Source organism: Poecilia mexicana, unplaced genomic scaffold (genome assembly GCF_051168715.1).
Source record: "Poecilia mexicana isolate PSO_F unplaced genomic scaffold, ASM5116871v1 scaffold_14, whole genome shotgun sequence".
In the NCBI taxonomy this organism is placed as follows: Eukaryota; Metazoa; Chordata; class Actinopteri; order Cyprinodontiformes; family Poeciliidae; genus Poecilia; species Poecilia mexicana.
The window spans coordinates 12,943,723-13,015,811 of record NW_028263383.1 but is presented as its reverse complement, the minus strand read 5'-3'; the positions used below and the strand labels follow the sequence as shown (position 1 = coordinate 13,015,811).

The 72,089-nt window shown below is 43.1% G+C and overlaps 1 protein-coding gene across 1 annotated transcript; it reads left to right on the top strand.

Moving 5' to 3' along the window:
* Nucleotides 1-13,263: 13,263 nt before the first annotated feature.
* Nucleotides 13,264-38,627, top strand: fgfr4 (fibroblast growth factor receptor 4). Its single transcript, XM_088012209.1, has 20 exons — nt 13,264-13,789; nt 18,841-19,034; nt 22,110-22,297; nt 22,391-22,541; nt 24,927-25,196; nt 25,290-25,379; nt 25,617-25,783; nt 25,886-26,009; nt 26,515-26,705; nt 26,803-26,941; nt 27,775-27,968; nt 28,449-28,594; nt 28,868-28,989; nt 29,066-29,176; nt 29,302-29,492; nt 32,560-32,682; nt 33,212-33,282; nt 33,367-33,504; nt 34,228-34,333; nt 35,119-38,627. Exons 2-20 carry the CDS (start codon nt 18,947-18,949, stop codon nt 35,293-35,295), a joined length of 2,787 nt encoding a protein of 928 aa, XP_087868335.1. The 5' UTR covers nt 13,264-13,789; nt 18,841-18,946; the 3' UTR covers nt 35,296-38,627.
* Nucleotides 38,628-72,089: the final 33,462 nt, after the last annotated feature.

Sequence of the window (72,089 nt, the reverse complement as noted above, 5' to 3'; positions counted from 1 at the left end):
GCCACACAGGGCGCCAAGCAGCAGCTCCTTTTTAACGCCGTTTCTTTATTTTACAGCCAAAGCAGGGAGGAGAGGCCTGCTCTCATTTAGCTAGCAGAGACCAATAAACTCACAGAGATTTAAATTAATTGAGCTTTTACAGCCAGAGGAGGCGGCGGCCCATCAGCTGAGCTCCACTTTGAACTTCTGGCCTCTTAATGGAAACCAAAGCCTGGCGGAGACAGCCGGCGTTTTGTTTCTGTTCATTAAAACAAGCTTTGTTGTGCCTGGCCACAGGCTGAGGTATCGCGCTTTGATTAGCAGCAGAGAGCAAAACGCGATCGGGATTTAACAGCAGCTTCCTGCCAACAATCAGGAGAAAACGCAGAAACCACAGCTTTTTGTTTAAACTCTGATTTTCGTCTTTCAGATGAGATTCGACAGGATTTATGGTCCAACTTGATCATTTTGTCTGCATGAGTCTGGAGCGAAGCAAAGCGTCCGTCTTCTCATTTGGTTTTATTCTTATTTATCCGGCAGAGTTAAATAAATGTTCTGCAGCTGATAGAAGAATCTGCAGGCTCAGGTCAGAGGTCAGCATGATCTCTAGTTTGCACAGAATCTGACTCTGGATTCACCAGAAGCACCAGAAGTTGGTTCCTGATTACATAACACTTCTCTCCGAGGAAGAGGAGGAGGAGAAGATGGAGAAAAAAGAGGAAGAGTTTTCCACAGAGCACAGTGATCCATATGGGAGATTTCTGCAGACCCAGAGGAGAAACAGTGAAGAACATCACAGCACAGGTTTTCCTCCCAGTTGGATCAGAAACAAGCAGAGCTCAAGTTTGAGACGTTCAGAGTTTAGTTGGGAGTTTTCAATCCAACCCTATCCTTCCTCCTCCTCCTCCTCCTCCTCCTCCTCCTTGCTAATCGGGTCTCAGGTCTGAAGATGCTTTCTCATGAAGCTGTGGCTGCTGGAAGCTCATTGTTGTGCTAATCAGGCACAGATGTGGAAACTCTGACTGCGGAAAATCATCTGAGCAGTTCTGACAGCAGGTCGCCTCTCCGGGGCTGAGGGGACTGGGACGGGACCCGAGCCGTTGGGCCTGCAGGGAGCGCTGTGGTTGTTTCTGAGGGTGGTCGATTGCAGATATAAACAGACTGCTTTTTGAAATTGGGCCTCTGGAGAGTAAAGAATTTCTGAAACATAAAATAATCAAAGCAAATCTGGAGGTTTGATTCTGACGAGGGCAAAATAATATTATAGTTTGGTTAGTTTTGCTTTATTTCAATCGTACTGAGATAATTACACTGGAAACTAGACAGAAAATACTTTTTGTGATTTTGTGTTTTCACAGTGTGCAGCTTGGGAAATAAGAGCAGCACCAAATAAACACTGAATTATAAAACGGCTCTTCTATAACTTTGGAAAAGTCTACAGGTTTCAGTGACAAACTGGGAAAAACATTCCAGTGACAAAAAGTATGAATTTGCAACAAAGAAAAAAAAGAAGAAGAAAGAAAGAGGTGTGCCGATCGATCGGCCACCGATCATAATCGGCCGATTTCCGTGAAAAAGTGCATGATCGGTGATTACTGATCACGGTCTATGGTTGCCGATCACACAAACCGATCATCGCCTGCATGTCATTTCCAGCCTGCCTGTGCAGCTGGTCTCCTCTTTCCTTCACTCTGCACAAACGCGCAGCAACAAATCCGAAGCGATGTGGAACTATATCGCACTGAGTGAATGGGGAAGTTTGCTGCGTGTTGCAGCGGAAAATTGAAGCACGTCAAAACGCATCAACACGACGAATCTAGTATGGAATAAAAACAATGAGATACTTGACGGAGTTTGGCTACATCGAGGCTCACTGCAGTAAAAAAGACATACGGAGGATCAGATAGCAGGTAAAGCAGCGCACAGCTACAAACACTCACCAGGATTAGCATGACGGTCAGAAAGCTAAACAAATAACACGCGAAATTATTTAAGTCTTCGAGCTGCGATGTCAGACGCTGGTTCTGCTCTCCTGTTGAACCGCTGCTACGCTACAGGTAGTAATATCTGACAGACGGAGCTTCGCTTCTGCTCCACCTGGTGGTGACTCTCACACCGAACCTGCTTAAAGCTGCAGCATCTAACCTAAAAAAATACATTTTACATACATATTAAAACATGAGACAGATAATCTCTGAGAAAATAATCCATCTCCTCCCTGATCTGCATAATTACTCCGCTCAGTCAGAAACAGCCAATCAGAGCTAGCAGTAACCAGCTAGCCGCCATGCTAACAGGAAGTTTTCATTCAGTAACTCTGGATTGTTTATTGTAATGGATCCTGTTTTTGCCTTTGAATGTTAAGTTTTATACTTGAACTTCTTGGCAATGTTGAGAGGTTTTATTTTGGCTCATTGCATTATTTAGCCTCTTCAGAGCCTTCATATGTTATCAGTCTGTTAAAGATAGTTTTATCAATAGCAGTACAATTTGCACAATGCCTGTTTTGTTTAGTTTTCTTCTTGGAAAAAGTAATAAAAACAAGTTTTTGTCTAAATTAAGGTGAATTCATGGTTCCTTTTTCCACATAATGTAACCGGTAGTGTTTATGATAAAAAATAATAATGACGTGATCGGTATCGGTGATCGGCCCTCATGAGTGATCGGAATCGGCAGGAAAAAACCTGATTGGCACATCTCTAATATATATATATATATATATATATATATATATATATATATATATATATATGTATATATATGTGTGTGTGTGTGTGTGTCAGTTTTTGTAATATTTCAAAGTGCATTTATTTATTTTATTTTTTATTTATTTTTCATTAGTTTTGTGACTCAAGATCAGTGAAGAAATTATCTGCACAAATGGAAAATATAACTGAAAATCTGCTGTTTTTATAAAATAAAACCCAGTTTCTGCTTCTGATCCAGCCCTGTTAAATCTGGACATGTTGAAGGATAAATCTAAATTTAGTGTGAACTGATGCTTTTCTGTGTACCAGTGAATTGTGGGTATCTGTCTCTGTGTTATTGTTGGAACTGAAGCGAATGCTGCGCTCCCTTTCAGAACCAGACCAGTATTGTCCTGGGCTCACACCCAAAGAAAGACGTTAGCTTGACGGCACAGCGACGCTGCATTCCTCAGGGACTCACAGTCCGTCTGGGAAAAGCAAAGAAATGTGTTAATCTCAACTCCCGGTTCACTCCTTCCATAATCTGTGGATATCCTTAATCCCACACTCTGGAATGAAACGATGGTTTTAATCAGCAGATTCACCAAGCTGCTGATTCTGGTCATAACGGTATTAGAGAGGTTGTTTGTGATGCATAAAATCTTGTAATTACTCCAAAAAGTTGCTTTTTAACATCCAGAAGTCGCCATTTTTCACCGGCGAAATGCATGCTGGGACCAGGACGCAGTAGGTCGAAGTGGAGTCGAGTTTATAAATAAGTCCAGATCGTGGAGGCTAACTAACTTGTTCCATTTGAGATTTTAATTTCATATAGATTATCATTATTAATTAGGAAATCCATAAATGTCCTGTTTGAGTCAAACTGTGTCAGTTTTCATGAGCCGTTAAACACCAGATATCTGTTGAACAAGCTAACATGATCTACTGTTAGCCGGAGCTAACACCAAATCAAAACGGGTAGGAATATAATGAATGGATATTTAAAGTAACAATGAACCATCTTTAAATCTTCATAACACAATAATCTGCTAAAATGTTTTGCTTACCTGAGTTAGAAACTTCGCCTTCCAGCAGAAGCAGCTGTTTCCTCTTCATCCGTTCAGTACTGCTCCAGCTGGACAGAGCTAGCTAGCGCTACAGCGTCCGGAATATGCCGTCTACCCAGAATGCATTGCAACGCAAACAAGACGGTGACGTCCGTGTGGCAATATTTTATTTAGATTTTAGAAAAACTAGACAGGACAGCATTGTTACTGTCTTGTTTTTACATCTGAAAAATAACTGTTTTTCAAAGTGTAATTGTAACTAAATATGGTTTTTTAAGGAATTTATGTTGAAATTCCCTTGGAAATCCACTGAAAACTGGTTTAAAGATAAGAAAATATTATCAACAGTGATTTTAAAAAGGGAGGAAGTCACCCCAATTTTTGAAAAGCAAATATTTAACAGGCAATGATGCATAACAGCGTAAATATTTAAAACATGACATTAATAAGCTCAAACGCTCCTCGACAGCAGATTGTCATCATCCGTCCTATGGAGAAAAATATGTTTTTTTGAAATCTGATGATAAAATATTGTCAGCTATAAATATGAAGGTCAAGAAAAAGATAATGTGAAACATGAAGATAGATATGAATAAAAACCCTGAAAACATCACCTTGGTTCCAACTGGGGCAATAAATTACCCCCAATCTAAACTCCTTATTTGGTTTTAGTTGAAGTGTTTCTCTGCTGCTGAACCTGTGAAGCAGAATTAATCAAATTAAATTGAAAGTTCATTAATTAACTGTGTATATTAAGACATTGACACAATAACTGATGGACTGCAGCATCTTGAAGCTCCAGGGAGTTTTGCCATCCGGCCCTGAAAGTATGCACTTAAATTTTAAATCCCTCATCGTCTAACATCCCATTGTTCTCCAAATCCAGCCGACCTTTAAAAAGAAACCTCTGTGAGCCTGGCAACAATGTGACCCATGAGACCCCCTCCAGACAAAAACAAAGAAAGATCTTCCCTCCTTCTCTCCCCCGACTCCCACTCCTCGGCTCAGTTTAAAGGTCTGATCCTCCGGGTGAGAAGCTCTTAATCAGGGGCCAAACAAAGGGGCCCGAACGGCTGCTCTCTGGCAGAGGCCCTGATCTAATACGCAGAGGAGGGCTGGGCCAGGGACTACTGGGAGGATCTCCACTGGGTTACTGGGGTGGAGGAAGGGAAGACAGCGAGGAAATAAAGATGGGGGAAGAAATGATGCGTCACCATTACAAGCAGAAATGAGAATCAATTCATTTTAATGTCACTGTGCACAAACAAAAACACAACAAAACTTAAAAAGGTATCACTTTATTTGAAGGGGTGTGCATAAGACTGACATGACAGTGTCATAAACATGAAGACGTCTTTATGAATCTCTATGACCGTCGTCATGAAGTGTCATTCGGTAAATAATGACACTTTTAATTCAAAGTTACTCTAAAAGTTGCATTAAAAGTCCATTAAAATTCCAACTTTGAATGATTTTGTAAATTATGATAAATTAATGCAAAGTTTGCATTTTTAATGAACTTTTAGAGCAACTCTGCATTAAAAGTGTCATTATTTACCGAATGACACTTCATGACGACGGTCATAGACATTCATAAAGACTCGTTCATGTTTATGACAGTGTCATGTCAGTCTTATGCACACCCCTTCAAATAAAGTGTTACCCTTAAAAAATAGCAACTCTCAAAGTCAAATTGAATAAAATAACAAATAAATATATCTCAATTCCTGGGTTTCAGTCATGTGACCCGGATGGTGCATGAAATTCAGATGGAGGGCCGGAAGGGGATTTCTCCGGTTCAAATCTGAGCAAAATGGATCACAGCAAATAGCTCATGTCCTAAATAGGCTGGAACAGCTGCGGCATCTCGAAAAAATACGCGCCACATTTCGGATCAAAAGCAGCTTTAGATGGCTGGCGACTTGTTTTGAGGTGAGTAGCGAGTTGACGATGCTATCGCTAACAACAAACTAACCATGTTATTTTATGAGCTTGGATTTCCTGGTAAATAATTTATTTAGCTTCTGTAAACCCAAATTCATGCTGGAGTTGTACGTTAATGTTGAGTCGCTGCTGGATTCAGGTCAACGATTCGCTCCGATCTACAGAAACCCCGAGTTCGTGTCTGTTCATGTCAGACACGAAGCATGAAGGGAACAGTAACAGCTCACTGTCTGTATGGCTGGTAGGTTATATTTAATTTATTTAGCTTTTTTATTTTTATTTATTTAGCATGAAAGTCCCACTGAATGAACGTTATATTTTCTGTCCGTGATAGAAAATATAACAACATTAGCACTCTGAGGACAACCATGCTAGGACATAAAAATAATATATCTCACCTTACATATGAATGCTTGGCTTTCTAAACAACTGTCCAATAAAACATCTGAAGATACAATTTAAACGAAGCGATCATTACCTGTTAGAAAATGGCTGCAAACTCTGGCGTTGTTAGTTTCTGCACCTCCTGATTTGTAGATTGTTGATCCATTTTCTCCTCTTTTTTCATTAAGTTTTTTTAAATTAACTCCTTTGTGACCAACTACCTTCGAAACACGAAAATAACGTTTATCTTTCTCTCTATTAGAACAGTTGGAGCAACTGTACAGGACACAGATTTTAGATATTTTGATGCTGGATCAACAGAAATAAATGGGCTGAATTTACTTCCTGCCCTCCATGTGCATTGGCTGACCTCGTCATCTGAAACCCAGCAATTACTATAAAAGTGTAGCAGAAACAACTGGATGTTAAGGAAAGAGAGACTACAAACACTTCACTCAGCTTCAGTCGCTTCTGATTCAGTTTCTACCCAAGAGCTGCTGTTGCTAATTGATCTAAAACATGATCATTTATTTGCACTAGAAACTAAACCAAAATACTTGGTAGAATTTAGTGTTTTTTCAGTGTAGCCCCATAAACACAAAAACTGCTGTTGAAAAGCAAACTAGTTTGTAAAACTCTCCTTTAAGTCAGATAAGAAAATATGATCTGTATTCCTAACTTACACACAGAAACGGTATTAAGTCATATATTCCAATTTATTGATATTGGACAAGCTGTGGAGACAATAGTCAAGCTACCAGTAAAAACAGTTCTGGGGAATTTTAAACATCTTTAGTCAGAAGAGTTGCATCCAGAGAGCAACATGTCTGTGTTCATTAGCCGAAACTTAATCTCAACTGGCTGCTATAAGCTAGCTGTTATGTATAAGCTAGCTTTAGAGACGCAGCATAGCAAGCTGTGACTGACATGTAGAAAATAACATCCTGGTTGAAAGGCCATGTTATTATGCACACAGCAACCTGTTATCTGTAGCATTTTTTGCTAGGAATAAAGATAACAGCTGAAACAGTTTTTATGCTTATTAATGCATTAGCAATGCTATCTGCTAGATAACATTATGAAATTAGCATTAACTCCTTTTTCTAAACCATTTAATCTATATTCTGCAATGCTAAAATATGTGAGTTGTAACGCTTTCATAGAAGACAGAAATGAAATAACAACTGTTCCTGTTAGCATACAAGCTAGCACTGTCAATGTCGCAGAAAGATGTAAAAGTAATTTTAAAAAGACGAGTTATTAATTTAAAGGTGGAAATCATTATGGATTCATTGATTTGTTTGTACAAAATAAGGACATACTTTTTAAAAAAAACATGGTTCCTGTTCTGCTAGCATTAGCAATGTAGCACCGCTAGAAGTTCAAAAAGCAGGAATTTAAAACTCCCACCAGATATTGATTTAAATGAATAAATCATTGACTTTTTTTTACATGGAATAACCGCTTAAATGCTATTGATTATTTTTAATAATAATTATTATTATTATTTTGTTGCTGTAGCCTTGTTCATATGGTGATCCTCAATTAAAATATGTATATTAAACAGAAAGGAAGAGGTGAAATTCCTGTAAATGTTAATATTTACTCTGAAACAGACACCAGTTCCTCTGCTTCTTCTGCTGGGACGGAAACATTAACGTCTGTTTTCATTATTTATCTGATATGTGAGGCACAGAGCAGAGACGGCCAGACCTGACACTGAGCAGAGGCTCCTCACTGAGGGAGGGGCCTGAACAGGAAAAGACCCTAAAGATAGCACTGGGCACACTGGGAGCACTGGGAACACTGGGGACACTGGAAACACTGGGAGCACTGGGAACACTGGGGACACTGGAAACACTGGGAACACTGGGGACACTGGAAACACTGGGAACACTGGGGACACTGGAAACACTGGGGACACTGGAAACACTGGGGACACTGGAAACACTGGGGACACTGGAAACACTGGGGAGCACTGGGGACACTGGGGACACTGGGGACACTGGAAACACTGGGGAGCACTGGGGACACTGGAAACACTGGGGACACTGGAAACACTGGGAACACTGGAAACACTGGGAGCACTGGGAACACTGGGGAGCACTGGAAACACTGGGAGCACTGGGAACACTGGGGAGCACTGGGGACACTGGAAACACTGGGAACACTGGGGAGCACTGGGAACACTGGGAACACTGGGAGCACTGGAAACACTGGAGACACTGGGAGCACTGGGAACATTGGGGAGCACTGGGGAACACTGGGGACACTGGAAACACTGGGGACACCGGAAACACTGGGAGCACTGGGAACACTGGGAGCACTGGGGACACCGGAAACACTGGGAACACTGGGGAGCACTGGGAACACTGGGAGCACTGGAAACACTGGAGGCACTGGAAACACTGGGAACACTGGAGACACTGGAAACACTGGGAGCACTGGGGACACTGGGAGCACTGGGGACACTGGGAGCACTGGGAACACTGGAAACACTGGGAGCACTGGGAACACTGGAGACACTGGGAACACTGGAAACACTGGGAACACTGCGAATACTGGGAGCACTGGAAACACTGGGAACACTGCGAATACTGGGAGCACTGGGAGCACTGGGCCAATAATATGGGAGGATAAACAGGTAAGGAACGGCCCAGTCAAAGGTTTGGTTCCTGCTGTCATCATCCGTTAGCAGGAAGCTAAACCTGCTATTAGCTGTTATTATAAACAGGTAAAATCTCTGATTCAGGTAGATCATACTTAAACGTTTATTATAACAATTAAAACCTCACAACCGTCTCCAGCCGGAAGCTGCAGCGTCCTCAGCAACCCATCGAAAACTAGGTTCTCTCCAAGCTGAAAACTAAACAGCTAAGCTCAGAAAAAACAGAAGAAGAAGAGGAGCGATGTCTGTTCCAGTGAGGTCGGACCGCAGAGCCGCCTCCACCCTGTAATCAGGAGTAATTCTCCCACATCGTTACTGGATTTCCTCCAGAGAGCAGCGAGTCTGCCGTCGCTCAAGAGTTCGACTAAAGCAAACTGCACCAACTTCCTGCAGCGTGGAGACACCAGCTGAGCGAAATAATCCTGCAGATTATAGAAAAACAGCTGAGCGAAATCAAATCTCATGTTTGAGTTTTGGATTCCTGTTGGATTGAAGCTGATGTGTTTTCTGCTCCATGAATGGATGAAACAATCGGTTTAAACATCTGGTTTATTTTAATCGACTTAAAAGTTTGAAGTCCTTGCAACAGGGAAATGATTGGTGTGCAACATTAAAACAGAACTAAGCTGCTCTGCCGTCCCTCATGTGTTTAGATGTTTCTCACGTTAAAGCTGCTAAAATGACAAAGTGACGGTGAAGAGGAAATAAAATGAAAACCTCGATTTCAGAGTTCATAGAAAAACTTTTCTCTGATTGCAGCTTCAAGACTTTTAAAGAAACTTTAACAGTTTTCTATATTTTTACAAACATGATTATCATGATTAATCATGATTAAATGATTATTGAAATGATCGTCATCCAATTTAGTCCAGTTAATGATTAACTTATTACTAAATTAGATGATGATTATTTCAATAATCATTTAATCGTTTCAGGCCTAAAGTTCTATGTTAACACAAATAAACCTGTTTATTTTCCTGATTGTTAAAAACCAGAACATGTTCAGCCTTTTCCAGTCGACTTATAGAAACAGAAACGTTCAGTCGCCGCCGTGACCTGGACTCACCTGGACTCACCTGGACTCACCTGGACAGGTGCTGCGTATTGAAGCAGGTTTATACTTTCGAGCAGATGAATCTGCTTTCGTTAACATCTGCTTTGGAAAAACTCTGAAGCTGCTTTTATCCTGTTCAGGAAAACAAGATAAGTTAAAAATAAAGTTTCTAAATTAAACACATCTTAAGTCTAAAACAATGAAACTAAATCTGTGTTTCAGTTGCCAACGTTCATATTCCACTAAAGATTGTAAAAATACAATTTTAGAGTTTCCATTAAATAAGGAACAAAATTAAAATCAGACGTGAATGAGTCATTAAAAAACATTGTCCTCCCACTTCTGTCTTCTTTGTGGTTTCCAGCAGTAGCAACATGACTTTAACATGGAAGCTAACGTGAGATACCTGCAGTCAACCGCTAGGGAAGCTAACATGAGCTAGCTGCAGCCAACAACTCAGGAAGCTAATGTGAGCTAGCTGCAGCCAGACGTTAAGGAAGCTAACGTGAGCTAGCTGCAGCCAGCCGCTAGAGAAGCTAACATGAGCTAACTGCAGCCAGATGTTAGGGAAGCTAACGTGAGCTAGCTGCAGCCAGACATTAGGGAAGCTAATGTGAGCTAGCTGCAGCCAGCCGCTAGGGAAGCTAACGTGAGCTAGCTGCAGCCAACAACTCAGAAAGCTAATGTGAGCTAGCTGCAGCCAGACGTTAAGGAAGCTAAAATGAGATAGCTGCAGCCAGACATTAGGGAAGCTAACGTGCGCTAGCTGCAGCCAGACGTTAAGGAAGCTAACGTGAGCTAGCTGCTGCCAGCCGCTAGAGAAGCTAACATGAGCTAGCTGCAGCCAGACGTTAGGGAAGCTAACATGAGCTAGCTGCAGCCAGACATTAGGGAAGCTAACGTGAGCTAGCTGCAGCCAGCCGCTAGGGAAGCTAACGTGAGCTAGCTGCAGCCAACAACTCAGAAAGCTAATGTGAGCTAGCTGCAGCCAGACATTAGGGAAGCTAACGTGAGCTAGCTGCAGCCAGCCGCTAGGGAAGCTAACGTGAGCTAGCTGCAGCCAGACATTAAGGAAGCTAACATGAGATAGCTGGAGCCAGACGTTAGGGAAGCTAACGTGAACTAGCTGCAGCCAGCCGCTAGGGAAGCTAACATGAGCTAGCTGCAGCCAGACGTTAAGGAAGCTAACGTGAGCTAGCTGCTGCCAGCCGCTAGAGAAGCTAACGTGAGCTAGCTGCAGCCAGACGTTAGGGAAGCTAACGTGAGCTAGCTGCAGCCAGACATTAGGGAAGCTAACGTGAGCTAGCTGCAGCCAGCCGCTAGGGAAGCTAACGTGAGCTAGCTGCAGCCAACAACTCAGAAAGCTAATGTGAGCTAGCTGCAGCCAGACATTAGGGAAGCTAACGTGAGCTAGCTGCAGCCAGCCGCTAGGGAAGCTAACGTGAGCTAGCTGCAGCCAGACATTAAGGAAGCTAACATGAGACAGCTGCAGCCAGACGTTAGGGAAGCTAATGTGAGCTAGCTGCAGCCAGCCGCTAGGTAAGCTAATGTGAGCTAGCTGCAGGCTCTTAGGTTGGATCCAAACACGCGGAGCCTTATGAAGTTCTTATCTGCTTTATGACTTCCACTTGGACTCGGTTGTTTGTGTACTTTGACTTTTGCTGTAAAGCTGCGCCGTGTCAAAGGTCAAACCTGGACTGTGTTTTGCTGCTGAGGTTTCAGTACAAGAAGTTTCTGATTCCTGATTCTGTTTTACCTCCATGAGCTGTTCACAACCTAACCAATAACTGCACGCTGCAAAAAATACGATTTTCCCGGAATTTTTCTCAACTTTCTAGAGTAAATGTTTTTATACAAAACTGGCGTACCATTAACTTTACAGAAAGAAACACGAGCTTGTTTTAAGTAAATAATTCCTGAATAATAATAAATAAATTCATTGTTCCACTGGGAGATTATTCCCGTTACCTAGCAACCCCCGTCAAGCTCACCCGTTACCTAGCAACCCAGTTCTGGTTTTACTGAAAAATGTGCATAGCAAAACTTTTTTTTACGTTATAATGACATAATCTGCTGGTGGCACCAGAACAATTTTTACTTAATCAATATTAAGGAATTATTGAGCTAAAAGCTGTTTAGTTTTGTTTTATTTTAAGTGTAGAAAAACATTTTGCACTAGAAACTCAACCAAAATACTTGGTAAAATTTTGTTTTTGCAGTGCAGATTCCCCCTCATACTTCCTGTTATCCTTTTCACTGTAAAAACAGAGAATTGACTTTCTGAATATATTTGGTGGCGTTTGTCTCGAACGAGCAGCTGACTCTCATCCTGCAGCAGGAAACACTTTGCTCTCACTGAGGAAGAAACTTTTCACGTTTCTGCATATTTTCTTGGAATTACTGACAGTTCAGCACAAAACAATCTAAAAAAAACAATCTGTAGTCATCATTTGTTCTATCAAGTTTAAAATTTATTTCATAATTTGTTTCTGTTGTTTTTTGTTATAAAAAGCATTTTGGACTTCCTTGTTGCTGAAATATTTTTTCACAAATAAACTTGATAATTGTTGGCCCATAAAGGATATTTATATTCTGACTCTAGAAAACATGGTGGTGGTTGCATCATGCTGTGGGAAGCTTTTCACAGAAACCTGCAGGTGTAACTGCAGCAGACATGTTAATTATTTTGTATTATATTGACTTGGGTGTTCATTAAATGCACACCACACTTTTCAGGTTATGTATTTATTTTGGTATGATGAGTAAAATCTTTTTGAAATCCAAAGATGTTTCTGGCTGTGATGTGACAAAGCTTCAAGAATCAGTGAAAAGTTTTATCAGCGGTTTAGTTCAGACTGCAACATTTACAAATGCAGCTTCTCCTTTAAATGTTAATTATTTTGTAGAAGCTTTGAAATGAACCTCAGCGCGTTCAGACGGTAGTAATGATTATTGGGATTTATCTGGACTCCAACAGCATTTCTGCAATTGAAACAAAGTTTTTCTGTTAAACGATTCGACTCTAAAATGAGATTCAGGCTCTTCATCACACTGCTGCTTTAAGGGCTGTGGCATAGTTCAAGTAAAGTTTGGAGGAAGTGGGAGGTTAGAACCGCTTTAGATGGAAAAGAGAAACATTTCAGAAACTATAGAAAAATATAAATTCCTGATTTTCAAAAAACCTTTAAATCAATTTCGACGTGTGAAACTGAAAATTACTGAATTTCCAAAAATCAAAAATCTACTTTTGAAACTAAATATTTCAGAAAGTTGTAAATATTCAGCTTTTGAAACTCAGATTTTTTTGTTTTTCAGAGATTAATCTGTAAATGTCTGAGTGTTTGGGAGTGGATCCTTTGGGGGTGGTGGGGGGGGGCGGAGTACTCTCCTTGGAGTACCCCCCTCCGCCCCCCACCTCTGCTCCTCCTCTCCTCCCATTGTTGTTGTGATTCCGGCCAGCAGCCAGTCTTGAGTCAGGTCTGCAGCGCGGAGGTCGCAGTCGTGTCTCTCTGTTTCTCAGACTGACCGGATCTACGGTTCGGCTGCAGACTGAGCTCCGACCCGGTTCCAGGAGCCGCTGATCCAGGGACGGAGCGCCTCCAGGAGCGCTGCGTAAAGGCGCAGAGTCACCAGGAGCCCAACGGACTTGTTTCTCTCCAGCTGTCCTCATATCGGAGCAGCAGGGAGGTTTTGTCTGTTTCGGTTGCTGCTGATTTCCTCTCCATGGATGGTTGAGCAGCCCGACACGTCGCGGACTTTGGCCCCGGGATCAGAGCTCCTTGCCAGGGCAGCAGATCTCCGGAGCAGCCGCTGCTCCCGGTTCCTGGAGCGTTTTTAATTTTTCCTCTTGATTTGTTCAAACGCGTCCAGTTGAGTTTGATTTGGATTCACGGACTTGCTTCATGGAAGGAGATTCCCAATGAAGAGTTCACTATTCCCCGGAGCGGATCGGGACTCCCAGTGATTTACCCCAACCCGCCTCTGCAGGGGCAAACCGGGAGCAGAGGTGGGTACAAACTGCCCCGGAGCCGGGATTTCACTCATTCATTCATTTTACACTAAAAACTCATTTACCTTACATATTTATTTCTACCAACTCCTAAATCTGGGTTTTGGTTTTAGAGGAAATATCAAAAAGCTCCATATATGGAATATTTATTAGCTAGTTTATATTGTGAAGCGGAGAATGAAACTAGTTTTTGTTTTTCTGCCTTGATTTACGCCAAACTGAGTCAGCTGACACCGAACCTTTCATATGTTTGACAGAGAAGCGGAGTTTGAACTTTGTCACCGCAGCTTCAAACCTGAAACAGGAACAAAAAAACAACAGAAAATATGACTTTTTTTGTCTTCCCGGTGTTTCTGAGACGATCTGATTAAAAGTTTAAAAAGAGTAAAAAAATGAAACTCTGACTGCCGTCTGCTTTAAACTGATCACCGGTGGGTCCGATGATCCGCCGGACTGATCGAAGTTATTGATTGGCAGAAGCGCGCAGGTGTCTCAGTGGCTCCGAGTCATTTCGTTCCCGGATGTTTCCTAACTTAATCCTTTTCGTAGCTGCCAGCAAACCGCTGTGTGTAAGTAAATAAACCTTTACACGCCGTTGGATATTTTCGTGAATTATGGATAAAAACTTTGGATTTCGCTGCAAACTGTTACCGGATCACTTTGTTCTGGTTCCGTCCCTGTTCGGTCAGGCCGCAGTCGCAGCTAATCCCGACCGAAATAAAATCATTTTTAAGCGACTTGTTTTTATTGGTGTAAAACCCGCATTAAGTTACAGCAGAGAGAAGGAGAACAGAAAATCATGCGAACGGAGCAGGAAACTCAGAAAACAAACTGGAGGAACTTAGTTAAGACTAATTTTGTTGATGGGAGATTTTAATTATTTCTAAACGAAGATAAGAAAGTTTAACTGAACAGCAAAATAAATTTGATAAATTCCAACAAACATTTAAAATTAATTTAAATTGGTAGTTTTGTGAAAAAAACATGGCTGAAATAGTAAAACAATATTTCCCTGTTCCAACAGCTAGGGTGCGCTGCTCATTCAAATGTTTAGCCTGCTAGCAAACTTGAATTTGACTAAAAACATTTTAAATCTATTCAAAAATGTTGGAATGTAAGCTGTTTCCTGAAAACCACAAGTAGGGAGTGTAGTTCATTAGCAATGGCTGCAGGGCTAAAAGAATAGCAAACTTGACTTTAGCTTTTGTGCTGTTGCTTAGTTGGGTAAAGCTGGATAGAAACTATCCAGCATAGTAAACCTTTCCCTTCACAATAACAGCTTTGTTATTTAACTGCCTCTAAATAAGAAGCTCAGGTTGCTAGCATGTTTGAGTTTAGCATTAGCTCAGGTGCTAATCTAGTTAAAGTTGGATGCAAGCTTTTTTATGTTTTTATCTTTTTTAAAATCTTTTTAAATCTTTTTCTTTTACTGTTTATTCAATGTCACATGCTGTTCTTATTTTTTCTTTAATTATGTAAAGCACCTTGAAATGCCTTGCTGCTGAAATGTGCTGTGCAAATAAAAGTTGATTGATTGATTTAAAATCTATTCCAACATGGTGGAATGTAAACCACTTCTCTTACAACAACTAAAATTTACCATCCATTAACCACGGACACCTCGGGGATAAGATTAGCTTGCTAGCAAGTTTAACTTCAGCATTAGCGCCGGAGCTAAACATGTTAAAATTGGATTAAAACACAAACACTTTCCCAATCATGAGTCATTTCTTTTAGAAAGTTGATATTCATAATACAGTAGATAAATATTATTTTACAAAGTAAATGATAAAAAAACTTGGTACAACTTCAGATAAATCGCATTTTTCGTGTAAGAATTGACACACGGTCGGTACGAAATGGCCAGCAGCCTAGGAAGCGTTAGCTCTGGTATTTAAATGGAGGCTGACTGGTCGGGTTTATTAAGTGTGAATTATGTGGCAGAAACACGCCAGCGATGCCGCTTCCCTCCGGTTTTAGATGTGGATAATAAAAAGAAAGCGGCATACAGTGGAAGTGTTTTTGGCTCCGGCTGCAGTTCAGCCGCCATCGGGAGGAATTAGCAGCAACAGGAGAGAGAGACGGGGGGGAAGTTTTCCAGGCCCTAATTGAGAAAGAATACGTTTCATTCAGCAAAGCTTGTTCTCCAAGCGGCATGTGTGCGCCGCTTGGGTCTGGCGCCTAAGCTCAGCTGGCGCAGCATGCCGCAGAAAAACAAAAAAACAGAAAAATCCCTGCATTGCTCCGGTGGCTCCCTGACAGCCCGCCGCCGGTCTGTCTGTCAGGACGACTTCACTTCACCTCGCTGCACAGCTAACGGGCTAACAACCCCACAGCAAGACACCTCCTACACCATGCCCAGCCGTGGATATGAGGAGTTTCTCTAAATATGTAACTGAGATTCAGAACTCCTCTGAAGTGCTTGCTGCTGAACAACCACAGGCCGGCCCAAGGCATAAGCAAACATGGCTGCTACTGCTACAGGGGTGCCAAACTGCATATCGTCTCTGATCTTCATTTTTAACTAAAATCAAGCAGAAAAAAAATCAGGCAAAAAAATAAATCACTTCGCAAAAAATGACTTATTATTTTAGTAAGCTGACAATATTTTACTATCAATCCGATACCAAGTAAGCATAGGGCCAGTATCGCTGATACACATACTGATATTTATTTGAGTTTGACATATCATAAAATTTCTGATCTTTAGGTGTTTTTGTGGTTATTTTTTATTATTTTCTTCAAACATTGGATGGAACTTAGAAAAAGTTCATACAAGTTTACAAAATACTTTAATATCATATTAGCATGATAGACAGAAACACCAGAAAAACAAAAACGTTTGTGTTGTCATAAAACTTTGGACATCAAATGACTAAATCAGAGAAATAAAACTTTTGACACTGAAAAAAAAAATCTTACCAAGTTTTTTGGTTCAGTTCTTAGTCCGAATATCTTAGTCCACCTGAAATAAGACCAACTAACTTACAGCAAACTTTTCAGTGAGATATCAGTTTGTATTTAGTCAATTCTTCATTAATATTGATGAAAAAGGTCTAATTCCAAATGCAGATATTTTCACTAATAACTTGGGGAAAATGCCATGTTCATAAAATGATCTCCTGGTGGAACCAGAACTGGGTTGCTAGGAAACGGTCCGGGCTTGGCTGGGTTGCTAGGCAACGGCACAGTGCCTGCTGGTTGTGAAATACGTGAGAGAATCTGTGTAGCACTCAGGCTTGATCGATTTTCTGGAGTTATTTACTTTAACTGAGCTCCTACCTCTTGCTGTAAGTTACTTTTGTCTTGTTTGAAGTGAACTAACAAGTTTGAGCTAGAAACTAAGCCAAAAATACTTGCTGCTACTTTTGTGTTTTTGCAGTGCACTATTTATATTCTGATATTTATGTAATAAACCACAGTAATTTGACTATTAATTTAAATTAAAATCTGCTCAGGGCCACACGTGTTTCTATTTGGACTCTAATAGATTAAAATAAAACTAATAATTTAGCCAAAAAGAATATTTAAAATTAACAAAATTTCAGTCAAATTTTTGACTTTTATGGGAATTGTAAACAAAAAGATTTAAAGATATCGTCACATCTTAAAGGTGAAAACTCAGATGGTCAATCAACAGGAAGACTCTATTGTCTTCTCTAGCCCTACTTTTATATTTATATTAGCTCCATATTTTCAGACTATAAGCTGCTGCTTTTCCCCGTTTCCAACCATGCGGCTTGTTGTCCGGTGCAGCTTTTCTGTGGATTTTTCTTCAACCACCAGGGGGCTCTTTAGCAGGAAGTGAATCATTGGAAGTCAAAGAAGAAAACACTGATTTTCATTTAGAACAAGCAGATGCTAGCAGCAGGCTCGACGGAGAAACTCATTCCCCCTCATTGTGGAAACAGGAAGAAGTTCATATGATGCAGCTTTTAAGTTGAAGGCTGTGGATGCGGCTTATTGTGAGGTGCACTCCATAGTCCAGAAAATACGGTCTTTATTTTCTGAGTAAATAGTCCAGTGAGTCAGAAGACATGTCCACTGCGACTCCCGGCAGGTTTCCAGTGTTTTCCCAGTTTGCACCGGCGGAGCGCCACCCACTGACCAGCAGGCAGAACGTCACTCAGAGCTGGAACAGAAGCCAGATGGCCTGGGCTGCAGGCAAACAAAACGAGAAAGACAAACAGGAAGGGGCGGGACGGACCGCTGTCAGTCTTATACCTTATTTGGAAACATTGCACTCCGGAAGTGAAGGTGGCGCTATTTCCTATATTATCCGCGGTTTCCTGTTTTTATTTTCCTTTTAAAATCTGTAATACATCTTCATTTTTAGGAAGGAGTTTCTCTCTCGGTATGTTTTTGAACTTCTCTCACAGTTTTTAACAAGTTCTGTAGTTTCCGGTGTACTTCTAAATCTGCTCTTTCATCGCATCTTTTCGGACCTGCTACTGCCTCTAGTGGCGTGGGGGTGGTAACACAACGAATATAAAACGAATCACATCATCAAGCAGTCCACCTGGTTAAGCTCCGCCTCCTCCATCTAAATCAGCCAATCACAGTTAAACCCCGTCTTCTCTGATAAAATCGGCCAACATTTTACATATGCAAATGCAGAATTTACAAGTCATTTTTATTCTTTTAATTACTTTGAGCTTCGACCAGTCAAACTGCAGCTCATATCTGAACTATAAAAGAGCTGCGTTTGAGGCCGGCCTCCTCTCCAGCAGGGACCCAAGATGGCCGCCGCAAAAGTCCCACCACAACGTGAAACATTTCATCAGACAGACTGAAAGTTCCTCTACACTCTAGAACTAAAAAGAAGAAAGAAAAACTTAGTGAGACAGAAACAGCCTGACGCCAGAGAGGCTGGACAATGTGAGACAGACCAGATGGACAGACAGGAGGACAGATGGACAGACAGGAGGACAGATGGACATCTGAACCGGCTCTCTTCAGGCATTTGTTTGTTTGTTCAGGACGGTTCGTGTCTCTTTCAGAGGACAGACAGACTCACTGTCTGTCCTCTGGTTGGTTTATTCCTGCAGGATCCAGATTTAGAGACTTCCTGTGGCTCCCTGAGGTCCCGATGCGTGAGGCCCCTCGCAGGCTTCCTGCTTCTTCCCTGTGAAACTCAGGTGGTGCGTCGGGACGATGGAGCGCGGCCGCCTGCTGTGTGTCCTCCTGCTCTGCTTGGCGGACGGAGTGGCGGCCCGAAGCGTTCCCCAGATCAGAACCAAAGGTGAGACCAGTTGATGCCTGAGCCGCTGTTCTGCTCTGCTTGGTGCTGTTTGGGTTTTATTTGGGGGTATTAGAGTAGAAATGCTTGTGAAAACTATCCTGTTCAGTCACCATTTTGTACAACTTTGTGTCGATCCGTCATATAAAAATATTAAAGTTTGTGGCTTTAATGTCATAAAACGTGGAGCCTCTGTCCCTAACGTCTGAAAGTCCTTGACATATCTTTACTTCATCAGAAAAATGTTCAGTTGGCCTTAAATTTAGTCAAAATGTAAAATTTGTGGAGGGATTGTTAACTCTGGTATATTCCATGTAGTTTATTTTTCTTGAGACTTTTCTGCCATGCTAAGAAAACTAAGATATCAATTTATTTGAAGGGGTGTGAATAAGACTGGCATGACACTGTTATAAACATGACATAACACCTGTTATAAACATAAAGAAGTCTTTATGAATCTCTATGACTCGTCATGAAGTGTCATTCAGTAAATAATGACACTTTTAATGCAAAGTTGCTCTAAAAGTTCATTAAAAATGCCAAGTTTGCATTAAATTATCATAATTTACAAAATCATGCAAAGTTGCCATTTTTAATGGACTTTTAATGCAACTTTTAGAGCAACTTCGCATTAAAAGTGTCATTATTTACAGAATGGCACTTCATGACGACTGTCATAACATTCATGAACATCCCTGCATGTTTATAACAGGTGTTATGTCATGTTTATAACAGGTGTTATGTCATGTTTATAACAGGTGTTATGTCATGTTTATAACAGGTGTTATGTCATGTTTATAACAGATGTTATGTCATGTTTATAACAGGTGTTATGTCATGTTTATAACAGGTGTTATGTCATGTTTATAACAGGTGTTATGTCATGTTTATAACAGGTGTTATGTCATGTTTATAACAGGTGTTATGTCATGTTTATAACAGATGTTATGTCATGTTTATAACAGGTGTTATGTCATGTTTATAACAGGTGTTATGTCATGTTTATAACAGGTGTTATGTCATGTTTATACAGATGTTATGTCATGTTTATAGCAGGTGTTATGTCATGTTTATAACAGGTGTTATGTCATGTTTATAACAGATGTTATGTCATGTTTATAGCAGGTGTTATGTCATGTTTATAACAGGTGTTATGTCATGTTTATAACAGGTGTTATGTCATGTTTATAACAGTGTCATGCCAGTCTTATTCACACCCCTTCAAATAAAGTGATACCTTAGTTTTCTTAGAAAAGTCTCCAGGTTGAGTCTCAGGTTGGTTGGAGCAAATGGGTCGTAAGCGTGCGTTGGCGGAGTGTTTTTGCCGCCTGATGCGTGTGAGGCCAGCGACCCGGAATTGTAAATCCACGGGCCGAAGAGCTTTTTCTGTTTCATTGATGCTTTATAGGCAGATGCTATGAAGCATCAATTACTCTGTTTCTGTTCAGCTAAAACCTAATCAGTCTAATTGTTCCCTGCCAACCAGCAGCTTTCAGATTAAAGCCGATGAGGGATGTTTATCTTTCGCGGTGTTAGTTTTTAAGTCTGATTAAAACACAGTGATGATATATTAGTCAGGATGTGTGGAAACAGATGACAGATGTAAAGCGCCGTGGCCAGCTGAGGCTTGTCAGGACAGAGGAGCCTCCAGAAAAGGCTTCAAACATCCTGATGACAGAAACGTCTTCACATCGTCGGACAGGAACCGGAACATATGCTGAGATTAATCTTAAATTTCTGAGACTTTTACTGGAAATGTACTCCAGTTTTGTAATGTACAATGGCCCTGTTAAAATAAAACAAATAAAAGGCCCTGTCTGAAATAAATGCACCTGAATTAAAGGTTGGATGCTGCTGAATTATTATTTATAAAAATCTTTAGCAGAACTGTTTCCTGTCAGTTTTATTAACTCCTGAGGTCCTGGACATTCACTGTTAAAGACAATTCACAGATTTCTTCTGTTTTTAAGGCAAATCAGGAGCAGCGCTGAAGATTTTCACGTGTTTTGTAGTTCTCTGGTATCAAACGGAGCGCCGCTGTTGTTGTGCCGTTTCTGTGGGGACATGAAGGTCTCATTGTCCCAGCTGAGTCTCTTCCTGCCAGGCCGGCTGATTGGGCGGCTTGTTTGTGTTGGTTCTCTTGTTGTTTGCCCCTTCGCCTCTGGGTGACAATTCACACCCCACCGTAAGTTCAACTCCAGGGCAGCGTCCCTGTCTGGGGAAGTTCATTAACGTGTGGTTCAGATCTTAGACTCATATTTTCAGACAGATGTGATGGGACTCCAGACGTCTGAGGAACATTCGTCAGGTTGGGTTTTATCGTCTGGGTGTGTGCAGAGCTGAACTTGGTGGTTCATTCTCCACTTCTATCCCAGACTTTTCAAAGTCTGTAGGAACCCAGATGATTCTGGATTCTTCTCTTATAATTTGAACAAATGTCATGTTTTGAATTCTTACAAAACATACATAAAAAACAATTTCTTTGAATGTGTTTTCCTTCATTTGACCAATCCTCCATGTCTGATTTTCCACTTACAAGCTTGTAAGCATGTTATTTGTTCCTGAAAGCATTACCTGCATGCACTCTGGGTGATTAGACAGAAAGGCAGCACTTCACTCCCACAAGGGAACAGATTGCCCTTTCACTTAGTGCTCGCAGGATGCAATCAGACAGAAAATTGCCCTGGAAAATTGCTGGTCCTGAGTGAGTGAGCGGCGGCAGAGGGCTCCGGCCAGGCAGCAGAGACGCTTCAGGACAAGCGGCCCCCTGTAGCCGATAGTGACACCATAGTAGCTGGGTTATCAGGGCACTCTATCACTGCTTCCTGGCAGCATTAAATGTCAGAGTTTTGTTAGCAACATGGCGCGCTTCTCTTCCTGGTCAAGGGAAATCTCCAGGTTGTCTTTTGTCACATTTTCTCTTAATACTGGTGAGATGATCTGAAACCACAGTAGTCTGTAGCTGCTAACTCAGACTGTGTTATGAACAGCCTGTCTTCAGGAGCCAAAGTAATTAGAGCCAAAGATTTCCTCTAAATTTACTTCTGCTGTCCATTACCACCTCTTTGTGTTCTCCAGATCTCCGTGCGCCCAGGGCTCTTATCATACCAGGGTATCCAGAAAACACCACAGTGGTGGTTGGTGGCCAGGCGAAACTCTTGTGCAAAGTCCACAGGCCGGTATCTACCAAGGTCCAGTGGCTGAAAACAGAATCTAGCAGCTCAGGACAAACCGGAGCGGGACCGCCTCACATCAAGGCCCTGACAGTAAGAACGCATCTACAGCAGAAGCTCTGCCATTTCATTTGTAATGTTGGCCAAGAATGAAGTCCCTTCCCTAAACGACCATCTCCTCTGCAGACCCTGAAAGGTAATGGCTCCAAGGTCAGCACCCTCCATCTGCCCAATATCACCATGGAGGATGCAGGCGAATACATCTGCATGGCCGAAAGCGTCCAGGGGGGGCGGACAGCTCAGGCCATGCAGTCAGCATGGTTGGAAGTCCTGCCTGGTGAGGAACTCTTCACTAAGTCATTCAGATCAATCCAGTCTACCAAACTCCAGCTCGTCTGTCTAGAAAGTCCAGTTCATTATTGAGGTGTGAACGCTAGTCAAACCAAAAACTGCTCCAGATGAGTTTAACGGGGGGCACCGGCTTATTTTGGGGGGGGGCAAAATGAATACATAGCAAAAAAAATACTACTCAAGTAAAAGAAAAAGGTACAGTGCAGTAAAACTAGGCATATAAGCACCTTTTTTCCAAAAAAGTTACTCAGTGTAACAAGTACTACACGCTTTTGAACATAAACAACATCGGTAGCCTACAGGCTCCTAGTCAACAAGCCTAACGTGCTGTATTGGTGTTAGCTAGTCATCTTTTAGCTAACATTACCTGCATCCAGCAGCTTTACTCACCTCAGTCTGTTTGGGGTAAAAACTGTTTAAAGCTCTTTGCGTTTTGCTGCCATGACTCTAACACACCTGTAGCTCCGCCCACCAGCAGGTCTCCTTCACTGCCCACAGGTGTAAACCCAGCGCCAGCGTCGTAGCGCTCATGCTGGGTTTAGAGGCGGCTTGAAAAAACAGGACACGACGTGTTAACAATTAAACCGTTTTAGTGGCTGATAAAAGTGACAGAGGACACAGATATGGGAAGTGGAGAAGGCCCTAGTGTATCAGATTGACAGAGGAATCACAGACGTTGGCCATTCTAAGGTAAAAACAACAAACAGCTTCCAGTCCAAGGGGGGCATGGCTCACTCTGTGAGCGGGCGATGCCCCCCAATGCTGCCAGGCTTGAAACTGCCCCCTTGCGACCTCCTTGGAGGACCAAACCGAGGTTTGGTGTGAACGCTAACTGACCTCTGGTCCTCCAAACCTTGGTCTGGGTTTGGTTTGATATGTGAACGCCAAGCTGACTGGAGACCGCTCCAAAAGTAGGAAGTGAACCACAGTGCAGGGCATTCTGGGTAAATACAACCAAAGCTAACGTGTTAGCCTAGCGCTAGCAGCAGAAATGGCTCCTGGTCTTTAGCCTAAAGAGAAATCCTCCAACCGCTAAAATCCTCCATCTTGTTTCCATCTGGTGAAGAAGGAAGTTGCTCTCAGTGTCTTCAGAGGTTTTTGTGTCGTTTCCTTCAGTGGTTCTTGGTGCAGCGCCCCCACAGGCCAGGAGGGGAACAGGTTGGTTTGACTCAGAGCCACAGCAGCTGGAGGTGGAGCAGATGTTCTGGGTCCAGTAGAACCGGGTCTATCAGAAGGGGAAACATCCTAAGGCTATGTCTGTGTTCACCTGCTGTTGTTTTGATGAAATTTCAACCTTTTAAACCACAGTATCTCCTTTCTTAGGTGCCATCAAATCCAGAGAAGTGACCGCTGCTGAAATCCGACCAGATAACTTTTAATTAAATTTTGATTAACTGATTAAGACCAAGCTGCAGCTCTTCCTACGTGGAGCTCACATGTTCTGCATGCTGGTTAATAGGTGTCTGTAGATTACCCTTGGCATGTGAGTGTGTAGGATTGTTTGTCCTTCATGTCTCTGTTGCCCTGATATTGACTGGGGCGATGGTGGCATCGGTGGTAGGAGCTCATCTTGTAACCAGGTTACCGGTTTGAGTTGTTGTGTCCTCTGGAAAAACACTTCATCCTGCTGGTGGTGGTCAGAAGTGATGCTGCTGCATGGTAGCCTTGCTTTCCACCATCAGGGTGTGAATCTCTAATAACAAGACAGAAAGACGACATGAGACGTCTACAGATGATATGACTGCAGTGTGAAGCGCTTGGGGTCCTCTGGACTTGATAAAACGCTGTACAAGTACAGGCCGTTTACCATAGAGTCCTATCCAGAGTGTATTTCGCTTCTGTAGGTCAGAAAGATGGGCAAATATGAAATCCTGTAAGAAATAAGAGGCTAAAAGATGACTGGCACAAACCCTTGAAAAATTCTGTTTCTTGTGTTGGTTGAGCAAAGGTTCTCTCTCTGTTGACTCGCTTTAACTTCACTGATCCTTCACCACCCCAACATGTTCATTAGCTTCAGCCGGTCCTCTTGCTCGTTTCTCTTCTTGACCTCTTTTCTGGAGTGATAAAGGAAGGGAGGGCGGTTGCTGTGTTAGCCGTATCGCTCTCAGCCACCCAGTAAGTTGCTGAAGAGGAGGAGGGGTTGAATTGAGGAGGGTCGGGTCATTAAGGCCTCGGTTTCCATGGTAGTTCCATTGTACTTATGCATATGTGGGGACAGAAAATGCTGAGGAGGTGCAAGGTCATAGCTGAGGGAATGGCTTAAAGATTGAGCCGAGAGACTGGCTAATGCTGTGTGGCAGTGGATTAAAACTACCAAAAGAAATACAGAGTCCTGGACCGGCACTTCTAACACTTCTCTTGAATTTGACAGAGGTTCCTCAGGACCTTAGTGAGGACGCCACTGAAAATCTTCTGCTGGAGCCGGGAAACATTTTGAAGCTGCGCTGCGATACGAACACCTGGCCAGGCATGGCGGTCAGCTGGTACAAGGAAGGGGTCAGGCTGCTGGCCACACCCCGCATCCAGCTGCGTGGTGCCATCATGGAGATCACAGGTGTGACGTATGAGGATTCAGGATTGTATGCTTGTGTTCTTCGAGGAACTACAAATCCTGTGCGGAACTTCACAATCACTGTGGCAGGTAAGATGAACCGACATCTGGTTCTTCATGACAGAAAATCAGATTTTTATCCGGTTACTGAATTCTCATATCGTCTTTCTGTCTTGTTATCAGACATGCTGGGATCAGGAGACGATGATGAGGACAACGGCTTGGAGGATTCATCTGCTGAAACTGAAAAGGACCAAGTTTACTTCTCTAGAGGTGTGTAGTTGTTTTCACAATATTTGGGAAATCTAAAACAAAATGTGACTCGGGTTACAGACTTTCCCATCTTTTTTTTGCAACCCAAGTTGCGAAAACAAAGACTTGATGGCTGACTGGGCCTGCACCTCAAAGACTTTAGGCTCAGCGCAGGCTTTCCCTTCAAAACCTGGGACTCAATGTAGATTTGCCCTTCAAAAACGTACAACTTAGCTTGTCTTGTCTTTGTCTTCACAGGGCCCTATTGGACCCACACCCATCGCATGGAGAAGAAGCTGTATGCTGTTCCTGCAGGAAACACTGTGAAGTTTCGCTGCCCTGCCATGGGGAGTCCAATGCCAACAATCCGCTGGCTCAAAAACGGACGTGAATTCAGAGGAGAGCACCGCATCGGTGGAATTAAGGTGAGGGTTTGTGGAAGTCTTTGGCCTTCTTATAAGAGATAGATTTAGTTTCTCTTATTCTTTTCACTCTTTACGATATTTGACTTCTTTTGTTTTGGCTAGCTAAGACATCAGCACTGGAGCCTGGTGATGGAGAGCGTTGTGCCCTCAGACAGAGGGAACTACACCTGCGTGGTGGAGAACAGATATGGATCCATCACCCACAGCTATGTTCTTGATGTTTTGGGTAGGACATGGACGATCGCTCTTCAGATTTACCACTAAACACAGACAGGGTTTGCATAGTTATCTGGCTGATGGTACCCAAAGCTTTAGTCAGCACTTGTTAAAAGATTTAATTTGAGGGTAGAACAGAAGGTAGCTGGGGTGCCTGGGATTGACGATGACCGCCAGAACAAGGACGGTCAGGCGTCCAGTCCAGTTTTCTACCTGATTGGTGACAAGAAACTGAGGAGGGCTGCAAATTATTTGTTCATTTGTTTTGGTGGATGTTGAGCACGGGGTCAGTTTCTATCCCTGCTGACAGGGACAAGAGGTGGAGACTAACGAGAAAACTAACGAGATTGGAAAGTGACCGCAGATCAAAGAGACCGCTGCCAGAGAGGCAGGCGAACAGAACCAGTTTTGATCCTAAATTGACATTTCTTATTCTGTTCCCAAACACAAACACATTCAAAGAAGACATTTTGCTTCCTTTACTCAGCCCTTTCTCCTGCTTTGTCTTCATGCAGAGCGCTCCCCCCACAGGCCCATCCTGCAAGCCGGTCTACCTGCCAACACCACAGCGGTGGTGGGCAACGATGTTCAGTTCCACTGCAAGGTTTACAGCGACGCCCAGCCTCACATCCAGTGGCTCAAACACGTTGAAAGGAACGGCAGCCGCTACAGTCCTGATGGGACTCCCTACGTTCAGGTCCTCAAGGTTTGCGTCCACCGTTGAACAAACAGAGATCAGTCAAATAGGATCAGACTTAGACACGGGGTTTTGATGCTCACCTTCTGTAATTTATGTCTGGCAGACCGGCAGTCTGAACATGTCGGAGGTAGAGGTGCTCTACCTGTCTAAAGTTACCCTGGATGATGCAGGAGAGTACACCTGCCTGGCTGGCAATTCAATCGGCTTTGCCTACCAGTCGGCCTGGCTCACCGTGCTTTCAGGTAAAAATGAACTAAATCAGTTTTCATTTCACTGAACAGCTCTGATTATGCTTATATCATTTAATAATAGGGCATTGCACCAATATAAGCAAGAAGATGCAGACTGTCTTCATAATGTGTGTTGCTGCAGGCCCACGCCTCTTCTTCTCCTGTCTCTTTAAGGTAGAATAGTCCTGATTGGTGGGCACTGATAACAGAAACCAGGGAAATAACTGGAGCTGCACCAGTAACTCAGTAACTTAAATTGATTTTACATTCCTTAACAAGCTCTATTAAATCTTCTTAAGATGTTTTGCACACCTCATATAACCGGAAATGTAAGTAAGATTGCCAAACTGTGACAGCAGTCTCTGTTTGTTTGCATATCAAGTCAAAGTTTTCCAGAAAATGTTTCCAAATGAGGCGTCTGGAGGACAGACGGAGGTTCAAAGGAAGGAAGAAAACAACGACCTTCGTGTATAAACCACAAATATACCTGCTGTAGGAAACGCTGCTTTGTTTTAGTCACTTTTTTATCACATAGACATAACAGAGTCTTATTTACTCAGATGTTACCAACATGCTTCTGGGAACTGGTTGTCCAGAACAAAATGAACAAGGTCAAAGGTCAATTTCCCAAAGAGACTCTTTCTTTATCTGAATGTTGCCAGAGGAGTCCAAAAGTGATGTCTTTAGTAAAATCCATAAAACTGTCATCTGTAGAGCAGATTTAGTCCTTTTACACTTTCAGACCAGGATCACCTCAGCAGCATTTTCGCCTCCAGCTGTTTGAAATGTTTCTCAGCTTCATTAATTCCTCCTGGTCAAGTCTCTCTATTTTCTTGATCCTGCAGAAGAAGAAGCAGCTGAGTCCATGGAGACCATGGAGACCAAGTACACCGACATCATCATCTACGCCTGTGGCTTCGTGGCTCTGATCATGGCCGTCATCATCGTGGTGTTGTGCCGGATGCAGGTCCATCCACGGAGGGAACCTTTCGACGCACTTCCTGTCCAGAAGCTCTCCAAGTTCCCTCTGCGCAGACAGGTACGATGCTAACTGACCTAATCTGGACTGTTTATCTATACTGGTCCAATCTCTACCATTATTTACATAAATGAAGAACTTAATGCATAATTAGGCTTACTAATCTTATGAACTCTGAAGGTTCATAAGATATCCAGGGAAAACCTACTAAGCCCAGTGGTAGGTGGCGCTAGAGCACTCCGCCGTGTTTTAAAGTTACAAACATTTGGAGGCGACAGAGCAAGAATCATAATCTGGAAATAATGTGTGTGAGGCCAACAGGCAGAGCAGGACAACTCAATCAGCTAAACCCAGCTCAGCCGTCTTTACTGTTACTGGTGGGTAAAAACAACATCTGAACTAAACCAATGATGCCAAGCCTGGAGGGCCGCCAGGCTGACGATACACTGGGAGAAACGCGGAGATACTTCGGCTACGTCTATAGAAACAAATGTATGATCCAAAAGGAAGGTTGTTAAACTTTAGTCTTTTTTTGTAAAGTATTCAGTGGAGTCCAACTCGTCTGGGAAGTCCAGTGCATCTCTGATGAGGGTGGCTCGACTGTCGTCCGGCTGTTCGCCGATGCTAGCTGGAGTTATGGAGTTTGAGCTGCCGTACGATCCAGACTGGGAGTTCCCAAGGGAGAAGTAAGTCATCTGCACTTCTTTTCTCATGTAAACACATTTGATATCCTGTAGCAGTGAGGTGTGTTTGAAAGGTTGTGTCCTGAAATCCTAAAAGGTTGTGAGGTTTCATTTGGCTTTTGGGATCCAGACTCAGTAAAAGGTTTAGCTATCGAATCATGTGGGGACCTAAAATAAAAGGCCTGCAGGACATTTTTGGCTCTCTCCAACCTGCAGTTTAAGAAACCAAAGGTTCAAATTATGGATTTGTACAATTCTCATTTTTTCTCTCTCTAGCTTGACTCTGGGAAAACCTCTTGGAGAGGGCTGCTTTGGTCAGGTGGTCAGAGCCGAAGCTTTTGGCATCAACAAGGACTTCCCGGATCAGGCCACCACTGTTGCGGTCAAGATGCTCAAAGGTGAAAATAAAGAAATGAAAGTAATTGATGAGTTTTTGGCTTTCTGTCGGTCTAAACGGCATGGCCTGTTCTTCAGATGACGCCACAGACAAAGACCTTGCAGACCTCATTTCAGAGATGGAGCTGATGAAAGTAATGGACAAGCACAAGAACATCATCAACCTACTGGGGGTCTGCACACAGGATGGTGAGCTTCTAATGGTCTTCCTGTCTCCTAAAACCGAATTTATTGTCTCAACTTGACTGATCCCAAACCCTGAGGCTGCAGCCACAACAAACGGCCCTTCATCCTGTTTTGTTCCCCCTCCACAGGCCCCCTGTACGTGCTGGTGGAGTACGCCTCCAAAGGCAGCCTGAGGGAGTACCTGCGGGCCAGGCGGCCTCCAGGCATGGATTACACCTTTGATGTGACTAAAGTGCCTGAGGAGCAGCTCACCTTCAAAGACCTGCTTTCCTGCGCCTACCAGGTGGCCCGAGGGATGGAGTACCTGGCCTCTAAAAGGGTGGGTTCACTTGAAAGAATGGGAATGACATCTGAGTGCTTGTAATTCCCTCAACAAGCACTTTATGGATGCTAAACGTTGAGCTGTCAATCTGAAGAAGGATGATTACCTGGCTCCTGATTTATAGTTGTGTCTCTTCTTTTGTTGCATCTTTATAGTTTTGGTAAATTTGTGAAGGTGGCACAGCCAGCGTGTTGACTATTGTAGGAAGAACGCTCAGAGTTTCAGTTTAGGGTGTTTTCTTTTTCTTGAATAAAACGGTAAATCAGGACTGTAAGCTTGTTAAGTGGCTTGGAGGAGGAACTGTTTCCCTGCCAGGATATTGATCCACAAAATGAGCTTTGTGGCTGATCCCTGAGGTCTGTTGTTTTCTATTTGACCTACTGTCTAAGCAGGTTTTAGCCAGTTTAATTTTTCTGTCACTATAATCAAAGCATTTACTTTATTTTCCCTAAACTTCTTGTTCTGAACATCATTTATTGAAACTAAGACAGTGGAGCCCAAAGTGGGTCCTGGAGGTTTTATTCTCTCCCTGGTGGTGGAAACGACCTCCTCCTCAGCAGGTCAGCGTTCCTCTCAGGCCTCTGACGAGCCGTCGCTGGATCCAGGTGCGTTAAACCAGGGAGAGAACTCAAACAGGGCCTCCAGAACCACTTTGGGCTCCACTGGACTAAGAGCTGAAGAGACGGTGCACAACTCGGGTGAGAGAGAGGTCTCTATTGGAAATGACTTTAGCATGTTGCGTTGGCAATTAGCAAAGTTAGCATTAGCGACTGTAAACATTATTCTCTGTGTGCATTATCTGGGGTTTGTAGAGTTAGCCAACATCTCCAAATGCAGGACGATCCATGACAGAAAGAGAAGAGAAGACGGATAATCCAGATTAACTTTGCAGTAATAAGTTTATTCTTCTAAATTCTGCTGTCCCTCTGATAGCTGCCTGAAAACATGGCAGCCGTGACTGCAGCAAATAATTTCCTTTCAAATGGCTTCCTGCACACATGCTGGCTGCTTCTGACATCGTTCTCTAAAACAAAAACACATTTTCTTTGTTGAGTAACAGGCAGCTGTGAGTGTAGCCTGTTAGCGCTTAGCTGTGCTAGCTACAGCCTAGCTACTGGTCAAGGCAGGTTGAGCTAAAATGGGTCATTCTTTGGTCACTGCTCAGTTTCTCAGCGCATCTCTCGTTTGTTGTGGTTGTAGTTTGAGTCACAGCTCTCCATGCAGTTCAAAGTTAAGTTTCAAAATGGCTGCTGCACAAATAACACTGCAAAAACACAAAATGTTACCAAGTCATTTTAGCCTAGTTTATAGTGTCAATATCTTGAGGGACTAGAACTAAACAAAACTAACTTTTCAACAAATATCGGAGCTTTAATTAAGTCAATAATATTGGTTAAAAATCAGATTATTTCACTTATAAAAAGACATTTTCCTCATGCTATAAGTGAAATAAAAGGAACTATAACTTTTTCATCATTATTTAAATAAGCTCCCATTTCTTACTGAAAAGTTTCTTGTAAGTCAGTTTTATCTTATTTCAAAAAAATACCTGGTAAGATTTATTGTTTTTGTAGTGAGAATATAGTGAAACTTACATGAATCAACAGTTTTTACACATCTGATGGTCTAAGTAATCTGATTACTCTGGTGGGACTCACAGTGCTTCACAATCTGTTTAATGACATTCTCCTTCATAGTCGAACTCATAAAAATAAGAGAAGACATTGCTATGGTTTGTGATGCTAACTGTGTTTAGCATCCCAGATGGATGTGAAGCGGTTTGATGGCTCATTGCCTTGCGGTTCCTTCATTAAACGGTGTTTTGACTCTGAATCCCGCCGGCGGGACCAGCTGTTGTCCTCCCTTTCTCTTTCTACTCTTTGCCCCCTTCACCCCATTTTTCAGTTCCTTTCATTTTCCCAGCATGCACTCTGTCTGTGAGTGCGTCTTATCAACACGTCTCTTTGTCTGTGCCAGCCGGTGTCTCGGAGCGGCATTCCTGAGCAGCGAGCTGCCGCAGCTTCAGTCCTGTTTACTCTCCATCTGCCTGTCCCTTCAGCTTGCAGGGCTTTGTCCTTCCTAACGTCGCCATAAATCTGTTAGCAAACAGGCGAGGGGAGCAGAGCCGTCGTCTGGCATCAAGTTTCTGGCTCTGCTGAATGCCAGAGTCTGAAACTAACCCACCATTATGGGGAGACCCACAAACCCAGAGCGGTTCGTTCTGCAGCTCCCCACAAACCCCGCGACTATTTCCAATGAAAACCAAAATAAACTTAATGACATACGTTGAATGTGGGCAAACACTGATTTCTTTTTTCTCCTCTTCCTGAAGGGTTGGTTTAAACTCCAGGATTTCTATATAAAGACAATTTTATTTTTGTGGAATTCACTACAATGAGGCCCTGTGAGCTGATTTTAGACTACCAGTCTTTTCATTTGGGCTGAGAATGTGCAATTATGTTTTACCATATGCCTTGAAATAACAACCCAGACTTATCCGAAAGCTTTCATGACTCTAAAAGCAGAAAGAAAAACATTTTTCTGCCCTCTTGTGAAGTTTATTCTGTGAAAGTCAGAACAGAATCAAAATCTGTGATTATGCATCCTTAAATTAAGGCCTTAAAATGTCCTAAATTCACAAAAATAAAGCCTTAAATATGTTAATCACAGGATTTGTTTTTTTGAGCTAGAACGATTAAATCTAATATGTTACGTGTAGTTCTTTGCTCATTGGACTTTTCTCAGTGAAAAGTTTGACTCGGACGTCTCATAGCATTTTGAGAGGCTACTGCTAACTGGCTGCTAATATAACCTTGCTAGCTAGCTGGCTAGCTGCTTTGCATGTATCATGGGTAAGTGCAAATTTATCGCCGGTTGGCTGGACAAAGGTCATACATTTCCATGGAAATGTAGGTTTTAAATTTTATTCAGAAGGGTCTTAAAAAGTTTTAACTTTGAGCTGTGAAACCTCCAGAAACCCTGTTACTGCAGACGAGCAGCTAAAGGAGCAGAACCGAGAGACTGGCCATAAAGTCAACTCTGTTTCCTGTCTGTGTTTCTGCAGTGCATCCACAGGGACTTGGCAGCCAGGAACGTCCTGGTGACGGAGGACAATGTGATGAAGATCGCAGACTTCGGCCTGGCCAGAGGTGTCCACCAGATCGACTACTACAAGAAAACCACCAACGTGAGTTTGTGCTGCTGCACTTTCTCACCAGGAAAAACTCCTGTAAAAGATAGGGGGACTTGGTAAAGTTCATCAGTTTGGCTGAAAGGTGGAGAAAGTTGTTGGTTTTCTGCTTATTTTGATGTGGATTCAAGAAGTAAGGAAGAGGGAAAAATGCCCGGATTCACTTAAATAAATTGGCTTCATTTTTATGAAGCAGACGTTCAAGCAGCTGGTGGAGGAGCTGGTCAAAGCGCTGCTCTCCATCTCTGACGAGGTGAGACCCGCTACAATACCAACCTTTAACTGAGCCAGTCCAAAGCTCTTCAAATTAGGAAGAGTTGGGATCCAAAGAAGGGAAGGCAGCAAACAAGCAAAGACTGGATGTAGTGATGAAGGAAGGAAACAAGAGAAATAAAGGAGGAGGAAGGACAGAAGGAGGCTTATGATGCAGGAGAGGAGAATATTTAGACAATGAGAAAGGAAAGTCATTTTAATTCTCCACACCGATCCTGGCTGGTGAAACTCAGTGGCTAACGTGTCTCTGCAGGGCCGGCTGCCGGTGAAATGGATGGCACCAGAAGCTTTGTTTGACAGAGTCTACACCCACCAAAGCGACGTGTGAGTCCATCTTGTCCTCTTCCAGAGCCGCTGGGTTCTGATGGAACCGGAGCTAACATGGTGGTCTGACCATCTCTCTCTCAGATGGTCGTTCGGCGTCCTGATGTGGGAGATTTTCACGCTGGGTGGTTCGCCGTACCCTGGCATCCCGGTGGAGGAGCTCTTTAAGCTGCTGAAGGAGGGGCACCGCATGGACAAGCCGTCCAACTGCACACACGAGCTGTAAGTCAGAAACTCCTCCGTCCGAACGAAACGGTTTTGGGTTTTGTCCAGAAACTCCAGTCCGCTTGGTGAGGTGTGAACACTAACCGACCTCTGACCTCTGACCTCTGGTCCTCCAAACCTCGGTCTGGGTTCGGTTTGAATGTGAACGCCAAGCGGACTGGAGACCGCTCCAAAAGCAGAAAGTGGACTACAGCGCAGGGCATTCTGGGTAAATCCAACCAAAGCTAACCTGCTAGCCTAGCGCTAGCAGCAGAAATGGCTCCTGGTCTTTAGCCTAAAGAGAAATCCTCCAACCGCTAAAATCCTCCATCTTGTTTCCATCTGGTGAAGAAGGAAGTTGCTCTCAGTGTCTTCAGAGGTTTTTGTGTCGTTTCCTTCAGTGGTTCTTGGTGCAGCGCCCCCACAGGCCAGGAGGGGAACAGGTTGGTTTGGAGCAGAGCCACAGCAGCTGGAGGTGGAGCAGATGTTCTGGTTCCAGTAGAACCGGGTCTACAAGATATTTGCCAACAAACTTTTTTTATTTTAGTCTTAGATGCAAAATGTTTCTGTTTTCTGTACAGTTTTGGGTTCATTTTGGCTTTGTGTTCTCTTAATAAAATGCCTTTTTTGAGTCTTTATACTCCAATTATCAATGAATCGATTGCTAAATTAGTAATTAATTAATCTGATTAGCCGTTTCACTCCTTGTAATGTTGTGATGAAATGTTCCTTTCCCTGCAGCTACATGCTGATGCGTGAATGCTGGCACGCTGTTCCCACCCAGAGACCGACGTTCAAGCAGCTGGTGGAGGAGCTGGACAAAGCGCTGCTCTCCATCTCTGACGAGGTGAGACCCGCTACAATACCAAACTTTAACTGAGCCAGTCCAAAGCTCTTCAAATGATCCAGTGGTTTAAAACACTTATGGGGCTCATTTTACACACCTGTAAAGGGTTGAAGCCATTCAAAGTCTGACTATGTCTCTGAGAACTGAAAAACACAAAAGCAGCAGAAAAACTGCAAACTAAAAATGTTGCGATTAGGGCTGGGTGATATGCATTTAAGGTTTCATTAAGATATTTGGTAGGATTATTGTGACAACAATAAAATTGATAATAAAACTATTTATTACAGAAATTGCTGCAACCTCAGGAAATAAAACCAAAAGGAAAAATCCTGTAAATCCATAAGAGCTCCAGACCACTAGGGGGAGTCTGGAGCATCTGATACTATCAACGTAAATATCCTGATGTTAAACGATACTGTAAAAAACCGTGTGTCATATGACACATCTTCACTGTCTTCCTCCATCTTTCCCCTAACTTTAAATCATCATATCCTGTCTTTACCATAAACAAATAGGATTTGTTGGTTGACTCCCCCTAGTGGCCTGGAGGACTTTTGTATTTCATACTTACTTGGTGCATTTCCTGTGTTTGCAGCATTTAGTTTGAGATTTCAGGATTTTCATTTTGTTGTGTTTGCTTCTAGTTTCTGTTATCAGTTTTTCTGTTGAGTTTATTTCCTTTTTAAGTTGTGTTTTGGAATTTGCATCATTTATGTGTTTGTTGTTTTCACTCATATTATTAGTTCCTGATTTCTAGTCTGACCAGTCTCCCTCTGACCCCTCAGTACTTGGACCTGTCCACGCCGTTTGAGCAGTACTCGCCGTCCTGTGAGGACACTTCCAGCTCCTGCTCTTCCGACAACGACTCTGTTTTTACGCATGACGCCCTGTCCACCGACCCCTGCCTCCTGGCCTATCAGGACGTCCGCTCTCGGATCGACCCCAAAACGGCTCTCCGATAGACTCTGCTTCCTGCTGGCGCCTCACCGAAGGTCGAAGTTGCATTTCTCAACTTAAAGGTGTAATTCTCATTGGACTTTTCATGGAAGCCCTTAGATAAATGTAGGCATTTATATCCACACGGAGCACTGAGGCCAGCGGAGGAAAACGCACGTAGCGCTCAGGAGGACAAGCTGAACTCTGCTGGCTTGAAACCGGCTGCTGACGGTGAAACGAGGCGGCGCTGCAGGAAAGACGCTGGAACTCAAAACTCAATCTGTGCTTTTTCTGCGGTCAGTTCACCTCTGGAGAGGCGACGGACAAAGAGCTGCTTCACCAACCCAGAAACCAGGGCTGCAGACCTGAAGACGTTTTAAAGACAAATTACTATTTTGCTATGATAAAAAGTTAAGAAATTGATTGTTGATATAAATTGCTCTATATAATAATATTTTACGTTTGTATTGCTTATTTAAAAAAGAAGAAGTCTTAAATCTCAGGATCTCTCACTCTAAGAAGTTGCTGTAGTGGCAGCAAAGTGCCTGAACTGATGATTTCCTGTGAATATATTAGAGTAATAAAATATTTTATGTACATGTCAGTGACAGAAAAACAACTGCTTTTCACAAATTATTCTGAATGACATAAAAATGATGTCATTGTTGGGAAAATGAGAGAAAATGTTGAACTCAAAGTACCAAACGTATTCGAAGTTTAGAGGTTGAGAAAGGAAAAAAAGCTGGAGACGGTTCAAGAGTTTTACTTGAGAAAATTTAAATCTTGAATTTTTATTTTACCTTCAGCTCAAAGAAAGTGGAACCACAAAAACAGTTGAGGTTTTGAGTCTTTTGGATTTGAGATTCACTCTAAGCAGTTACTATCTTATCTGTAGTAAATAACACTAGGAAACTTCATTTAGCATTAATTCAGATTAGCTCACCTGAGGCTAAAGCTAACGGCTAATATGAGAAGGACAGAGACAGAAGTAGACTGGAGTGAGTCAAAACTCATTTTGTGAAGATAATGTCACATATTTAAGAAAAAAACAGGATGATTTAAGTGGAGAATGTAGGTTGGAGGCGGTGCGCCATGAATGATCTTCCCCCGTGAAACCCATAAATACCAATAAATACTCATTACTTTAGTTTGCATTTTTAATTTTGCTTAAGGCAACAACATTCTGCTCAAAGAAGAAAGAAAATTAAAATAAAATAATGGCAAAAGTCCACACACATCTGGAGTTTCTGCGTATATACAAATACAGTGCTTACAAATTTTAGCAGCACTGGAATCCCGTACATCTGTTACTGCAAGCACTGGCAGCAGTCAGTCGAAATCAATCAAGTTTTCCATTTTTCTGATTGACTGATAAAAGCATAAATTGTTGTGAAAAGCTTAAACATTACTGTGATTTCAGTGGACTGTATTTATACATTTTCACTCATTATTCTGACAGCAAATGCTCCAATCTCAGTTTGTTTCACACAGGAAGACCAATGGTGGCAGACACGCCTCCATGACCAGCTTCTTTCCTGCAAACGTGGACAATTTAAAGATATTTATTTGCTTTGAGACGTCAGGTGTCTCCATATGAAGCTGTTTAATTTACTTACATTTGTGCATGTTTCACACAGGACGATTATCAGTGGTGCACCACCTCCATGCTTCATTTTCTGTTGATACTTAACAGTTTCTTGCTAAACGAAAGTCCACTGTCACGATAACGACGGCTTGTTCACTGCAAAAACACTCAATCTTACCAAGTAGTTTTGGTCAAATATCATCGTTCAAGTAACAAGTAACTTCTCAGCAAGATATAGGAGCTTGTTCCAAATAAATAATTCCTTAATATTGATTAAAAAGTTGGGAAAACAAACTGTTATACATGAAGTAATCTGCCAGTGGAGACAGAACTTTTGTTTCGTTTTATTTTAAGTGTGCTGAGACATTTGGACAAAAATTACTTGGTGAGATTTAGTGTTTTTGCAGTGTTGTTTCGAGATGTTAAAATCTGCTGTGGTCTTCGTCAACGTCTGATATCGAAAACCTGTCAGCTTTTTAAAGGAGCTCACGTCAGAAATGTAAATTAAATTACTTCTGATGAATCCCCAGAGCCACAAACACAATTTCTGATAATTTATCCATTTGAACGGAGATGTAAACTTTCTGTGTTGTTTGTGTTCTTGAGATTTATGTCAAGAAAACATTGCAAAAAAACTTGTAAGTATTTCTGGTGTAGTTTCTAGTTCACTCAAAATAAAATAAAACTAACTTACAGGTAACTCTTCAGGAAGAAATAGGAGTTTGTTTTAGGTAGATAATTCCTTAATCTGCTCTGAAAAACCCACTAGTTCCACTGACAGATTATTTCACAATCTGTGTGCACTGCGCTGTTACCTAGCAACCCCAGTTCAGCCCAGTCCGTTACCTAGCAACGCCAGTTCAGCCCAGTCCGTTACCTAGCAACCCCAGTTCCAGATCCACTGGCAGATTACTTCACTTATGACAAGACATGTTTCACGTTATAAGAGAAACATAAATAATCTGAACTTTATTGACTAAAGACCGGCTCCTACATTTTGCTAAAATGTTACTTGTATGTTAGTTAGTTCATATTTTAAGTGAACTGAGATATTTGCACGAGAAACTAGACCAAATACTTGGTCAGATCTGGTGTTTTTGCAGTGAAGGAGGATGAACGGTTACCGGCGTGGGGCTCTGTGGGGACCTGGCCAGGCCCACTGTCACGGCTGACGGGGGGCTGTGAGATTGATTTCAAATAGAGGAGGAGGGGGCGCTCCATTGTGTGACAGTAACCCTTCACCCGGCCCAATCTGGTGGCGAGGGGCGGCAGGGTCCACAGCCGGGCCGGACAATGGGGCTTTGCCGGCTTAATGGGTGTGACTGCAGACTGGAGCAGCTCTTTGGGAAGCTGGAGCTGCTGTGTAAATGAAGAGGCTCTTATTATGCTAATGTCTCCTTCAAACGTCCCAATCCTGACGCCTAAGCCTCCTGTCTCTTTAAATTACAAATCTTAATTCGAAGCAGCTGTAGACATTTCTCCTGAGTCTGAAAAACAAACAGCAGAAAATGAAAATGGAAACTTTTATCCTCCCTCTTTCCATCATTTTGTGTTTGTTAGGATTCAACCATTTCTGGTATTTTGTGTTTTTTTTAATAGAAATTTCTCTTATATTGGCATTTAAATTCACCTGCATTTTTTCATTCCTGTAAACTCCTAACTACCAACTCAATTTGTAAACTTTGTCCTCAAGCAGAGAATTATTTTAGAAATATCTAATTTATTTGTCTATTGTTTTGTTTTTATATGAAATAAAGTATAATTTAAAATAAAGCTGCTCTACCTTTCTCAGTTTGTCTGGTTTGATTATAATTATATCAATAACTGCTTGTTATTGTTTGATCATCACTGTCAAAACACCGTTTCCATGGTGACAAAATGGCGGAGGCTGAATGACCAAAATCACTTGTTTTCCTATTTTCAGTAAATAAGTTCACAGGCTTGGAAATTGCTGTGAAAATAAAAATATACCACATGTATCTGTGCAGAGCAGCAGGTGGATAAAGTTTCTGTGTAATGCTGAATTGTTAGTAAGTTTATTAATAAATCACTTTTCACAGACATCAAATCACAAAACACTGTACAATAAAAATCAACCTTAAACTAAACGAAAGCATAAAACAGACATAAAAGTGTTTTCTGCTTTTTAACCTGCAGCTCTCTGAACTGCTGCAGGTTAATATAGTTTCACTGGCTGATTATTCAGATTCAGATTTATTCGTGTCTCAAATGAGCAAATGATGTTACAGCAAGTATAAAAACTAAAAGACAAAGTATCAAAGCTTAAAAAATAAAAAACAACAAAACAAACCAAAAGGACATGAAATACAAACCAATGCATGAAGAGCACAGCAGTGTATTTATTTCATTAGTGACCAACTAAATCAGGTGCAAGTCCTGCATTAAAAGAGATTTGGCTGCAGGAACCAAAGAGAGATGGAACCGTCTGAGCCTGATGCCAGACGGCAGAAACTGGAACTCGGCATGTAAAGGATGAGAAATATCAGCAATAATGGATTTAATTTTCCTAATGATTTGTTTTTTACAAATCATTATTTCACTGATAAAATGTCTTGTTATAAGTCAAACAGTATTAAGGAATTATTGTGTTGGGTTCTCTTGTTCAGTACTCATCTTTAAAATGAAACACTTCTTTTCGTTAGATAGCTGTGTTCACTTTATTGCTAACGTTCAGCCTTCGGTTAACTTCATCTCTACTTCTCTGGTTAGAACAGTGCTGCCTTTACACAAGAACTCACTCTCATTGCCCCCTGGTGGACAACAGCAGTACAACATGCACATAAACAAAGTGACAGGATACAGAACTTGCAGCTTTACTTTTCAAAGTAAATTAGAAAACATGAACACATAACACAGAATAACTCAAAGACAAGTTAAGATGAGAACATATTCTAACATATTGACTGAAGAGGAATCCCATATTGTTACTTGGAAGTTAAGATTTATAATATTTGCACTAAAAATTAATTCATGATTAGTTGGTAAGATTTTGTGTTTTAACAGTTAAATGTAGTGAAGTCATAAGTTTCCAAAAAACAAACTTCAGTATTTCTCAAATAAATATATTCAGTTACTGTCCACTAATGGTAAGTAAGCCTGTTTCTGTTACTAGTAGAAAAGTTTTACTTTTTATGTGATTTGTTCAGATTAATATTTATTCAATATTGGCCCCAATCCTTAGTTTGTAACCGTTTACCTGCGTTTAGCGAAAAAAAGAGAATTACAACAAACCAAATGAATAAATCAGCAAAACTAAAGCAAACGACCATATAAGGAAAGGAGAGGAAGATGAAAGAGACGAGAATGAAGAGACGAGGCTAAAGGTCAAGAGAGGCAGGAGAGGGCAGCAGTGACGTGACGAGTCGCTGAGTGTGTATCGGTGTGTGGGCTGTGTTTCCGTCTCGTCTCTCATGAGCCATAAATCTCCATGAACCTCCAGGACCAACTCAGTCTGGGTGAGATTCAATCAGGACGTCTGAGACGTGGCTCTAAATGACAAGAACATGCATTTATGTTACATCATCTGAACCTGAGACTCTAACTGATGTTGCATCAATAAATAAAAACAGCTTTAACTTCAGTCTTTAGGCTCATAATATCAGACATTTATCACAAAGAAACTTTGAAAGATAACAGAGTTTAACTGCAAAAACACAGAACCTACCAAGTTAGTATGTAATTCCTCAAAATTGGTAAAAAGAATTTCTAATTTCACTGGCAGATTATTTCACAACCAATGGGCACTGCACTGTTACCCGGCAACCCCTCGTAACCCAGTTCTAGTTCCACTGGCAGATTTCACTTATAATAAGACATTTTTCTAATGTTATAAGTAAAATAATCTGGCAGTAGGAATCACTGACGTAAAATAGACCCCCACATCTTGCTGAAATCTAACTTGCAAGTTAGTTTAGTCTCACTTCAAGCATATGAATATATTTGAACTGGAAACTAGATAAAAATACTTTTAATATTTTATGCTTTTGCAGTGTTTTGATTTCTTCTGTTTTTTCTTAAGGTAGTATTTTCACTTAATTCTGATTGGTTCTTTTTATTCAAGAAATACACTGACTGAATTAAAACAATCTGTCATTCACTGGTGGTTTATTAATTAACATACACTTTGCAGTTACTTGAGTGTTAACATAATTTTGCGTACAAAAGGCACATGAAACTTCACACCTTTTTTGGCCTTGTTGGTGTTCCATACATAAGGAACAGGAATCTCAGAGCAGAGATTCTTTGTTCACATAGATATAAACAGACATCAGTTTCACTGGACATTCAGATTGTTAATACAAACACAATGCCACAGTTTTGGAGTAAAACTATAGTGAGGATGGAAACCGTCTCCCCAGGAAAACTGTTGGTGTTAAAACAGTCAGACCCCCGGTGCAACGCCTCCTGCCCCCGGTGCGGCGCCTCCTGCCCCCGGTGCAACGCCTCCTGCCCCCGGTGCAACGCCTCCTGCCCCCGGTGCGGCGCCTCCTGCCCCCGACGCGGCGCCTCCTGCCCCCGGTGCAACGCCTCCTGCCCCCGGTGCGGCGCCTCCTGCCCCCAGTGCGGCGCCTCCTGCCCCTCCTGCCCTCGGTGCGGCGCCTCCTGCCCCCGGTGCAACGCCTCCTGCCCTCGGTGCGGCGCCTCCTGCCCCCGACGCGGCGCCTCCTGCCCCCGGTGCAACGCCTCCTGCCCCCGGTGCGGCGCCTCCTGCCCGCCCCCGGTGCGGCGCCTCCTGCCCCCGGTGCAACGCCTCCTGCCCCGGTGCGGCGCCTCCTGCCCCCGGTGCAATGCCTCCTGCCCCCAGTGCGGCGCCTCCTGCCCGCCCCCGGTGCGGCCGGTGCAACGCCTCGTGCCCGCCCCCGGTGCGGCCGGTGCAACGCCTCGTGCCCGCCCCCGGTGCAGCCCCTCCCGCCCCCGGTGCGGCGCCTCCTGCCCCCGGTGCAATGCCTCCTGCCCCCGGTGCGGCGCCTCCTGCCCCTCCTGCCCCCGGCGCGACGCCTCCTACCCCCGGTGCGGCGCCTCCTGCCCCCAGTGCGGTGCCTCCTGCCCCTCCTGCCCCCGGTGCGGCGCCTCCTGCCCCCGGTGCGACGCCTCCTGCCCGCGGCACGACGCCTCCTGCCCCCAGTGCGGCGCCTCCTGCCCGCCCCCGGTGCGGCCGGTGCAACGCCTCGTGCCCGCCCCCGGTGCGGCCGGTGCAACGCCTCGTGCCCGCCCCCGGTGCGGCGCCTCCTGCCCCCGGTGCAACGCCTCCTGCCCCGGTGCGGCGCCTCCTGCCCCCGGTGCAATGCCTCCTGCCCCCGGTGCGGCGCCTCCTGCCCCTCCTGCCCCCGGCGCGACGCCTCCTACCCCCGGTGCGGCGCCTCCTGCCCCCAGTGCGGTGCCTCCTGCCCCTCCTGCCCCCGGTGCGGCGCCTCCTGCCCCCGGTGCGACGCCTCCTGCCCGCGGCACGACGCCTCCTGCCCGCCCCCGGTGCAGCGCCTCCTGCCCCCGGTGCGACAATCCGGCATCTCCTATGGATTCAGTAATGGAGAAAGCAACAGAGAAACTTCTCTATTTTAGAGTAGATTAAAGTTTAACTCCTCTGCTGAACCCTGGACCATGACTGCAGAGTACAAGGCTGTCTGAATGTGTGTGCGTGTGTGTGTGCGTAGGATCCAAAGCAATATTTGTTAGTTTGTGTTATCTACTGACCTCAGGAAGTATTTGTGATTGTGTCTACATACACACGACGTGATAAGGCCAGGAAGAGTGTGTGGACACAGGATGTTGAGTTAACATGAGGGAGGCTGATTCACCGAGGCGGCTGGAGCAACAATCTGCCACGTGGATCCCAAGAACCGATGCAGAGACCAGACACTGTCTGCTTCCTGTCACTATGTAAACACTGCAGCACCAAAATGTTCTAATGCTGCAAAAACAACATTTTACCAACTTTGTCTGGCTTCCTCCAAGTCGCAGAGTGGTCACTCCACCACATTTTGTAGTTTGATAGCAGCAATATGATTATCTAACAGCAGAGAAACTTTTTATTCCCAAGTTTACTAAAGACGTCAACAACATAACACTTGATCATCCAACCCTCCATGTTGGAGTTGGAGTCTGACACACAGGAGGGGAATGAAGAACCTGCAGAACCAAACAGTCAGAGGAACCCAACAGAGTTATTACTGGAGTTATTACTGGAGTTATTACTGGTGTCATTACTGGTGTTATTACTGGTGTTATTACTGGAGTCATTACTGGAGTTATTACTGGAGTTATCACTGGAGTTATTACTGGTGTTATTACTGGAGTCATTACTGGAGTTATTACTGGAGTCATTACTGGTGTTATTACTGGAGTCATTACTGGTGTTATTACTGGAGTCATTACTGGAGTTATTACTGGAGTCATTACTGGTGTTATTACTGGTGTCATTACTGGAGTCATTACTGGAGTTATTACTGGAGTCATTACTGGTGTTATTACTGGAGTTATTACTGGAGTCATTACTGGTGTTATTACTGGAGTCATTACTGGAGTTATTACTGGTGTTATTACTGGAGTCATTACTGGAGTTATTACTGGAGTTATTACTGGAGTCATTACTGGTGTTATTACTGGAGTCATTACTGGAGTTATTACTGGAGTTATTACTGGAGTTATTACTGGTGTCATTACTGGAGTCATTACTGGAGTTATTACTGGAGTCATTACTGGTGTTATTACTGGAGTTATTACTGGAGTCATTACTGGTGTTATTACTGGAGTCATTACTGGTGTTATTACTGGAGTCATTACTGGAGTTATTACTGGAGTTATTACTGGTGTTATTACTGGAGTCATTACTGGAGTTATTACTGGAGTTATTACTGGAGTCATTACTGGTGTTATTACTGGAGTCATTACTGGTGTTATTACTGGAGTCATTACTGGAGTTATTACTGGAGTTATTACTGGAGTCATTACTGGTGTTATTACTGGTGTCATTACTGGAGTCATTACTGGAGTTATTACTGGAGTCATTACTGGTGTTATTACTGGTGTCATTACTGGAGTCATTACTGGAGTTATTACTGGAGTCATTACTGGTGTTATTACTGGAGTTATTACTGGTGTCATTACTGGCGTTATTACTGGTGTTATTACTGGTGTTATTACTGGAGTTATTACCAGTGTTATTACTGGAGTCATTACCAGTGTTATTACTGGAGTCATTACTGGTGTTATTACCAGTGTTTTTACTGGAGTCATTACTGGTGTTATTACTGGTATTATTACTGGAGTTATTACCAGTGTTATTACTGGTGTTATTTATCTCTTAAGTTTACCTCAGCGGGATTGTGTGCGCCTCCTTTCACTCAAACTGGACTCAGACTGACATGTATGGATATTTACATCAACCTCCTGTATGGAGTTCTCTCTATTAGAACAGTTGGAGCAAACGTGAAGGACAAAGACTTTAGACATTTTGATGCTGGATCAGCAGAAATAAATGGACTGAACTTACTTCCTTTCCTCCATGTGCATTGGGTGACATCGGTGCTACATCATCTAAAACCCAGCAATAGCGAATGGAGAAAACGGAACGGACTGAAAAGTATAATCCAAAAATAATATCTAAGCATCACCAGAGAGAATATATTCAATCTTTTTTGCTCTTGTAGACACTCAACATACAAAAAAGTAATTATTTAAGGGCTGAAAAAGTGGATTTTGCATGATATGTTCCCCGAAATTCAAGTGTACAAAGATATTTGCTCTGGAGACTAGACCAAAATAATCGGTAAGATGTATTGTTTTGCAGTGTATTCCTTTTAAAGGCCATGATTATAGATTCATATTCAGACTGCGTTACGCTGTGGAAGGAGCAGAGAACCAAACTTCAGTCTCTCTGGTGGCTCTTCCAGGATCTGGAATCTGGAGACAGGGTCAAAGTTTATGCTTCTAAAATGTTCAGTTAATGATTGACTGCTGCAGGACTGCACTTTGTTCAGGGAAGGATTCACGTTTTTTTCTTTAAGAACAGAAATATATTTAATAGATGCAAAAATATTCATAACACCTGGAACATTTTGGTTTCTTTTTTCATTTTCTTACTTCACAACCACAAATTTCATCAGGTTTTATTGAGGTTTTATTTGATAAAGTAAAACAAAATAGTGGGTAATTGAGAATTGGGTCAGTCTTCAAGTTTTGCCACAGGCTGGACTTTGACTGGGCCACTGTGGCTCTGCCTCTGTCGTCCTGCTGGAAGGCCGATCTCTACCACAGATTCAGGCTTTTCTTCTATGATAACAAATGTTTCGGATCCCCATTAGGCCTGAAACGATTAATCAGATTAATTGATTAATCGATTATTGATATTCATCAGTAACTGGAGTAAACCAACTAGAAGAAACATTTGGTGAAAGAGCAACATGTTCAGAGCAGAAATCAAATCAAAACTGAACAAAAATAGAACATTTTGCATTTTACATAAAAACTGAACATTTCCCATATGAAACTTCACAACAGACAATTTTAACCTGAAATGGTTCAAATAAAAATAATAAATTAAACACCTTTTGCTGTCCAGTTATTAATCAGTTACAAATTTTTACAGGTTGATGTTTGGAGGATTGTTTACCAAAGGATGCTGCGTTGTTGCATTTTAGGCTACAAAATGTGTATTTTCTTATTTTGCATTTTTAAATGTATTTCTTCTATTGCATTAAAAAATGGTTAAATGAAAAATCTGCAGAATGTGTCATGATGTGAGGTGGTGAGGTAGACGTGGAGCCAGGTATGATGACGGTTCAATGATGGAGAAACGGATCTCAAGCAGCAACGGACAGAACCGACTCAGGTGGGGGAACAGGACACAGGTGGGGAACAGGACACAGGTGGGGAACAGGACACAGGTGGGGGAACCTGTGTCCTGTTCCCCCACATAGCTCTCAAGCCCCCCACATAGCTCTCAAGCAGCAACGGACAGAACCGACTCAGGTGGGGAACAGGACACAGGTGGGGAACAGGACACAGGTGGGGAACAGGACACAGGTGGGGGAACCTGTGTCCTGTTCCCCCACATAGCTCTCAAGCAGCAACGGACAGAACCGACTCAGGTGGGGGAACAGGACACAGGTGGGGAACAGGACACAGGTGGGGGAACAGGACACAGGTGGGGGAACAGGACACAGGTGGGGAACAGGACACAGGTGGGGAACAGGACACAGGTGGGGGAATCTGTGTCCTGTTCCCCCACAGAGGTGGGGAACAGGACACAGGTGGGGGAACAGGACACAGCATCGGGTCGGCACAGAGACTCAACTGACAGAAAAACTCAAATCCTCACAGAATATGGACATTTTTCATCTGATTAGTTGCCAGAATAGTTGATTCATCACCAGATGAATAAATCAATCATCATAATAGTTGATTAGCCATCAGAGTCATGGATCCTCACGGTTAGCTGCAGCCTCCTGGCCGGCTAAGCTGAGCTTTAGAGTAAAATGGAGCAGCTGTGTGTAAATGAGGATGCTCCGTTCCTGTTTCCGTCAGCAGGACGGTGTCCTGAGCCGGACCTGCAGGCGGCCCAGTCAAAGCCAGATTCCCGTCGGCTCGTCTTTTTTATGGATCCGTCTTCTCTACAGACTGACTGATGCGACTCTCAGGCAGACAGGAAGCCCAGAGATGACAGCGCGTTGTGAGAGGAACAGGAAATAAACCACAACACTAACCAGATGCTGAGCTTTGGATCTTTTCTGAGATCAGGAAGGAAAAGTGTGAAAATTATTCCACATCAAACTGAAGTCAAGAAGAAGGAAAATGTTTTGTTAACAGGAGAAATTAAGATTATTTTATAGTTTATAAAAGATTATCCATGTGACAGTTCAGAAATATGGTGGTGTGGCGGCGCAGGTCAAAGCACAGCCTCAGTCCTGGTGGCGGCGGTCGCAGGTTCGATTCCCGGCCCGGCGCCACGTCTTCCCCCTTCCTGTCAGACACTAGAGCCAACTAAACCTGACAGAAAAGTTCAGATTCAGTTTATCTGTGAGAGACACAAAGTTAATCAATAAAAGATGATAAGTATGATCTATGGAAAGATTCAGAGACAAAGCAGCAAAAGCTGAAATAAAAAGAAAAGACAAAACGGACGGAGAAGCTGATCAATAAAACAGATTAGAACAAGAGTTTTTGACAAATTAAAATAGTGGAAAAATATCAATAAACAGAAAACAGACCTCTACTGATCAGAGGTCAAAGGTCAATCGTTTGGCAAATGAGATCAAATCTTGTGGTGCACCTCGTTTGAACACACATTTTAAAAGATGTTAACAGCTTATCAATAATATCAATAATTATTTCTGCGAATGGGGGGAATCTGTGTTTTATTCTCCCAGATGGATTATTTAAAAAAACTCAAATAACAGTTTTAAATGTTCTTCATATTGACAGAGTTTTATCTACAAAATTACTTTAGTCATTAACCTAAAACAATGTCTGTCTGTGTGTGTGTGTGTGTTTCTGTGTGTGTGTGTGTTTCTGTCTGTGTGTGTGTTTCTGTGTGTGTGTGTTTCTGTGTGTGTGTGTGTGTGTTTTGAAGGAAAACATTAAAATAACCTGACAGCGCCGCAGTCGGCCTTGTTCAGCTGGAATGTAAATGAAGCATAAATTACATGTAATTAGCTGTAAATGGGCTAAATCAGAAACTGAGCCAAACCAAGCAGCATTTCAATGTTTACTTCTACAAATTACAGATCTATGTTCAGCATGCAAATCGCTTTCAGGTCAAAAGTTCAATCTAATTATCCAGAAAACGACTGAGGAAACGGTCGCTGTTCTCAGAGAACCAGCTGATTCTTCCTCTGTGGGATTCAGTCGGTTCAAAGATTTAAATTCTCTATATATTGGGTTTGACCCCAGGAGGAAACATTGGGAAAAGGGAAATCCAGTTACCACAGATTCTTCTACTGGTTGCAAGGAAAGTGATAACTGTGTCCTGGCTCAAACCTTTACCTCAACAATGGCAGGAAAGATTGAAGAATGTGTATATAATGGAAAGGATAACGGCAAAACTTCATGTAAAAATGGACGTTTTTCTGAGTGTATGGGCCCCAGATACTTCCGTCTTTGGAGGGCCACACAGATAAAGATGCTGTGGGTTATAAAAAGCTGTCGGTCCCCTTTGTATGTGTCTCTCTTTTAATGGAAGACATTGGATATGTGCACCTCCCCATGAGGGCCTTTCTAACAAATGTCAATTGCTGAAATGAATTTAAATGTTTGCTGAGGCTTTTTTCTCTCTCTCTCTTCTGTTGTACTATGTATGTGCATGTATAGATATGCATATGCATATGGGTTGGATTCATAATATTCTGAAATAAAGAATGTTAAAAAAAATTCTTTTAATTCTCATATTGATCCACAACAAACTCAACAGATTTGAAGATTCGAACCATGGAGACACGTGAAAATATGTTTTATTAAACAATCTCTATTTTTACATCAGTTTCTTTTATGCTTTGTTATCTTTCAGTCTCTCCTTCAGTGGTGTTCCTTAAAAGGGAGTTATTAGTTCTACTGTCATCTACGGAAGCCCATTTCTGCCATGAAAGGAAAAATTAAAGCTCAACAAGAGGTCATAATCATGGGTTTACAGTCATAGTTATCAGCTGTAGTCCATTATGAGAGAAAATCAACATTAAGAGATATAACTCATAAAAATGCGATTCAAATTCATAGTTATGGGATTTATTGTAATTATTATGGGTTGAAGTCATAAATATGAGTCTGCTTCTCTAAGGATTCTTCTATAGAAGCCCATATCTCATAATTATGACTTTATATCTTATTTACTTTCTATCTCATAACTTTGATTTTGAAAGTCGAAATTAAGACTTTTATTCTCGTAATGAAGACTTCCTGTTGGGCTTTTATTTTTTGTTTCATGGCAGTAATGGCCTCCCGTAGGCGCCACATGCTTGCTTTGGTTGTTTGATCAAATGTCATTTAAGCTAAACTGGATTCTATACAGTTAGATATGAATTGTAGAATGACATCCGTTGTGAATTAGTGCTTTAAAATATAAAATGAAGTGAATTTTATATAAATGACTCAACAGGTTTTTTATGTCCCCATGAAACGAGCAGCATTTCAGATAAGCTCTGCTTTTTCACGAAGCTAACACTTTGGAAATGCTATGAGCGGGATTGGTTAAAAATAAAAATAAAAGTTATAGTTATGCTTTGTTTTCCTTATAGACCAACAGTTTGGCCTCTGGCACATCGACTGAATGTTGTGTTCAAGTTGTGCTAAAAGGAGTTAGCATATTGTAGCTATGCTAGCTTAAAATAGCATTTCAATGCTAGCATGTAGCAGCTAACGCTAATGTTAGCGTCTACAGTCCAGATGTCTAAAGAAAAGCCACGAATTATCAGAGAAATAAAGATGAACTTTGGTCCAATCAGCTAAAGAACCTGAAGATCAAAAACTATAAATATTTATGATTTTTATCTCATCAATAATTTAGCTGTAAAAAGGACTTTGGAATAGAAAATGTTGTTCATTTTGTCAATTAAAATGTGATTAGTTAATTACAGACTCTGCAGTTTTACTTTAGCCCCAACACCACTGCTCATGAAACGTCAAATATTTTTTAAGAGACTGAAAGTGAAAAAGTTCAAAGGATATGAATAGTTTTGCAGATCACAATAAACTCCGCTTCTCTGGTTTAATAATAACAGTTATACTGCATATGAAGCAGTTTGTTTTTCAATGAATATTAAGTGAAGCTGTGCAGCAGCAGCTCGATTCAATAATCCTGCACACACATTAAACTTGTTAGTTTTTCTGGGATTTAACTGCGGCTGTAAAGCAGAAAGCGCGTCTCTGCTGAAGCGCTCAGCAGCTTTTAAGGAACTGCGGCGCTAGTCAGTTAGTGCTGCAGCGACCACATCACAGGCCGAGTCGTTCCTGCAGGACGCCACTGCACAGATCGCTGCTGGGTGGCCATTTTCTTAGGCGTCGCCATGCAGGCGTGCTCCACGAGTAAAACATGACTGTGTGTGTCTCCACAAAGTCTGGAGGTCCCTGAAGCTGCTGTCAGGATCCCTTTGGACACTTCATTAGTGTCTGAGCAGCAGAAACAAACATCAACTGGTTCAGCCGTCTGCTGTCACTGAACAATGAGCCCCGAGGTGAGGAAGACGACAGAAAGTCACAGAATCAGGAGCAGAAACGACTCGACTGTTTTATCTGCTTCTAACATTAAAGCTGCAGTATAAAAATGTTTTTACACATTTATTCAAACTGTCTTCATGTTTGTTAAGACACAGATTATCTGTGAACAGATGGATCTGCTGCTAGAAATGAACCAAAAACAACCAATCAGAGCCAGGAGGCGGGGCTTGGCGCTGTCAATCAAGGAGGGTGACTGACAGCATAAGACTGGCTCTGATTGGCTGTTTCTAGTCAGCAATGTGAAGAAAACAGAGGAGCTTGATTTGTCTCATACCAAACAATATGGAAAAACATTTTTTTTTATATAAAAGCTACTGCAGCTTTCAGGATGTTTCCCTCCTTCAGTCCAGTCGACCCGGTTCTACTGGACCCAGAACTCCACCATCTGCTCCACCTCCAGCTGCTGTGGCTCTGAGTCAAACCAGCCTGTTCCCCTCCTGGCCTGTGGGGGCGCTGCACCAAGAACCACTGAAGACACTAGCTGTGTCCGAATTCAGGGTCTGCATCCTTCGAAGGACGGATTTGTAGGCCGATTACGTCATAGCGTGGCGACAACATAGACATAATATAAGGATAGACCCTCATGGACCGCTCTCTCCTATTGTCGCTGACGAGATTTAGGGCGGCCATCTTGGAGCGGTACTCCACTCCACTCAGCGTTATGTGTTTAGCAGCACAATGACGTATCAGCGGATTTAATCGATCATAACACACTTTGTTACTGTAAACCATATTCAAACATCTATCAAAGCTACATTTATAAACAATTGTATTTTTAAGTATGTTTTTAATACATAGTTCATTATATTTAAATATGCTTAGTGGCTATAACAATAGAATAGGAATGGAATATTCTGATATCGATGTATGAAGAGCATATTACAAAGCACACAGCCGTTCATAATTTATTTAATAAATTATTTAGTAATATCAATATATATTTATTTAACTATACAAACACTAATAAAGATTAATAATGGCACAAATAAATGATTAATACTGAATTATTTTTATATATACATATATTATATATATATATTTAATTTAATTCAATTTAATTCCCTTCTCACCCTCCGCAGGTGGTCTTTCTCTCTCTCTCTCTCTCTCTTTCATCCTCTGAGCTCGGGTCCTCTACCAGAGGCCTGGGAGCTTGAGGTTCTCCTCCAGTATCTTGGCTGTGCCTAGAACTGCACATTTCTGGACTGAGATGTCTGATGTTGTTCCTGGGATCTGTTTGAGCCAGTGCTCCAGTTTGGGGGTGACTGCCCCGAGGGCCCCGATGACCACAGGCACCACTGTGGTCTTCACCTTCCAGGCCTTCTCCAGTTCCTCTCTGAGGCCCTGGTATTTCTCCAGTTTCTCCTTTTTCCTGATGTTGTGGTCACTTGGTATTGCTACATCCACCACAACGGCTTTCCTCTGTTCTTTATCCACCACCACAATGTCCGGTTGGTTCTCCATTACCATCTTGTCTGTCTGGATCTGGAAGTCCCACAGGATCTTAGCTCGGTCATTCTCCACCACCTTTGGGGGTGTTCCCCACTTTGACCTCGGGGCTTCCAGTCCATATTCTGCACAGATGTTCTTGTACACTATGCCCGCCACTTGGTTATGTCGTTCCATGTACGCTTTCCCTGCCAGCATCTTGGACCCTGCTGTTATGTGCTGGACTGTCTCAGAGGCCTCCTTGCACTATATATATATACACATGTATATATATATATACGTTTTTCAGCCGACAAATCCAAAATCTGGTGAGATTCATCCTGCAGTGAATCCGTCTCTCTTTATAGATTTCTCCCTCTTCTTCCTCACATCGTGTCTTTAGGAAGCTTTCAAAACAAAAACTGAAGATTTAGGATGTATCTTACTTTGACAGAGTGAAAGAATATAAATAATAGTCTTTACCACCTGTGTAAACTTTGCTGATGAATGTTATAACACATAATATAAGTTTTATAATATGTGTTATATTGTTTCATTTCTAATATAGGCCCTTGTGTCAGATAATCTAAGTCAATGTTGGAGAATAATTAATTTTTTTAGATTTACGGAATCTCAGTTAGCCTTCATAGCAGGGCTGAACCCGTATTACACCAAGCACTGTAGCACTATTTAAAGTGTAAAAGGACTAGATGGAAAAAATCAGAAGACTAGAATTCGTCTACTGGAGCTGTTGTCAGTAATCAATAAAACAATACAAAAGAACTGCTTTCAATACCATGTATTAGACAAAAATTAAAGTGAACAATGCAAGACAAACATACATAGGACCAAAAATAAAAACAAAAAAATATACACAGTACTGCGGCCGTCCTTCATTGATTTGTGCACAACTGGTCTTGACTTCCCCGCTGGTCAGTCCAAAACCTGACCGACACACATTCAGAAGTCCATGGTTGAATTATCCAGATATTTAAGTTGATAATGTCCCAGCGCAAGTTCTTTCGGATGAAAAGATGAATAATGGAGTGTGTGCCTGAGTGGTGAGATGGAGGGGGAATTGATACAGACCAGACCAGGGTGAAGTGATTCTTGGGGCTCTCCTGGCTCCAGCCAGTTTTCAGAAGCTCGCCATCTTTTACCCTAAAAAGGATCACCTGGCCTGTATTAAAATAAACAGGACCAGTAAATTTCCAGCCGGCTAGTTAACTAGAGTTTTCAGTTTCACTCAGAAATAAATGCAATATATCTAATCTATCAGACCAAATGAAGAAACATTTATCTCATCATCTTAAAGAAGTTAAATTACAACAATTGATCACGATTAGCATTAGTTACCAACCAACATGCTAAATTCAACAAAACATTGTGATCACTACTCACCAATTTCAATAATAGTTGGGAGCATGGCAGCTTCAAGGCTCCAAACTCACTGGATTTTTTGGATCTACATGATTTTTATATTGTAAGGTTAAAAAGTGCATTACAAACAAAAAGATAACTGATTGTTTGAGAACACCAACCTGTAGCTCCTTTGTCTCCAGCTCTCCCCCTCACACCTGACTGGGGAAAGCTGGAGCAATCCTAAATAATTACATCAGGTGTGTCAATTGGCTGCATGCATTGTGTGACTGACTGTCACTCTAACCAATGGGGCAGTAAGGCGGGACTAAGAGCAGTTTTTTCACCCTGGGTTACACCCTGTAGCTAATATTAGCTGGTATCTCGCCGGTGGACATAAATACAGTAAAGTAATATTCTAATCACAATATATACACAATAATATGTCCATCTTACTTGTGAAATGTTGTCTGTGGAGCCCTCACATCAATAATCCATAGATCCGAACAACAATATCCCTCAGTGCTGAGGCATCTTCTGCTGTTTTGATTAAGCAAAGTAGGAGGGACGACCGCTCCAAGATGGCCGCCGTATTTCCTGCGACGGAGCGGCCAATGCGGAGTCTACTCTTATATTATGTCTATGGGCGACAAGGCCTGTCCGACCTCAATGCTCCTTCTTTTCCCCAGATTTGAAGGTCCGGTGTCCTTCACGGCCCACGATATCCCATAATTCATTGCGGGTTCCCACTGGGCGTTCAGGAAGAGCGTCAATGGCGGCGAATAGCGACAAATTATTTAGCTTTATAACACTTTAAATGACACAACGTGATTTGGTACAACGTTTTTAGGCGAGAATGTAAGTGTGTAAATCTCAAATATCTGCTCGGTTCATCAATACATCATCTAATAGCAATATTGCTCTGACATTTTCGGACCTGTCTGCTCCCGCTGCGTTAACAGCCAGCTCCCCTCCAGCTGTCAGCCGGCCGGGCGCTCCAGGTTCGGTACACCGAGAGAAAACGCCTAACTCCTGGCATATTGTTATAAAAACTCCCGCTAGCTTTCCCCAATGAGTGGGAGTTAAACACCGATATTATTCAGACAGGTCTGGTTGAAAATTGTTTGGTTTATAAAGTACATCAATCAAGCACATCGGTTTGATTGATTACTTAAAGTTAAGCCTTCAAACATAATAGGTTTATTTAACCGTAATGTCCTATCTGCGATGTGGAGAGTATTATATTTGTAAATGAATAATTTGTATTCCTTGTAGAAAAGTGCAGTACACATTTGACCATTTTAGAATCAAACTAAGATTTCCTTTTTACTATGGAACATCCTTTACTATAAAAGGTGAAGAATAATATAGAAATCAGTAATACATGACTGAAAAACAAACTTTCTCCTCTCTGCTTCGCGCTGTCACGGTTGCTAGTGTGGCACTATGAAAGTGAGTCACGAAACTAGTAGCCCCCCCAATTTTGTTTTTGTGATGATCAGTCTCAGCCAGAAACTAACATTAGAATTTATTAGATGTAACAATGTTTGTATTTCACCATCGGAGGGCGCTGTGTGCGGCAGTGGGTGACGCTCTGGCGGGCGGAAGAAGCTCGTCAGTGCTTAGAGGACAGCTTGTTGCAGCAGATGCTCGGAGCAGATTTGTAACCGCTGTATTTTCTTGTTGCAGGTAAGCTGAGTATTAGAATGCATAGCTCATAAAACCAGTAGCCTCCGATGGGTACGGAATGAAAGAACAGAGGTGCTTCAGTATAGCTGCATTACCGAACTAGATGTAGAGCCGCAGTTAGCACCAGGCTAAAGGAGATAGGCTAAGGAGCGAGGCTAAGGAGCGAGGCTAACGGCTCGCGCTTGGCTCGCTTATGTAGGCTCAGTGGGTCGGCTTAATGTGTTCTAAAATGTGTTCGAAACTTATATATTATTTGAGTTCAGTGAGTTAATGAAAGTATGTTTGTGTAGTTGTACGGTGATGTCAGTAGGGAGTATGTGTATTTGTTGTAGCGCCGTGTGCGGCAGCGGGTGACGCTCTGGCGGGCGGAAGAAGCTCGTCAGTGCTTAGAGGACAGCTTGTTGCAGCAGATGCTCGGAGCAGATTTGTAACCGCTGTATTTTCTTGTTGCAGTTTAAACTAAATAAATGTGCTACCAGAGGAGTGACCCGGCCCATCATTCTCTTCAGTGTAACACTAGGCAATATGAGTTACGCTGAGATGGGGACAGTTGGTGAAGCTACACCTGTCCGAATCCACAGATATTTTTCTTCCGGTCTTAGTTTATTCCTGGCCTTCGAAACACCCGTCCTACGTAGACCAGTCCTTCGAAGGATGCAGACCCTGAATTCGGACACAGCTACTGAGAGCAACTTCCTTCTTCACCAGATGGAAACAAGATGGAGGATTTTAGCGGTTGGAGGATTTCTCTCTAGTCTAAAGACCAGGGCCGTTTCTCAATATGCGTTCTTGTCTGTACTTGTGTTCTCGCGTCCTCGTGAAACGTCATCGACAGCGGCCCAAGTACTGTTCCAATTCAAAGTACACATCCAAGCAAGAACGCTCAAAGTACCCGGATGTGTTCTTGCTCCGCCCATTTTATCGAGGATGCATCAATGCATCCTTCTGTGGACTTGAGGCAGCAAGATATCCCACAATGCAATGCGCCACCAGCAGCGGTAAATATAGAAGGTCAGTACCTTCTGACCAAAAATGTATTGCATTTTTACCACCATTAATTGCCACGAAAACTCATTTAAATTTCTTTTTAGGCGAGAAAGTAGACCTTATAGCTTCGTCTATCCATTCAGTTCATCCAGAATATTCTTACTTTAATAATTGCTACGGAGTTTTTCGGAGTAGCATAGCTCCGCTAACAGACCGGAGGAGCTGCCAGTTTAACGGGCGGTTGGAACGTGTTTTCCCCGCTAACCGCAGCCTGTTTTCAGCAAGTCACTGTTGTTTTCCGCTGCTTGTTATCTGTTCTATTTTTTATATTTATTTAGTTAATATTGGTATTTTATAAATTGTGTTGACACAGACTTTCAAAATCAATTAGTTTCACTCGCTAATTAACTCTTGGGGCATTTAAATTCGTAGTAAGAAAAATAGTTTAATACAATGTCCCTTCATGATCAGAGAATCATACTTTAATTTGTAAATAAAAAAAACACATTTCCCTTGGATTGGTATTTCATGTGTGAGTGAACTCTTATTTTTCATTGTTTTATGCAGGCAGCTCTTCAGGTGAGCAGACTGCAGCTCCAGGTTTACTTCCAGCTTCCCAAAAACTCCTGGAGGTTCTCTTCATCCCGTGTCCTGCCGATGTTCTCTTCACTGTCTCTTCATCTTAAAAAAAAAAACTATTAAATTATGGTAATATTTGCTTTTGACAGTCACTGAATTTCCTGGACTTATTGACTGATTATCTGCTTGTTTTTGTTTATTTTTTTGTTATTCTAATAAACATATTCCTACAAAAATTATGTTTCTCTTTCAATGCTGGTATCTTACTAGAGTATACTTGATTATGATAACAAAGTAAACATAAGTTTAAGTGTTTAGTAGTTATTATAAAATAACCATCCAGTTGTGTAACAGGAACTCTGGCCAGATGCAGGTTGGTAAAACATTAAATATAAAATAATTGTTTTAACTTTCCCTGTTTATGAATCCCTGGCAAACCTGGGGAATAAGGAAGAAATCAGTTAACTGCATGACAGGCTGGCCACCATCTATTATGATTTTTCATTTGAAATAAATATTTTATAAGCAAATAATCTGATGAAGGTGGCAAACAAGATTCAAGCTTCACTGGTAACAGAAGTCTGAAAAAATAATTTGAGGTGATATATTGTTTTTTATTAAGCTTTTTTCAATCAGTAATAAAAAAACTTAATCCCGTTAATTTGAAGGTGTTTATTTAGAAATTACTTTTCCTTAATTATGTATATTTGATATCTGTTAATATTTGTGCCAATTATAAAATTATCCAGTCTCAATTGTTAAATTGTTCAGTTAACACAGGAATCATCCTGTGTTAAATTGAATTTATTGAAATTTACGCTAGTTGAGTGACGTCATCAAGAACGCCCTGTTCCAATTGGCGAACTAGCATACTGCGTCCTTGTGAACTCGGTAAGAACGGACTTTCAACTGTTCTTGCGGGTACGTACTTGCCAAGAACTCAAGAACGTACTTGCGTTCTTGAGTATTGAGAAACGGCCCAGGAGACATTTCTGCTGCTAGTGCTAGGCTAGCATGTTAGCTTTGGTTGGATTTACCCAGAATGCCCTGCGCTGTGGCTCACTTCCTACTTTTGGTGTTCACATTCAAACCGAACCAGAGTTCACTTCAACTGAACCCAGACCGAAGTTTGGAGGACCAGAGGTCAGAGGTCGTTTTTGTGAATTCATCGTTAATCTTTTGGTCAAACACTGAAACTCTTTTTATGTCTACCAGGTTTGTATTTATTTAAAATATAACCCAAATAAAATTTGGCTCAGTTTTCTGTGCTGAACTCGACATTAGAGACGAAGATGTTTGACTGAAACAAAATCTAATTTAAAATGTTTAGGTAGCAGAATTGAAGACGTTTAATCATCAAACATCACATTTACAACCAAACTTGGAAGAAAATCTAAATAATCTTGGTGTATATTTAGCACTATTCTAAATTAGTTTTTACAAGGTAAATTTACTAGTCTGAACAATATCTGGCAGTTCTTTCTGAGTCTCAGGAAAAACATCTGTTTCCTCAGAAAGCCTCTTTTCCACAGTTTAACTGGGTTGTTCCTTTGTTGTTTGCAGACAAAGCTGGGCCTTTAAATTTAAATGTGAGGAACAAAGAGAATCTATATTTAGATTCTACAGTTTAGAGGGAAATAAAGCCATAAAGAGGGATTTTAAATTCTGCTGTATTTCCTGCTTTAACCTACAGAAACTATTTGCTGCATTTCAGCTGCTGCTTAAAATCTACTGAATTAATCAGCCAAAGGTGAAGGAAATACTGACACTGATATTCAGTTTATGCCTCCAACATGTTTTCCTGGTGGAAAGAATGAGCCTCATTATCAATAAACGGTTTGAACTCTGCGTTAGTCGACTGACAAACTAAACAAGCCGCCTGACTCACTCAGATTGTCCTGAAGTGGGTTTGGATTTCCTGAATGTGAAGCAAAAATCTGCCACAAACTGTTTTCCTGCTTTTCTCCCAATGTGGAAAGAGCCTCCTGCGGTCGTATCAGAAACGCTGCTGTATTCCCAAGCGCATTTCTTTGTTTTAACATTTGGCTCAATGTGAGAAATGTGGTGGACTCGGGCCAGCATGTAACACAACTGCAGCAAAACGGAGAGTTTGTGACAGAGAGAGGGTGGAGTTAGGAAACCGGCTCTGAGTTTCCTGGATGTCAGCTGATAGCTCAGAACCACGAGGAGACGAAGGTCGACCCCAACATGTCATTTCCATGAAAAGAGATTCATATTTGCACAATTTCAGACTGCTGTTGCAAAACGAGTCAGTTTGGACGGGTCAAGTATGAAACGAAGCGCTTTGACCAGAAGGAGAGATTTTCAGGAGCGGACGACGTTTCCACCAAAAAACTCAGAAACACTGACATTATCTCAGAAAGTTTCTAGAAAAAAATCTGGAAATTCATAAAGTCTAAAAATATTCATCACATATTTATGACTTTTGGAACTCAGAGAGTGATTTGAACCTTAATCGACCTCTGACCTCTGGTCAGACCGGAGACCGCTCCAAAAGCAGAAACTACAGCGCAGGGCATTCTGGGTAAATACAACCAAAGCTAACGTTGTAATGGAGTGTTGCTTTGATTTTTCATGTTTGAGAAGTCCGTTAGTCTCCATGGCAACCATTCAACTGTTAAAACGCCTGGGTGGACGTAGCTCCGCCTTCAAGGCTTAGCTCCACATGTGGGTTGTGCTTAACCCCTGCACCACCACAGCACTCCAAGTCATGTCTGATATATTTTGCATTTAAATCATCTGGAGGTAACATAGATGCTGATTATCTATGAAAGGCTTTATGTGCCTGGAAAACACAGAACACTTTAAAAATCCCAACGTAATCTGGTTCCAGAAGCAAAATACCAAAAACATGAGCAGCAACCTGAACATTTTGCACAGCAGGATATTTTTCTGGACATTTTGTTTGAAACGTGACGTTTGGTGTTGGATGTTTCAGGTGAAGCGTCTGCGGCGGCTATCGGCTAATTATCACATCGCCTCATTTCTCCTGCAAGAAAACAGGAAGGCAGGATTAGAGAGACGAGATCCGGAGAGCCGGATGAGTCCCAGGGAGGAATGCACACACACACACACACACAGACACAGAGACACACACACAGAGAGACACACACACACAGAGAGAGACACACACACACAGACACACACACACACACAGACAGACACAGAGACACACACATAGAGAGACACACACACAGACACACACACACACACACACACAGAGACACACACACAGAGAGACACACACACACACACACAGAGAGAGACACACACACACAGAGAGAGAGACACACACACAGACACACACACACAGACAGACACAGAGACACACACATAGAGAGACACACACACAGACACACACACACACACACACAGAGACACACACACAGAGAGACACACACACACACAGAGAGAGACACACACACACAGAGACACACACACACACGCAGACAGACACAGAGACACACACATAGAGAGACACACACACACACACAGACACACACACACACACACACACAGAGACACACACACAGAGACACACACACACACAGAGAGAGACACACACACACAGAGACACACACACACACGCAGACAGACACAGAGACACACACATAGAGAGACACACACACACACACAGACACACACACACACACACACACACAGACACACACACACACACAGAGACACACACACAGAGAGACACACACACACACAGAGAGAGACACACACACACAGAGACACACACACACACGCAGACAGACACAGAGACACACACACACACACAGACAGACACAGAGACACACACACACACAGACAGACACAGAGACACACACACACACACACACAGAGACACACACACACACACAGAGACACACACACACACACAGACAGACACAGAGACACACACACACACAGACAGACACAGAGACACACACACACACACACACACAGAGACACACACACACACACAGAGACACACACACACACACACACACACACCCATTAAACTTATTCAGTGATCATGAGCAAACAAACACAAACAGCTCGAGGAAAAACTTTCAGGATTGTGAATCTAATAAAGAAAATCACGAGTTGAGGAAAACTTGGACTGAGCCAAGAACCAACAAGGAGCAGACGCTGCAGCCAAGAACGGCAGCAAAGTTTACGAGGCGCATTAGGCCTCAGACTGAGTCATTATGAGGAGGAGCTGCTCATTACGGCCATTTGTGGGAGGAAACAAATAGTCCCTGTGATTTAGCAGAAATGTGAAAGTATAAAAACACCAAAACACCAGAGTTATCTTGGACAGATATCTGTGACCTCGAAAGGCGGTAATTGAGCGGAAAGGGGATGTAAAACATCCGCTGGTGGGTGTAGTGTGACTCTACACACACACACACACACACACACACACACACACACACACACACACACAGCGCGGTGGCAGGGCCGGCTGGCCTCTGTTCGCCATTATCTCATGGCCTGAGCACTCCCGCTCTGCGCTGTTACGCGCATCTGCGTCGCATTATGCGGCAGATTGTGAAACGCCGCCAAGCCGAGCGGCTCGCTGAGGCTTCAACCCGGCCTCCTCCGGTTCGGGACGTTGGTCACATTCTGGACATCAGTGGTCAGTTCGGTGCTGAACGGTGAAACAGGATGAAACTGGAAGATTAAATGATATAAAGAACAAAAAGTTTCACAGCAGATGTTAAATTAATTAAGTAAAAGTAAAACTACCACATTAACATTTTACTTAAGTAAAAGTAAAAAAGTACTGGCTTTTAAAAATACTTAAGTATTAAAAGTAAAAGTACTTACTGAATCGCTAATACAATATTAAGTGAACTGATCGTATTTAATTTTAATACATCAGAAATGTGCCATTTTAATGAACAATGCCACAGATAAAGCATGTTTTCATTGTGTTTACTCTGTAACATAGTTTAGACTTAGATATGTGATTCTATGCATCATAATTTCAGGGATGGAAACATCTTGTCTCCTGTCCTAACTAGGGGTGTAGCAATACAATAATTTCACGATACGATACGATATATGATATTCTGGTCACGATACGATATGTATCACGATATTTGTTGAGGCATACAATTCGCTACGATTCAGTGCATTTTTACGATTTTCTGAAAGATTTTAGAAGGACAGAGTGATTTTAGTGACATTTTGTGTTCCATAGACTTGAATTTAGTTAACTGAAAACTGATTAAAAGCACCAACTACACAATACCTGACTCTGATTGGACAGTTTAACAGTCTGCAGCTGGACAAAATGAATCAATGACGCAGTGAGAGAATTAGTTTCTGTCATTTAATTCATGTGGATTTGACATAAAACTCAAAAGTTTAAACGGTAATCCAGGAGCAGAGTGGGGAGATTATCAGCCTCTGTAGACTCTCAATATGCAAATGATTGCACTTATGTTTTCTCTTTTGGACACTGTGGCTGCATTTTGGAGTAAAAATGCAGCCACAAATGCAGTCTTTTGGACTATGGGGAAAAAGGCTTTTCTACCTTGGCTCCCGGAGTTAGCCGTGGCTGTAAGCTGTTTACTACTAACTGCTAAAGTCGCGGCTCCGCCTCACCCCGTAGTGATCGACTCCCTGCAGCTACGCAGCGCCGCTATTCCCCTGCTTGGATCTCTGAGTAGCTGCCTCTCAGGCTGCCAGCATCTCATAGTACTCTCAGTCTCTGATACTTTTTGTCTGTTGCTAATAAGAATGATCGATCAGCCATTGTTATCATGGGAATCCTCACTGCGCCGCGGATTCCGGCTGGGGGTTTTTCCTCTTCCTGCTCAAAACACAGCGCCGCTGCGCCCGGATGTTATCAACCATGTTCATCCTTCAGGTAATCCTTTATATACAGAACAGAAACCGCTAAGCTAAAAGCTAATAACGAAGTGAATGCTACCAGTCGAAATTTGCATTAATTTCGCGATTTTACTGCTTTTGCAGCTGCTCCATTCCGCTTCTCTTTCACGGTTATTTGCGCAACTTTACTTCGTTCCTCAGGAACAAAATACAGCCCATTGTTATTTATTGAAGATTTTATATTTCCAAAAACACAGGAATCTAATGTTTCGTTTCGTACGTTTGGAAGCTCATTCCCTCTCACATAATCGGAAAAGCCGGGGAATGGCGGCGCTTTTGACATTTCTGACATTCGGAAAAATATTTTAGCATAACTCCAGTTTTACTTGGCCTATTAACACAATTTAAAAACTGGTGTGTAGTTTATAATGTGCACTTTAAGCTCGAGTTGAAAGTTAGACTGAGGGAGGCGGAGTCTTGCTGCTACGCCGTAACAAACTAGACGTTAAAAAGAGCTACAAGGCTATGGACCCCTATGGTTTATCGGATCGATACTCGCGGATGAAAAATCGATACTTTCCGAGGGCGGAAAATATCGATATATATCACCAAATCGATTTATTTATACAGCCCTAGTCCTAACATAGCATGAACTTCACTTTTTTTTGCCACTAGTGGCTTTTATTTTGAAAGAAATCCAACAGAAAGGGTGGGCAGTGGAGGACATGCAGCCAAGGAGCCACATAGCAGAGTTGTAGTCTAGACCACCGAACCTGAGACCAAGACAAGACCAAGACCAGCACACCGCGCTACATGACACAATAAAATTAAGTGCATCTATCAAAATTGCTTCTCAAATTGATCTGAAAATACACATTCCCATAAAATACCTAGATATCAAATACTTAGAGCTGAAATAAATTTAACCAGTATCAATTAAAACTCATTTTATTCTGTTTTGCTTTCATCTCTGTGCCACAATCCGTAAAGGTCTCCTGCCATCCCTAAAAAAATAACGCCCTGGGCAGTTGCCCATATTGCCCATGTCAGAAACCACAACTGTCTGCACCATTAAACATAGCATTTAACAGTAAATAACGCTCAACTATGAACACTGACCACGCTCAATAAGCAAGAAATAACCAAGCAGCAGGAGGTGACTGTTCTCATCCTCCCTCATGTCTGCCACCATGACAGGAGACGAAAACAAAGAGCAGTGAGCATGCTCTGCGTTCTTATGTTCTTGTTTTATTTATTCGCCAATTAAATATAAATAAAATAGTAGCTACTGCAGTGTACGTACGCAGAACGAACAAAGAACGGCTCTCAGTGAGGCTTCAGTCCTTAGGAATCAGTAAAGATCCGTCCAGAAGAATCGGATCGTTCCTGAATGTCATATCACTATATTACAGACTTTGGTCACAGCGTTGTCCCATATATGGACACCTCAGTCAACACCTCCACACAATAATTCAGCGCATGAGTGACAACTTTTTTTCATCCAGATGCTACATGTGTCTCCGTACAGCTAGCTTTGCTAGCATCACGTCCACAGATCTTACCTTTCTTTAAGCTTTCCTTCCAAGTGACGCTAAAAGTTGGACTAAGTCCCACCGTGAAAGCGAAGCGCTGCTGGTTTTACATGTCGCCATATCTTATGATTTATGCAGCTATTATCGATCACACAGACATCTTCTCCCGCTCAGAGGAAACCACTGCGCATGTCTGGAGCTCCATATGCGAGTAAAGGTGGAGGCGATGGGTGACAACAGACACTAAGTCACGTTATTGCTTGGATTTTACGGCGCCACCTTAAGACCCCGAACTTCACATTTTAACGGACAAAAAGCGCAACGCGACTTGGATGTAACGAGTAACGGGACAGTTTAGTAGAAATGTAGTGAAGTAGAAAGTACAGATACTTACTGTAAAATGTAGTGGAGTAAAAGTAGAAAGTATCCATTATTAAATCTACTTAAATAAAGTACAGATACATGAAAATTGTACTTAAGTACAGTAACGAAGTACTTCGTTACTTCCCACCACTGGATCTGGCTGTTGAACTGGACCGGTCCAGGTCGCTATCCAGCTAATTTCTACTAGCAGCTTTACTACTCTTTACATTACATTACCAAGTAAAACAAACCTTTATCTTAACAAATAACTTCACAGTGAAATTGTGTATTCTTGATATTATAATGACATAGAAATTATTACTAAAACAAAAATCAGCTCCACTGAGGGGGCCCCTTAGTGGCCCTGGGGCCCTAAGCAGCTGCTTAGTTTGCTTATACTTTGGGCTGGCCCTGTCTACAATTTGACCTTCAACTAATCAAAAAGCAAAAACAACACTATGGGCTTCAATCAACTTGGAATTTTGGATTATTTGTTATGTTAATTCACTGTAACATCTGGCACATATATCACAATTCGTACTATTTTCTTTATGTAAGATTATTTTGACTGTCATTTTCTTGTCATTATGTTTTATTTTATGCTCCCCCTGGTAATTTTTGTGATATGTGCACAGCACAGTTGTGTTGTTTACTGTAACAAATAAAGTTCATAAAAAAAACTAAAAGACTTTGTTTCTCCTCATCATGAGTCACATGATCAACAACCGGATGTTTCTACTAGCAAAAACCACGAAGAAGAAGACAGGAAGTGGATGGAGTATGATGCTGTGGTGTGTTTTTTAAATGATTTATTACTTATCAAACTTATTCAAGTGTTATTTTAATTTAATTTCTAATTTAAAGGAAACACCACAATTGTAAAAAATAAAAAATCAGGTATGTTTTTTCAACATTAGTGGAATATTAACTCATTTTTGAGCATATTTGCCATGGAATCACAGCTAGTGCCATAAAAGTCAGATAAACGTTGGACTGTTCAGACTGCAGCCGCTCTGAAAACAGTCAGGTTGATGTCAGAATTAGTCCCACATTTGGAAATAACAGACTGGATTTCTTTAGAGGTGAAACGATCGGAATCGTTCAGACTGCGGTGAAAAAGCGGATATATGTGGCAAATGTTTGCTTTCTGTGAATGTGGCTGAAAACATCTAAACGACGGTCACCAGGTTGGCTTGGATCTCAGCTTTCAGAGCCATTTTTCAGTTTAATATGACATGAGACCTCCGCTTCCTGTTGGCCGCTGTGGCTCAGCTCGTTCCTCAGATATTTAGGTGATGATTCAGCTCAGAAAGTTCAGCTTTAATTCAAACTGTGACTCAGTTCCTTGCAGAGGAACAATGTGGCGGGACGCGCTGTTTCCACTAATGGAAGCACAGCGTGTGTCCGTGGTGTTAACTCAACACTCATCGATAAAACTCATTAAACAAAACAATGGAGCGACAAACATTCTCCATGTTGTTAAAACGGAGTCGGTTTCTGCGTCTCAGCAACGCCTGTGGCCTGTTTCCTCCATGACGGTTTAATTTGCCTCATTAGGCTGGAAGTGAGACGCCTGCGATGCGTTTGGACGCCGCATCGTTTCGGCCCAGTAAACACCGACTGCAGCAACAAACCGCAGGCGGAGAAATGCAGGGGAAACCGGAGAAAGTTTAACTCACTCAGTTTCCCCACACAAATTCAGACTTTTCAAGACTTTCAAGGAAAGTTTTCAAACTTTCCCAGCACCACAGATAAAAACTATTTAACAAAAACATTTTCAATTCACCCTCCCGACCCCAAATGGGACAAGGGTGTTAGAAAATGGATGGATTTTCAATTCACTATTATGTGATATAATTGCTGTTAATATTGTCTTGTGATTGTTTTCAACACTTTACAGCAAAGAACAAAACACAACTGAACAAAAATTCCCCAATTTCAACAACATTCATTGTATCCAAACATAATTGAAAGTAACGATTCAGTGAATCAGTTTACGTGGAAAATATTGCCGGTGTTCTGACTATCGATCATACCCGTCAATCCAGCATACCTTATGGCAATGTGCACATCGATGCTTACTCAGCAGATTTCTTATAAATTCGTCATACCTGTATTAGTTTCATTTTTTGTGTTTTATTTCTCAGAAGTTTACGGTAAATTTTATTTCATTAAGCTGCTATGTTAATCAAACATATTAACATAAATGACTTTTGCTGTTTCCAAAATTGTTACCAAACTGTAAACAAGACATTCGTCCCGTTTAGCGTCACTATTACTACAAATACTGTTTGACTACAAATTTGGTCGGGATATTTTGTCCCTACAGCTAATCTACCTTTTTAATATGTTAATACTTCTTTAGAAAACTGCAGGAATATGTCCTAATAAAAGCTCATGAACAGCTGGATGCTGACCGAAGCTGTTGGGTAACCAGCAGAACATCACCTCTTCCTGGACGCCGCATGGAGATAACTAGATTTTTCTTATTTTAATTTTTTTATTTACCGTAAACTTCCGAGAAATAAAACACACGAAATAAAACTTCTACAGGTCTGACGGATTTTATAAGAAACGTAACATCGATGTGCGGATTACCACAAGGTATGACAGATCGACAGAACACCGGCGGCCATCTTGTCCCTGTACCTCCGACTGAGCCGGTGGATCCCTGCAGGTGGGAGCCAGACGGGATGAACTGGGATGAACTGGGATGGACCGGGATGAACTGGGATGGACTGGATGGACCGGGATGAACTGGGATGGACCGGGATGAACTGGGATGAACTGGGATGGACCGGGATGAACTGGGATGGACTGATGGACTGGGATGAACTGGGATAGACTGGGATGAACTGGGATGGACTGATGGACTGGGATAGACCGGGATGAACCGGGATGGACCGGGATGAACTGGGATGGACCGGGATCAACTGACACCATCCCGAAATAAAGACACCATCAACTGTCTATCTGTATCTAAATGGTCAAATTTAGATATTTAAATAAATGACATGGTTAAAATGGACATAATAATAATAATAATCCTTATTATGAACACCTGAAACATTTCTCAGGCCAGTCGGTTTATTAGTTATATTTTTATTCATTATGTTTCTATTAACAGTGTTTTTGTTAATGTGATTAACTTCTGCTCAGGTCTTCAGGTCACCCAAAGGCAGCTGAACTCTGACCTTTGACCTCAGCCTGTGAGGAGAAGTCACATGGCTCTTTAACCTCAGGTCTGCTGAGAAGGATTTCCACGTCTGGAGAAACTTGACCTTTGACCTCTGAGTTCCTAATAAAGTTGTTCACCTGTTTCTGCTGCTGGGAAACATGACGCAGTTTTGTTTTAATAATTATGTTATAAATGAGATGAGGGAATGTTTACATAAAATAAATGTAACAGAAAAACAAAGTTATGCAGAATTTAAATGTGAAAATATTTTGTTTCAAAACGATTAAAAACATCAAAGGAAAAAAATTAATGGTCAATTTAACTTGATTTCTTTTTAAACTAGTCAAAGTGTTTCTGTTATAAAGGAATATGATTTATTCTGGATCTGTTTATTTTTATAATAGACACATTTTACCAGATTTTTTGTTTTAACTTTGGACTAAAGATCAAACGAGTCACAACTCTGAAAAACATCTTAATGACGGTTTCTGTATTATTATTATTATTGAAGCTGTTCTGTGGGTTAGCCACGCTGTCTGATCCAGATGTGGGAACGTGAGAAAATGATTGATGTGAAATCTGTTTTCTGATTGTCTGGATGATTTTTCTGCAGCTTCACGATGAAACCTGGCAACGTTCTGATCCAAGAACTCCTGATGTTTTCAGACTGGTTCTCCTCAACAGTGTTTCTGCTTTGCATGAGTTTAATCAAACTAAACTTGGAGCACAACTCCAGGGATGATTTCAGTTCAGCAGAGGAGATAAATGCAGATCATAAAAACATTTTAACCACAAAATAAAAACATCACAAACACAAAAAATATTTTAAAAAGTTCCTCAGGGAAAACCAAAGAGAGCAGCTAAAAACAGAAATACAGTCAGAAAAGAGCAAAAAAAATGTTTTTAGAGAGAGAAAAACACTGAGAAGTCCAAATCATTTAAATGTTTATGAATTAATTATTATGAATTTCACAAAATCTCCTTCATTTTCTCACATTTAGGCCCATGTAGGTGAGGTGTGAATTCTAACTGACCTCTGGTCAGACCAGAGACCGCTCCAAAAGCAGGAAGTGGACTACAGCGCAGGGCATTCTGGGTAAATCCAACCAAAGCTAACATGCTAGCCTAGTGCTAGCAGCAGAAATGGCTCCTGGTCTTTAGCCTAAAGAGAAATCCTCCAACCGCTAAAATCCTCCATCTTGTTTCCATCTGGTGAAGAAGGAAGTTGCTCTCAGTGTCTTCAGAGGTTTTTGTGTCGTTTCCTTCAGTGGTTCTTGGTGCAGCGCCCCCACAGGCCAGGAGGGGAACAGGTTGGTTTGACTCAGAACCACAGCAGCTGGAGGTGGAGCAGATGTTCTGGGTCCAGTAGAACCAGGTCGCCTGGACTGAAGGAGGAATGCTTCCTGAGGTTTTAGTGAAAGACGTCATTAGTCATTGACTGAATCATGTGGATAAAGACGATCTGTGTTGTAATAAGTGTTTATTGTTATTTTCGACAGAAGGAGTGTGAATGGTTGAGTTTACCACTGAGGACTGAAGGAAGCGCTGGCTGGAGTATCGGATCTTTCAGGGTTTAATGCTGAAAGGGCTGCTAAAGGCCGCTAAGCTAATCTGGTTAGCCGCAGATGGACATCCGGGATTCAGCACACAGGAAGCCAACACGCCATGTTGCTTTATCCCTGCATGTTCTGCCTTTCCCGTTTTCAGACTGGCCGAAACATCCCGACCACCTCGGCCCACTCACACGGTACCCCAACCCAGATTTTACAGCTGGGTGAAGAGCATCAATGGATTCAGTTAGCGAGCGCCAGACAATGGCTGCCATGTCCAGGCTGGCACGCCAGCCCAGGATTTCCAGGCTTAAACCAGAATAAAAAAAGAAGTTGTACATTTCCGGCTCCGGAGGGAAGAATAAAGCGCTGCTGTGAATGTTGGGTCTCCGACCGCCTGGCGGAGCGGCAGCTGCCCCTGCAGGTGCTTTGTTTCCCTCTGTCATTGTGAGTTACTGTAAGAGTCTGGCTGGCTGCCTGACACCAAACGGCTTTAGCAAAGCAAACAGAGGCAGAATGAGCAGCGGGCTTCAAACGGCAGCGCATCCCTGACAATAAACACTGCGGATCAGCTGCTGCGACGCTGCGGTCACATGGAGTCGCCATGGAGTCACCATGGAGTCGCCATGGAGTCGCCATGGTCGCCGCCATGGAGTCGCCATGGAGTCGCCATGGAGTCGCCATGGAGCCGCCATGGAGTCACCATGGAGTCGCCATGGTCGCCGCCATGGAGTCGCCATGGAGTCCCCATGGAGTCGCCATGGAGCCGCCATGGAGTCGCCATGGAGGCGCCATGGAGTCGCCATGGAGTCGACATGGAGTCGCCATGGAGTCGCCATGGAGTCCCCATGGAGTCGCCATGGAGTCGACATGGAGTCGCCATGGAGTCGCCATGGAGTCCCCATGGAGTCCCCATGGAGTCGACATGGAGTCGCCATGGAGTCCCCATGGAGTCGCCATGGAGGCGCCATGGAGGCGCCATGGAGTCGCCATGGAGTCGCCATGGAGTCGCCATGGAGTCCCCATGGAGTCGCCATGGAGTCGCCATGGAGGCGCCATGGAGTCGCCATGGAGGCGCCATGGAGTCGCCATGGAGTCGCCATGGAGTCGACATGGAGTCGCCATGGAGTCCCCATGGAGTCGCCATGGAGCCGCCATGGAGCCGCCATGGAGTCCCCATGGAGTCCCCATGGAGTCGACATGGAGTCGCCATGGAGTCCCCATGGAGTCGACATGGAGTCGCCATGGAGCCGCCATGGAGTCGCCATGGAGTCCCCATGGAGTCCCCATGGAGTCCCCATGGAGTCGCCATGGAGGCGCCATGGAGTCGACATGGAGTCGCCATGGAGCCGCCATGGAGTCGCCATGGAGTCCCCATGGAGTCGCCATGGAGGCGCCATGGAGTCGCCATGGAGTCGACATGGAGTCGCCATGGAGTCCCCATGGAGTCGCCATGGAGCCGCCATGGAGCCGCCATGGAGCCGCCATGGAGTCCCCATGGAGTCCCCATGGAGTCGACATGGAGTCGCCATGGAGCCGCCATGGAGTCGCCATGGAGTCCCCATGGAGTCCCCATGGAGTCCCCATGGAGTCCCCATGGAGTCGCCATGGAGTCGCCATGGAGTCGACATGGAGTCGACATGGAGTCGCCATGGAGTCGCCATGGAGTCGCCATGGAGTCGACATGGAGTCGCCATGGAGGCGCCATGGAGTCGCCATGGAGTCGACATGGAGGCGCCATGGAGTCGACATGGAGTCGCCATGGAGTCGCCATGGAGTCGACATGGAGTCGCCATGGTCGCCGCCATGGAGTCGCCATGGAGTCCCCATGGAGTCCCCATGGAGTCCCCATGGAGTCGCCATGGAGCCGCCATGGAGTCGCCATGGAGTCCCCATGGAGTCGCCATGGAGCCGCCATGGAGTCGCCATGGAGGCGCCATGGAGTCGCCATGGAGTCGCCATGGAGTCGCCATGGAGTCCCCATGGAGTCGCCATGGAGTCGACATGGAGTCGCCATGGAGTCGCCATGGAGTCCCCATGGAGTCGACATGGAGTCGCCATGGAGTCCCCATGGAGTCGCCATGGAGGCGCCATGGAGTCGCCATGGAGGCGCCATGGAGTCGCCATGGAGTCCCCATGGAGTCGCCATGGAGGCGCCATGGAGTCGCCATGGAGGCGCCATGGAGTCGCCATGGAGTCGCCATGGAGTCGCCATGGAGTCCCCATGGAGTCGCCATGGAGCCGCCATGGAGCCGCCATGGAGTCGCCATGGAGTCCCCATGGAGTCCCCATGGAGTCCCCATGGAGTCGCCATGGAGGCGCCATGGAGTCGACATGGAGTCGCCATGGAGCCGCCATGGAGTCGCCATGGAGTCCCCATGGAGTCGCCATGGAGGCGCCATGGAGTCGCCATGGAGTCGACATGGAGTCGCCATGGAGTCCCCATGGAGTCGCCATGGAGCCGCCATGGAGCCGCCATGGAGCCGCCATGGAGTCCCCATGGAGTCCCCATGGAGTCGACATGGAGTCGCCATGGAGCCGCCATGGAGTCGCCATGGAGTCCCCATGGAGTCCCCATGGAGTCCCCATGGAGTCCCCATGGAGTCGCCATGGAGTCGCCATGGAGTCGACATGGAGTCGACATGGAGTCGCCATGGAGTCGCCATGGAGTCGCCATGGAGTCGACATGGAGTCGCCATGGAGGCGCCATGGAGTCGCCATGGAGTCGACATGGAGGCGCCATGGAGTCGACATGGAGTCGCCATGGAGTCGCCATGGAGTCGACATGGAGTCGCCATGGTCGCCGCCATGGAGTCGCCATGGAGTCCCCATGGAGTCCCCATGGAGTCCCCATGGAGTCGCCATGGAGCCGCCATGGAGTCGCCATGGAGTCCCCATGGAGTCGCCATGGAGCCGCCATGGAGTCGCCATGGAGGCGCCATGGAGTCGCCATGGAGTCGCCATGGAGTCGCCATGGAGTCCCCATGGAGTCGCCATGGAGTCGACATGGAGTCGCCATGGAGTCGCCATGGAGTCCCCATGGAGTCGACATGGAGTCGCCATGGAGTCCCCATGGAGTCGCCATGGAGGCGCCATGGAGTCGCCATGGAGGCGCCATGGAGTCGCCATGGAGTCCCCATGGAGTCGCCATGGAGGCGCCATGGAGTCGCCATGGAGGCGCCATGGAGTCGCCATGGAGTCGCCATGGAGTCGCCATGGAGTCCCCATGGAGTCGCCATGGAGCCGCCATGGAGCCGCCATGGAGTCCCCATGGAGTCCCCATGGAGTCGACATGGAGTCGCCATGGAGCCGCCATGGAGTCGCCATGGAGTCCCCATGGAGTCCCCATGGAGTCCCCATGGAGTCGCCATGGAGGCGCCATGGAGTCGACATGGAGTCGCCATGGAGCCGCCATGGAGTCGCCATGGAGTCCCCATGGAGTCGCCATGGAGGCGCCATGGAGTCGCCATGGAGTCGACATGGAGTCGACATGGAGTCG

Coding starts and splice junctions, on each gene's coding strand:
- fgfr4 (XM_088012209.1), top strand. CDS start 18,947: ATGGAGCGCGGCCGCCTGCTGTGTGTCCTCCTGCTCTGCTTGGCGGAC. Junction 25,784..25,885: donor ACCGCATCGGTGGAATTAAG/GTGAGGGTTTGT, acceptor TGTTTTGGCTAG/CTAAGACATCAGCACTGGAG. Junction 33,283..33,366: donor TACACCCACCAAAGCGACGT/GTGAGTCCATCT, acceptor TCTCTCTCTCAG/ATGGTCGTTCGGCGTCCTGA.